This window comes from Primulina eburnea, chromosome 18 (assembly GCF_022965805.1).
Source record: "Primulina eburnea isolate SZY01 chromosome 18, ASM2296580v1, whole genome shotgun sequence".
Lineage (NCBI taxonomy): Eukaryota > Viridiplantae > Streptophyta > Magnoliopsida > Lamiales > Gesneriaceae > Primulina > Primulina eburnea.
In genome coordinates, this window is record NC_133118.1 from 24331480 (window position 1) to 24403568 (window position 72089).

General features: G+C 39.3%; 4 protein-coding genes across 4 annotated transcripts; 2 read left to right on the forward strand and 2 right to left on the reverse strand.

Annotated features, from left to right (window-relative positions):
• The first annotated feature begins 19937 nt into the window (after nt 1-19937).
• On the forward strand, nt 19938-20714 carry LOC140819185 (uncharacterized). Its single transcript, XM_073179193.1, has one exon. It carries the CDS (start codon nt 19938-19940, stop codon nt 20712-20714), a length of 777 nt encoding a protein of 258 aa, XP_073035294.1.
• A 5658-nt stretch (nt 20715-26372) lies between these two features.
• Nucleotides 26373-26837, reverse strand: LOC140819186 (uncharacterized). The gene has a single exon (XM_073179194.1). The coding sequence runs from the start codon at nt 26835-26837 to the stop codon at nt 26373-26375; it is 465 nt and encodes a 154-aa protein (XP_073035295.1).
• Nucleotides 26838-48634: 21797 nt separating this feature from the next.
• Nucleotides 48635-49931, forward strand: LOC140819586 (uncharacterized). The gene is made up of 3 exons (XM_073179738.1): nt 48635-49380; nt 49491-49642; nt 49795-49931. The coding sequence occupies exons 1-3, from the start codon at nt 49110-49112 to the stop codon at nt 49903-49905; spliced, it is 534 nt and encodes a 177-aa protein (XP_073035839.1). The 5' UTR covers nt 48635-49109; the 3' UTR covers nt 49906-49931.
• LOC140819587 (protein PLASTID REDOX INSENSITIVE 2, chloroplastic-like) lies at nt 49805-55269 on the reverse strand. Its single transcript, XM_073179739.1, has 3 exons — nt 54920-55269; nt 54732-54830; nt 49805-50290 (listed from the first exon to the last, which is right to left on the reverse strand). The coding sequence occupies exons 1-3, from the start codon at nt 55127-55129 to the stop codon at nt 50099-50101; spliced, it is 501 nt and encodes a 166-aa protein (XP_073035840.1). The 5' UTR covers nt 55130-55269; the 3' UTR covers nt 49805-50098.
• Nucleotides 55270-72089: the final 16820 nt, after the last annotated feature.

A 72089-nucleotide genomic window follows, 5' to 3' on the forward strand; every position in this document is an offset into this window, starting at 1 on the left:
TGTGAATTTGTATTTTGATGAAGTGTGAGTTGAACTAAACTGAGGATTTCTCGATTCTGTAAGGCAAATGGGCATTATTACTCTATCTGAGCATTCGATTGGGTAAATAAACATTGACATATCACACACGCACGTGACTCTTGGGAAATCATGAATTACATTAAAATAGATAAGTCTGAGGCCAATATCACTTTTTGCGAATCCATGACTGCTAAGAGTTTCATTATTTGTTAATTGACTTCAGGTTTTTATTCTATTTTGCTCGGGACTAGCAAAAGTTCAAGTTTGGGGGGTTTGATAAGTGCAAGATTTGCACTTAAATTATATTAGAATCTATTTTGAATTATGCTTGTTTCGAACAGAATTATGCGTTTTTTGGTTTGTTTCTGTTGTCATTACAGGAATGCGGAAAATAGCGAAGACGAAGCCAAGTGGACCAAGAAGTGCACGACCATGAGCACGCCACCGGACAGATGTGTGCGCGCGGCAGCGCCATCTCGCGCACCATACAACTTGAAGACCCGAGAGGTGCGTGCCACCGCGCCACATCTCGCGCTAGGGCGCGCACACAGCTGAGCAAATGAGCAGCAACTGTCGCGCGACCGCGCCAGATCACGCGCAGCCGCGCGCGCACATGCACGGCCAGACACAGCAACTCGCGCGCCACCGCGCGCGCGCCGCGTCCAGAAAATGTATAAAAGCGCGATCGCTAGGTCAGAAAAGGAGTTAGCCGCCGTGAGGAGAAATCACACGAAAATACACCATCTTGGGAAGAAAAAGAAGCGAGAGACGGAGCGCATACACAAGACGAAGATTCAGAGTGTGAAGAACAGCCACAACTACGAAGAACGAAGGATCTGGGGACAGAGACGACGCTTCGAATTTGTTATCTTTCCCTTTGTCTCTTTATTTTATTGTGTGGCGATGTCTAGAATCTCAAACATGTCTTGTTTTCTCTTGGATTTCGTGATGAACTAAATTCCCATTCTAGAGGTTGACATAGCTTTGTCTATACGATGATTTGACGTGGATATTTTTATGATTGGATTCCGTTTTATTTAATTGTGTTCTCTACGCTTATTTCATTGCAATTTACTGGCCATAAATTGTATGTCGTGATTAATTCTGCAACTCGGGAGAGGAACTAGGATTATAGATCACTAGAGGCACATCGTGGGATGTTTATATCGTTCGGAAGGCGTATAACTTTTGCGAGGCTTAGGTAAGAACATTGATTGCATCTCTCAATTAAACTTAGATTTGTATTAGGAATAATTGAATCGAAGTTTGAATGATACATTTATTCGTCACTTGGGAAAGGGGGAATAAAATACGTTAGTGTTCTTGGCCATTAAATAATAGGAATTCAATAATTTAAATGCTACCAGGAAGAATAATCGTAGAAACTTAGTGAAATCAGTCCCCTAGATATTTTCTATCACTGATATTTCTCCATTCGGTAATTCGAATTATTATTCATTCGCAATTTAATTGTTTTTAACAAACCAATTCTCGTACGAATTTTCTAGATAAAGTTTGGACTATTTTAATTACAAGAATTGATATACAATTTTACACACACTCCTCGTGGGATCAATATATGTACTCTAACCAGTACTAAAACTTGACACCGTACACTTGCGGTAGTGAAAACACGCAACACCCTGATGGCATAGCTAGAACTGGTGTAGTGGTCAAAGCATGCTCCAGTCGGTCAAAGTTCTCCTAGCATTCAGATCCCGAGATAAATTTGGCATTCTTCTTTGTCAAGGCGGTCATAGGCACCGGAATAGAAGAGAATCCTTGGATGAACTTCCTGTAATAGCCTGTCAATCCCAAGAAACTACGGATCTCTGTCACGCTCTTAGGAACTGGCCAATCTCTGACTGCCTCCACTTTGCTGGGGTTGACCTCTATGCCATCCTGAGATACAATGTGGCCCAAGAATGCCACCCTGTCAAGCCAGAACTAACAGAGTCTACAGTACTGTCTTCAGGTCCTGACTGTGCTCCTCCCTGCTCTTCAAATAGCTTAGGATATCGTCAATGAAAACTATGACGAACTGATCCAAGTAAGGCTGAAACATGTGATTCATGAGACCCATGAAGATCGTTTGCACGTCCGTCAGTCTGAAGGGCATCACCAAAAGCTCATAATGTCCGGAAGGCTGTCTTATGCACATCAGACTCCCTCAATTTCAGCTGATGGTAACCGGATCGAAGATATATCTTTGAGAATACAGACGCTCCATGAAGCCGATCAAACAAGTCATCGATCCTCGATAGCGGATATTTATTCTTGACCGTGACTTTATTCAGCTCTATGTAGTCAATACACAGTCGCATGATGCCATCCTTCTTCTTGACAAAAAGAATTGGTGCGCCCCAAGGACAAAAGTTAGGGCAAATAAAACCCTTATCTAGGAAATCCTGTATCTGATCCTTCAGTTCTTTCATCTCGGCAGGTGCTAGAAGGTAAGGTGCCTTAGATATCGGCAATGTCCCTAGCATGCGCTCTATAGAGAATTCCACCTCTCTGTTTGGTGGAACGCCTGAAACATCGTTCGGGAAACACTAGAGAACTCATTGACTACATCCACATCCTCCAGCCTCTGACTGACTAGCTTTGTAACTGATACAATGCTGGCTAATAATGCCTGGCACCCTCTCTTGATAAGCTTCCTCGCACACATGCAGGAAATGATGTGCGGAAATTGCTGATGTCTGGCTGCCTAAAAAACAAATGTCTTCCCACTAGTCGGTCTGACAGACACTGACCTCTGTCAAAAATCTATGACTGCCCCATGAGAAGATAGTCAGTCCATACCCAAGATGATGTCGAACTCAGGTAATGGTAGCACTATCAAATCTGCGCGTACCGTATACTTCTGTAACCGAAGCTCCAATTTCTTCACTATCTGAGAGGTGAACATCTGATCCCTGGATGAGATCGATACCTGAACCTTGAATCCATCGATACTGGTGTTGCGCGTTTTCCTACCGCAAGTGTACGGTGTTAAGTTTTAGTACTGGTTAGAGTACAGATATCGATCCCACGAGGAGTGTGCGTAAAATTGTATATCAATTCTTGTAATTAAAATAGTCTCAACTTTATTTAGAGAGATTGAATAAACGGTTGGTTTGTTTGAAAGAATTAACTGAAAACAATGAATTAATTAAGTCACCGAATTGAGAGATAATAATGAGAGAAAATATCTAGAGAAATGATTTCACAAAGTTTCCACGATAATTATTCACAGTTTAATTTATATTCCTGAATTCCAATCAATTAATGGGCAAAAACACTTAGATTGTTTTATTCCTCCTTTCCCAAGTGACGAATAAAGTGTATCTATCAACTTCGATTCAATTATTCCTAATTAGAATCGACGTTTCATAGATCAATGCAAACAATGTTCTTACTAAGCCTCGCTAAAGTTATACGCCTTCCGAACGCTATAAACATTTAACGATGTGTCTCTAATGATCTATAATCCTAGTCCCTCTCCCGAGTTATAAGATTAATCAAACAACAACAATTTATGGCCAGTAAATTGCAGTACAGTAAACACAGAGAACACAATTAAACGAAAGCGGACTTCAATCAAATAAACAACGGTGTCAAATCATCGTACCAACAGAGTTACGTCATTCTCTAGAATGGAAGTTTAGTTCATCACGAATTCTAAATAAACGCAACGCATGTTTGAATATTTAGACATCGAAACAGTAGAAAATAAAGAAGAAGGAATCAGATAACAAATCGGAAGCGTCGTCTCTGTCCCCAGATCCGTCGTTCTTCGTCTTGTTCTTGTTCCCTCGTGTCCTTTTTTCCCTGAACGGCTGAATCTCCTGTGTTTCTCCAGTGACGGCTGCTGATTTCCTTTTCTGACCTAGCGATCACGCTTTTATACCTATTCTGGCTGCGGCGCGCGCGCGGTGGCGCGCGAGTTGCTGTGTCTGGCAGTGCTTGTGCGCGCGCGGCTGCGCGTGATCTTGCGCTGTGGCGCGCGATCTACTGTGTTTGGCCCATGCGTGTGTGCGCGCGGGTGCGCGAGAGTTGGCGCGACCGCGCGTTCCTCTCGGGTTTCCTGCTGCTTCTGTGCTCGCGGGTGCGCGATATCTCGCGCGGCCGCGCGAAAGCTTCTGTCGATCTCTTGCTTCCATGCACGCGCGGTAGCGCGAGATCCTGCGCGGTGGCGCGCGCCTCTCTGGTCATGCTCCATTATGGGTGTACGCGCGCCTGCACGTGAAATGGCACGGCCACGCGCACACATCTGTCCGGTGATGTACTCGTGGTCGTGCGCTTCTTGGTCCACTTGGTTTCGTGTTCGCTATTTTCTCCATTCCTGAAATGACAACATAAACAAAACAAAAACGCATAATTCTGTTCGAAACAAGCATAATTCAAAATGGATTTAAATTTAAATTAAGTGCAAATCCTGCACTTATCAAACCCCCCAAACTTGAACTTTTGCTAGTCCCGAGCAAAATAAGATAAAAACAGGAAGTCAATTAACAAGTAAAGAAACTCTTAACAGTCATGGATTCGCGAGAAGTGATATTGGCCTCAGATTTTATCCATTTAATGTAATTCACGATTTCCCAAGAGTCACGTGTGTGTGTGATATGTCAATGTTCGTTTACCCCATCGAATGCTCAGATAGAGTAATAATGCCCATTCGCCTTACAGAATCGAGAAATCCTCAGTTTAGTTCAACTCGCACTTCATTAAAATCCAAATTCACATTCATAGATCACATAGGACTTTATTGGTGATTAACTGGCTCAATGAATATTCAACGAAATTATACCAAAGATGAAATCACACAACGAGATGCTTGCAAGCAAGTGATCAAAGTCTACACTTGATGACTATGTTTTTCAGGTATCCATAGGCTTAACTTGAACAACTTTTCTCCACTAGTATATTGGATAAATGTGACAAGGTTAATAGGTCTTGTAAGCTTGTAACGTTAGGCCACGGCTCACGGCTACAATAAAAGGTATGAAATTCAAAATTTGAGAGAAATAATCAACTCTTCTTCAATTTCACTCTTTTTCATTTTCTTTTTCATTCACCATCCACTTATTGTTTTCTTTTTATTCATATCCTTCATCTCCCTTATATTTTCTTTGATTGAACTTTTTCTCTTTCTTTTTGTCTATTTTCAACTCCCTCTTTGCTCACTTCAATTTTTCTTTTTCTTTTCAAGGAGCTTTTGAATCACTACACCACCAATGAATTTATTTCTCTCAAAATCAGGTAGGAAAATAAGTGTATCGGCTTCATTAGGTAGTTGTTGTGGGATGTAGAATAGATACAAGTGGGGGCTAATTGTATGTCATTGACACATACCACTTGATTTTTAGTAAGCTCAAAATGGGACACTAGGGATATTCCATGTTTGGTAGGTTCGAAGGCTCAACGGTTTCAAAGATCGCCTAAATCATTCCTATGTCACATATTACCCGTATTTCGCCTCAAAAAGTGCTCAAACAAGTTCTAGATTACCGTCAATCCATTAATCATCTCATACAATCTAGTCACATGCAATTTTCAATCGAAATGATATATGAAATAGGTGCACGAAGAAAAAGTAAGCATCTCAATTAACTTTTAGCTCAAAGGGCTACAATTGACAGTAAACAAAGAACACAGGCCCAAGGATGTTATGAAAGACTGCCTAGATCATTTCTAAGTCTGCAAAAGTGTCAATCAATGTCATGCAAGTTTTACCAAGAATCGGGTCTCCCTCATCTATTTAGCATCATAGGCATGCAACTTGTCTCTAAGCAACAATAGTATCAATAAACACGACAGTGCAATATCTGTGACTCCTAGGTTCTCGTGAACACATATAGATCTCATGACTACAATTCAATTTCCATCATCGGCCACACGTTTTACTTATCCATGACTTTCCCTAACAAATATAGAATGCAAAAAGTAAATAGAAACTAAATTAACTACTGAGCAAAATAAAAAAATTCATAAAAATTCCAACAAGCAATTTGTTACCCCCCCAAACTTAAAGTATGCATTGTCCTCATTGTATAGAAATGAAAAACATGACAACACATACCTCGCCCCCGAGTGTCAGAACTCGGGGCTTGAATCATCATTCCCAGTATCTTCATCATCTTCGTCCATGTGCTGCGGGTATTGTGGTGGCCAGGCTGGTTGTGGTGGGCAAGGAACATCTTCGGGTCCAGGTGGGAATCGCTGGGCAAGCGCCGATGTGAAATCTATCATGTAGGACATGAAAGTATTAGTGGTTTGTCGGTGTTCGGCCTGCTCTCGGCGCTCAGCCCGCGACTCTTGTTCCAGTCGGAACATCCTATCTCGCAAACTAGAACGAGGAATCGATGGTGGTGGTGGTGGATTGCGTGCTCTGGCTCGCTGGTTGTACTCTGCCCTGGCCTCTTGCCGTTCTATTTCGTCTCCAAAGCGCGAACGTTCTACTTCACATACCAAGATTGGGCCTTTGGCTTTCAAGACCTGTTCATCTGCGCTCCATTGCACACCGGCATAAAGACATAATGTAGTGATAGTATGTGGGCAAGGGAGGCTGACGGTCATAAGTCCTGTACCAACACGCATGATATAACTGTTAATAAGCTTCCCCAAATCCACGGTCCGCCCAGTCATTATGGCGTAAATCAACGCCACTTTATCTTTTGTAATTTCTGTCTGATGTGAGGAGGGCATGATCCGTGAGAGAATAAAAGATGCCCAACTACGTGGTTTACGGCGTAGATCAGATTTCTTCAAAGTGACTGGGGAGCCCTGATTCAATCGCCACTCTGCACCCTCGATGCCTAAGGTCCTGATAATATCTTCGTAGTTCACATCCCCAGTGATCAACTCAGTGTACCCGTCATTTTCAAAATCCGGCAGATTGTAGATTGCATTAATAGTGGCCGAATCAAAATAGACGAGTTGCCCTCGCACCAAAACTCTGTATTCTTCATGTTTGATTCTCAAATTCGCATAAAATTTACGGACTACGGATATCACAGCGTCTGGCGGAGGCTGGGCTATATCCATCCACCCTCGTCGCCCGACCTCTCTAATGAATGCACAATCGGGGTATGTCATATCTAGCCCTCTTTCTGGAATAATCGACCTAGACATGGTGCTCTCATATACCCGAAAGGCTTCCTCATTCCAAAATTTGTTAGCATTGTAGGAACGAGACGAGGAAGCCCCATCCTTTGACCTTTTTCTCGGCGGCATAATATCCAATTCTTTTCAAACCAATAATCAACAATATACACACAAAATCCACCAACAAATGCTTGAAATCCGAAAATTATCCCCAAATAATAATAAAGTAGAAGAAACGGTACCCTTGAGAGTGGATAATTGAAGAAGATTGACCGTAGGTGGGCGGTGACGGCTGCGGCTGTGTTGGTGGTGTAGGAGATGGTGGTGTTGAGCTTGGTGGGGGGATGATTTGAGGAGTTTTAAGGATTTTGTGGAGGAGAGGATGGATTTTATTGTGGAGGAGAGGTTAGGATTTTATGGAGGAGAGGGGTTTTTGAGAGGAAAATCGTGGGGAGGCGGCTGATTGGTGAGGGAGAGGAGAGTTTTAGGGCAAAAATCGCGAGGAAGGGTATTTAAAGAAGTGGGGCTGAACGCGGCGTGCGGTCGCGCGAGATGTGGCGCGGTCGCACGCTGTCCTCGGGTCTGTCGGCAATAATTGAACGCGCGCGGTCGCGCTACCGCGCGCAAGTTTCTGTCTTCCGAGTGTGCGGGGTGCGCGCTGTAGCGCGAGATGTTGCGCGGTCGCGCGTTGCTCTCGGGTTCTGCCCACTGCTCCTGAGCGCGCTGCTGCGTGGGATGTCGCGCTGTGGCGCGCTTGCATCTGTCATAATAATTATTATTATTATTATTTTTTAACAAAATAACCTGCAAAAATAAAATGATTCAAATTAATACTTAAAGATTGAAAATTAAAAATATTAACTATGAAATTGAAATGAAATAATGAAGCAGAGCGAATGCGAAAATAAATAAATGCGGGTTGCCTCCCACACAGCGCTTGGTTTAATGTCATCAGCCCGACTGTACCCTGTCTGATCAAATCAACTTGTAACTGTCGATATTCCTTACTTCAGTTCCATAGTAGGGCTTAACCCGCTGTCCATTCACTTTGAAGGTTCTTCCATCATTGCACTTTAGCTCGACAGCTCCATAGGGCTACACCGTTTCCAAAACAAATGGCCCCGACCATCGCGACTTTAGCTTACCAGGGAACAACTTCAGACGAGAGTTGTACAGCAGTACCTGTTGTCCTGGTTTGAGCTCCCTTCAAACTATGATTTTGTCATGCCACTTCTTAGTCTGTTCTTTGTAGATCTTGGCATTCTCATATGCATCATTTCGGAATTTGTCCATCTCGCTCAATTGTAGTTTTCTAACCTCGCCAGACGCTTTCAAATCAAAGTTCAACTTCTTCACAGCCCAAAATGCCCTGTGCTCCAACTCCAATGGTAGATGGCATGCTTTTCCAAATACCAGCCGATAGGGAGACATCCCAATAGGCGTCTTGAATGCAGTCCGATAAGCCCATAGCGCATCATCCAACTTCATAGCCCAATTCCTCCGGTTTGTGTTGACAGTCTTTTCCAGTATCTGCTTAATTTCCCGGTTGGATACTTCAGCTTGTCCATTCGACTGCGGATGATATGCTAGTGCCACCTTGTGCTTCACATTATATTTGGCCAATAGTGAGTTGAAAATTCTATTGCAAAAATGCGTACCTTCGTCACTTATGATGGCTCTCGGTGTTCCAAACCTGGTGAAAATGTTTTTCTGTACGAATTTCGCTACAACATGAGAGTCATTAGTACTGGTGGCAATTGCTTCCACCCATTTCGACACATAATCAACAGCTAACAGAATATAAGAATAACCAGAGGACGGGAGAAAAGGTCCCATGAAATCTATGCCCCAAACGTCAAAAAGTTCCACTTCCAAAATATTTGTCAGTGGTAATTCGTGACGCCTAGAGATGTTTCCTAACCTTTGGCATCTATCACATGATTTTACTAAGGTATAACTATCCTTAAACAAACTAGGCCAGTAGAAACCGGATTGCAATACCTTAGCCGCTATTCGTGACGCTCCAAAGTGTCCACCATATGGTGAAGAATGACATTTCTCCAAAATTTGTTGTGCTTCAGGACCTTCCACGCACCTCCTAATCACTTGGTCAGCACACCTCTTATACACGAACGGATCGTCCCAATAGAAGAACTTTATATCATGGACGAATTTCTTCTTCTGATGGTAGCTCATATCTGGGGGAAGGGTTCCACAAGACAAAAAAATAGCAATGTCAGCAAACCAAGGAAGTACAGAGTTTACCTCAAAAAGCTGCTCATCTGGAAATGTCTCTTGTATGGCTCCCTCTTCTTCCTTCTCTTCTAGCTCAAGTCTTGACAAGTGGTCAGCCACTTGATTTTCGCATCCCTTCCTATCCTTTACTTGAAAATCAAACTCTTGGAGCAACAAGATCCACTTTATCAAGCGTGGCTTTGCGTCCTTCTTGGCAAATAAGTATCGGATAGCTGCATGATCAGTGAAAACGATTACCTTTGTACCTACCAAGTAGGGTCTGAACTTGTCAAAGGCGAATACTACTGCAAGCATCTCCTTTTCGGTAGTTGTGTAGTTTTGCTGTGCCGCATCCATGGTACGACTTGCGTAGTATATTGATCTAAAGAATTTATCACGTCTCTGGCCCAACACTACACCTACTGCATAGTCACTTGCATCGCACATCAGCTCAAATGGCTGCTCCCAGTCCGGCACTATCATAATTGGTGCAGTCACCAATGCCATTTTTATCTTCTCGAATGCCTGCAAACAATTATCATCAAATATAAAAGTCGACTCCTTTTCAAGTAAATTGCACAGGGGTTTAGTGATCTTAGAAAAATCTTTAATGAATCTACGATAAAACCCCGCGTGTCCGAGGAAGCTCCTTATTCCCTTGATGTTCTTTGGTGGAGGAAGTTTTTCAATGACAACCACCTTGGCTCTGTCCACTTCTAATCCCCGAGACGACACTTTATGTCCAAGGACTATGCCCTCTTGGACCATAAAGTGGCATTTCTCCCAGTTAAGAACTAAGTTCTTTTCTTGGCATCTCTGCAAAACAAGGGATAAGTTATGTAAACAATGATCAAATGACGAGCCAAATACCGAGAAGTCGTCCATGAAGACTTCCATTATCTCCTCCACCATGTCTGCAAATATGGCCATCATACACCTCTGAAAAGTGGCAGGTGCATTACATAGCCCAAAAGGCATCCTCCTAAAGGCAAACGTGCCATAGGGGCATGTGAATGTTGTTTTCTCCTGATCTTCCGGAGCTATAGCAATTTGGTTATAACCTGAATAACCATCTAAGAAACAGTAGTGACAATAACCTGCAAGTCTATCAAGCATCTGATCAATAAAAGGCAATGGAAAATGATCTTTTCGTGTGGCATTGTTCAAATTTCTATAATCAATGCATACTCGCCAACCAGTTACAGTACGAGTAGATATTAATTCATCATTTTCATTTTTTACCACTGTCATTCCACCCTTTTTTGGTACTACTTGTACAGGAGATACCCAGCTACTATCAGAAATAGCATAAATTACACCAGCATTTAATAATTTCAGTACCTCATTCTTCACAACCTCTTTCATTGCTGGGTTCAACCTCCTCTGGTGATCCACATAAGGAGTATACGACTCCTCCATCAAAATTTTATGCATGCATATAGTGGGGCTAATTCCCCTAATATCAGTTATCGACCATCCTAAAGCAGTTTTGTATTCTCTCAGCACTCTCAATAATTTATCTTTTTCATCACACGAAAGGGAGGAAGAGATAATTGCCGGATATGTCGACTTCTCACCTAAAAAGCATAACACAGATGGCTTGGCAACTCTTTCAACTCAGGGGAAGGTGGTGTTACCTCTAGTTTCTCATTTACATTCAACTCCTCGTGCGGTGCATCTTTTCTCTTTTCTTTTTGTAGTGCTTCAAGAGCCACCAATTGCTCTTTCACTTCCCAATTATCTTCATCAACAGTTCCTGCCGCACCTATCAGACAGCTCTCCAAGGGATCCCTCATTCCTGCACAATCAAGAGACATACATGAGTCTATAACATTAATGCTTTTACAAGTGCTTACCTCATTCGATCCCTTCATGGCGTGATAGATGTTGAAAATAATTTCTTCTCCACCAACTCTCAAGGTGAGTTCACCCTTATGGACATCAATCAATGCCCTTCCAGTCGCCAAGAATGGTCTCCCAAAGATCAATGGAGCATCATGATCTTCTTCCATATCTAAAATCACAAAGTCAGCAGGAAAAATAAACTTATCCACTTTTACCAGTACATCCTCGACGATCCCACGCGGATACGTGAGACTTCTGTCTGCAAGCTGTAGGGTGATAGTAGTTGGTTTAACTTCTCCAAGCTCCAATTTCCTGAAAATAGAAAATGGCATCAAATTAATACTTGCTCCTAAATCACATAAAGCTTTACTACAATGAGAACCACCAATAAAACAAAGAATAGTAAAACTCCCTGGATATTTCAATTTTTGTGGTAATTTCTTTTGTAGGATGGTACTGCACTCCTCAGTAAGCTTCACTGTCTCAAACTCTTGCAGCTTCCTCTTTTTAGACATCACATCTTTAATAAACTTTGCATAATTCGGCATTTGCTCCAAAGCATCAGCAAATGGTATGTTGATGTGTATCTTCTTGAAAATTTCCAAGAACTTTGCAAACTGATCATCTAAATTCTTCTTCTTGAATCTCTGAGGACAGGGTAGAGTCGGCTTATACACTGGAGGTGGTTCAACTTTGATTTCAGCCGTGGATCCCTCCACTTCACTTTCTTCAACTGTCTTCTCACTGTCCACTCTCTCTTTGGGACTCTGTACCTCTAAGTCCTTCCCACTCCTCAAAGTGACTGCCTTGCACTGCTCTTTTGGGTTCACCTCTGTGTTACTGGGAAATTGCCCCTTGTTCTGATCTTTTAGAGCATTGGCCAACTGTCCGATTTGCGTTTCCAAAGATTTCATTGTGGCACCCATGTTTCCCATGTGAGTCTCCATATTGTCAAGACGAGATTCAGTTCTCGCCATCCTTTTTCCAGACTCAGCAACGAATGTACCTACCAAATCTTCAAATGAAGGCTTTCCCTCCCCCTTTGATGTATTGAACCCCGGTGGAGGATTCAACACATTTTTATTGTTTGCATAAGAAAAGTTTTCGTGATTTCTTAATCTTGGATGATAAGTGTTAGGGGGAGGGTTACCTCTATATCCTCCATATCCACCCTGATTTCTGTTGTTGATATACTGTGCTTCTTCAGGGGTGGATAGTTCTTCAGCAACCATCGATGGACCCTCGATTTCAGATGTACTCACTTTGTTCATCGCTGCTATTTGAGAGGTCAATGCAGATACTTGAGCAGTGAGTGACGTAATAGGATCCACTGCATAAACTCCAGCTGTCCTTTTTACTCCTGCCCTTTCCGACGGCCACTGGTAGCTATTTATCGTCATCTGTTCGAGCAAGTCATAAGCTTGCTCAGGAGATTTGGCAAAGATCGTACCACCAGCTGCAGCATCCACTGTTCCTCTTGTTTGCCCATTTAGACCGTTGTAGAATAACTCAATCTGCACCCAGTCTTCGAATCCATGATTTGGGCATTTTCTCAACAGCTCCTTGTATCTTTCCCATGCTTCATACAATTGCTCGAATTCAGTCAGCCTAAACGTGCTGATCTCAATCTTGAACTGGGCAGATTTTGCAGGGGGAAAGTATTTCGCTAAGAATTTCGTGGCTAGCTCATGCCATGTCGTGATGCTTCCCAAGGGAAGCGATTGTAGCCATCCTCGTGCTTGATCCCTGAGAGAAAACGGAAACAAACGCAGTCTAATAATATCATCAGAAACATTATTAATCTTTACCGTGTCCGTTATCTACAAGAAAGTTCTCAGGTGAACATGAGGATCAGATGTGGCTGTTCCAGTAAACTGGTTTTGCTGAACCATATTGATTAGAGCGGGCTTCAATTCGAAATTATTGGCGTTGATTGTCCCTCTTGCAATCCCAGAGTAATGATTGCTGATCACTGGTCTGAAGTGATCTCTTATAGGAATCGTCTCTGGTTGGTCGCGTCTGTCATTTTCTCTGTTCTCAGCCATTGCTTGAATCTCTTCTCTTCTTGCTTTTCTTAATCTTCTCGCAGTTCTTTCGATCTCCGGATCAAAAATAAGCAAGTCTGAGTTTTGCGATCTTAGCATACACTGTCAAACAGGAAGAGAAATAAAACGCATAATCAATATAAGATAAAAGAAAAATAAAAGCTCTAAATTAAAATCTAGACTAATTGGTAACAATACTGATATAAATTCAAATTTGACACTCCCCGGCAACGGCGCCAAAAACTTGTTGCGCGTTTTCCTACCGCAAGTGTACGGTGTCAAGTTTTAGTACTGGTTAGAGTACAGATATCGATCCCACGAGGAGTGTGCGTAAAATTGTATATCAATTCTTGTAATTAAAATAGTCTCAACTTTATTTAGAGAGATTGAATAAACGGTTGGTTTGTTTGAAAGAATTAACTGAAAACAATGAATTAATTAAGTCACCGAATTGAGAGATAATAATGAGAGAAAATATCTAGAGAAATGATTTCACAAAGTTTCCACGATAATTATTCACAGTTTAATTTATATTCCTGAATTCAAATCAATTAATGGCCAAGAACACTTAGATTATTTTATTCCCCCTTTCCCAAGTGACGAATAAAGTATATCTATCAACTTCGATTCAATTATTCCTAATTAGAATCTACGTTTCATAGATCAATGCAAACAATGTTCTTACTAAGCCTCGCTAAAGTTATACGCCTTCCGAACGCTATAAATATTTAACGATGTGTCTCTAATGATCTATAATCCTAGTCCCTCTCCCGAGTTATAAGATTAATCAAACAACAACAATTTATGGTCAGTAAATTGCAGTACAGTAAACACAGAGAACACAATTAAACGAAAGCGGATTTCAATCAAATAAACAACGGTGTCAAATCATCGTACCAACAGAGTTACGTCATTCTCTAGAATGGAAGTTTAGTTCATCACGAATTCTAAATAAACGCAACGCATGTTTGAATATTTAGACATCGAAACAGTAGAAAATAAAGAAGAAGGAATCAGATAACAAATCGGAAGCGTCGTCTCTGTCCCCAGATCCGTCGTTCTTCGTCTTGTTCTTGTTCCCTCGTGTCCTTTTTTCCCTGAACGGCTGAATCTTCTATGTTTCTCCAGTGACGGCTGCTGATTTCCTTTTCTGACCTAGCGATCGCGCTTTTATACCTATTCTGGCTGCGGCGCGTGTGCGGTGGCACGCGAGTTGCTGTGTCTGGCTGTGCTTGTGCGCGCGCGGTTGCGTGTGATCTCGCGCTGTGGCACACGTTCTACTGTGTTTGGCCCATGCGTGTGTGCGCGCGGGTGCGTGAGAGTTGGCGCGACCGCGCGTTCCTCTCGGGTTTCCTGCTGCTTGTGTGCGCGCGGGTGCGCGATATCTCGCGCGGCCGCGCGAAAGCTTCTGTCGATCTCTTGCTTCCATGCACGCGCGGGAGCGCGAGATCCTGCGCGGTGGCGCGCGCCTCTCTGGTCATGCTCCATTATGGGTCTACGCGCGCCTGTGCGTGAAATGGCGCGGCCGCGCGCACACATCTGTCCGGTGATGTACTCGTGATCGTGCGCTTCTTGGTCCACTTGGCTTCGTGTTCGCTATTTTCTCCATTCCCGAAATGACAACATAAACAAAACAAAAACGCATAATTCTGTTCGAAACAAGCATAATTCAAAATGGATTTAAATGTAAATTAAGTGCAAATCCTGCACTTATCAACTGGCATGGTTCCTAGTCGCTTGACGAAAGACTCGGATTTAAACGAATGCGTAGCCCCTGAGCCTAGCAGAGCATGCGTGGCTACACCTGCAGTATATATCCTATCTGCGACAAAACATGCCATCAAATCTAGTAGTGTTGAACTTAAGTAATTTATTATTGGCAATTAACCCAAAATCCTCAAAAAATCACTGCATCAACCCAAACATCGTTTCCAAAAATTAAAAATTAATCCTCAGAAGATCAAAAATTGCAAATTAGCCCTTTTAACGTTCGAAAATTGCACCCAAAAATCTTGAGGTTTAGCCATCAAGTCCTCAATTTATCGGCTATTACAATTAAGCCCTAACATTCTTCATTAAACAATTAAATTCTTAATCCCAACCAGGTAGAACATGCATCCTAATTTGTTCTAAGTTACCAATCCCATACATTTATTTCTCATCCATTGATAAAATCCATGCAATCATGCGATAAAGTAAAATCTTAAACGCAAGGATTACCAATAATCAACGTTGAGTCTGGCTCTGCCTCGTCCTCGACATGCGTCACATATGCTCGGCCAGTAGTCAGGCCCATGTTCTTTGGGAAATCCGCTACTTTGTGGCCCTCATGTCCACAAACGAAGCATATGTAGGTCCTTCATAAGCACTTGCCGACATGGAACTTGCTGCACTACGGGCATGGCTGCCTGTCATCTGGCTTACGTGCTCCTGGCGCCTGAGGAGGTCTCTGCTTCTAGGGCCTCCTAAACTGACCATGGGGCTTCTGCTGCCCCTGCTGTCTCGGTGGTCCTGAGAACTATTTCTTCTAAGGATGGGAACTGGACTGTGTCAGATGTCATTTCCTCTCCACCTCAAAGTCTATATCCCGCAAAGCATGTTCCGCCTAAAAAGCGCAGGCGGTGGCCTCGTCATAACCTGCCAGCCTCATCAGCATGACATGCCGGCGAAGGGTGAGTCTCAATCCATCAATAAAGTGCCGCAGCTTCTGATCGGCATCCCTGGCAATAAGGGGCATGAAGTGACAGCCCCGGTCAAACTTGCGGATAAACTCTGCCACAGACAAGTCCCCCCGACGGAGACTCATGAACTCCTTCGTCGGGAGGCCCCTAACGTCAGCGGGAAAATAAGTCCCGAAAAACATCTCCCTGAATCTGGCCCAAGTGAGAGTAGCCACATCCACTGCATGTGCATCTACCTCCCACCATAGGGACGCATCATCTTTCAGCATATTAATGGCGCACCTGGCTCGGTCGCCATCTCTCATCTGCAGGTACTCAAAGTGCAAATCCAGTGACCTAATCCATCCCCATGCCACGAATGGATCGGTGGTACCCCCAAACTCCTTCGGGTTGAGCTGACGGAACTGCTCAAAAACATCAGTCTGCTAGCGGGGTGCCTGCTGGGCCTGCTCCAAAAGCCTCGCCAAGCCCTCCAGAACTCGGGTGGCTGCATCCAAAGGTGGTGGTGGGGTGAAAGGCCTCTGCCACCTACAGGAATATCATCATGTCTGTCTACATTGGGGTCGCGTCTGGGAAACATGATCTAAATACAGTCTAATTTATAAACATAAGCCATCATGCAATTAATCTAGTTTTAAAAATAATAAATCCTTAAATCATAAAAGTAGTTAAACATATACAGTAAATCAAAGCGTAAATCATGTTAACATGCAAGCGATAATAGTAAATCATTTAAAACATTTAAATCATAAAAGCTTACAGAATTGAGGTTTGAAGATTGAGCGACAGAAGCTGGCGGTGGCACAACTCTATACAGGACCTTTGCTCTGATACCAACTGAAATGTTTACTAATTTAAAAATGCATAAATATTTTTTTTTTTATAAAGCTCACATTTTGAAAATATACATTTGAATAATTTGCATGCATGCAGTCCTACTGAAAATATCATTTAAAATTAATATTAAGTAATTACCAATAAAATATCACGGAATATAAGCGAGTAAAAATCCTAACATGCAACAGTGAAATAAACAGCGTACAAAATACTCCTATCCTCTAAACATCGTGAAATCATAAATGTCCAGAAAACATGTGGTCCTCGGGTTGTGTCCCCCCACCAGGCCTGTTTACTCAGAGTTCGGCACCTCCAGTCCCCTCGATGTCATGCTCACCTGCATCACACACGTCTAGTGAGTCTAAAGACTCAACACACCTATACCAGAAATAACAAGTACATATATATGGCACACACCAGTGAAAAATATCATACTAAACATACATTATGATAAGTGCAAGAATTGCACTTAATTTATATGTTAATCCATTTGATCTATGCTGGTTTCGAGCAGATTTATGCTTGGTTTTTGTTGTTTTTGTGTAGTGCAGGAGATATACAAATATGAGATGGTTTAGAGCAATCAGAGACGTTTTTGGGCGTAAAACAGCCAAAGATTCAGAGCCGCAGCGCCAAAACAAGCGCTGCAGCGCCAAAATATGCGAAAGAGAAGCGCCGCAGCGCTACAAGATCAGCGCCGCGGCGCCAGCGTACCGAGAGACAAGCGTCTAGCAGCGCCGCGGCGCCTCACTGCCGAAGAACAAGCGCCTAAGCGCTAAGGACAAGAGCCGCGGCGCTAATACTCACGAACGACGGGCGCCTAGGCGCCACTTACTCAGCGTCGCGGCGCTAATGGCGGCGAAACAAGACTAAATGGGATTCGACTTACGGCACGGACGGGAGAATAAAAAGAAAGACAAGGGTTCAGAAATGGGGTGGGGAAATATTTTACACGCAGTCGACATATGAATTGAGAAGGGGAGAAAAAAGCGAGAGCCGACGACGGAGCGCGAAGAACAGAGATAGAAGACGTTGAATTCGGACACGGAGACACACTTCCATCTTTGACCAACACGTTTCTAATTCGGTTTCTTACTTTTACGTTTTTAATTATTACAAACAGGTTTTGTAGTGATTTACATTCGAGTATGAAGTAATTTTATTTTCTAGAGATTGACGTAGTCGTGGTCGAACCTATGCATTGACGTTTGAATTTTCATTGATTTAATTCATCGTGTTTATTTTTGATTTCTTGTCTTTAATGCTTTTGGATTACTGTCCATAATTCGACTGTTCTAATAATTGAAATCTAACACTCGAGAGAGGTGATCGAAATTAGGAAAGGGGAAATCGCATCGTCAGATGTTTATACCGTGCAAAAGACGCATAACTTTTGCGAATCCATAAGAGAACGTTGGTTGCATTTATTACGTGTTACATGATTTTGAATAGACATATTAAAATCGGTAATAGGTAATACAGTTCTATTCATCACTCGACAGAGGGAATAGAAAATATTGTGAGTTCTTGGTTAATTAATTTGGTGATTTAATTTAAATGTTAGTCAATGTTAATTTAGCATAGGGGAGACGCGACGAAATCATATCTCTAGATTGCTCTACTCAGTGAATTTTCTACTGTGTGTTAGAATTACCGGATTTGTTATTTTATTTGAGTTTATTATAAATCAACTATTTGATTTGTCTAAATAAAGTTGAGCTATGTCAGTTATGGTAATTAATATAAAATTTTAAATAATTACTCCTTGTGGGATCGATATCTGTACTCTAACCAGTACTAAAACTTGACACTATACACTTGCGGTAGTGAAAACACGCAACAAGTTTTTGGCGCCGTTGCCGGGGAGTAAACTGTTTAATTGCATATTAATATCGTTAATAAGTAGTCTTGACTTTAATTTAGATTTTATTTTTTTATTTATTTTGTTACGTTAGAATCTTTTCTGTTTTGCAGTGCATGCTAAGATCGCACAGCCCTGATTTGCTTATCTTTGATCCGGAGATCGAAAGAACTGCGAGGAGACTAAGAAAAGCGAGAAGGGAAGAAATCTAAACAATGGCTGAAAACAAAGATGACGCGAGATATAACCCGCCAGACGCCATACCTATCAGAGACCACTTCAGACCAGTGATCAACAATCATTACTCTGGTATTGCAAGAGGGACCATAAACGCAAAAAATTTCGAGTTGAAGCCCGCAGTGATAAATATGGTTCAACAGTGATAACTCTGGTATTGCCACTTCTGATCCTCATGTTCATTTAAGGACATTCCTGGAGATCACGGATACGGTAAAAATTAATAATGTTTCTGATGATATTATTAGATTGCGCTTGTTTCCATTTTCTCTCAGGGACCAGGCGAGAGGATGGCTCCAATCACTTCCTTTGGGAAGTATCACTACATGGCAAGAGTTGGCGATGAAATTTCTTTCTAAATATTTTCCCCCTGAAAATTCTGCACAATTGAAGATTGAGATCAGCACTTTCAGGCAAACTGACTTTGAGCAGCTTTATGAGGCGTGGGAAAGGTACAAAGAGTTGTTGTGGAGGTGCCCTAATCATGGTTTTGAAGACTGGGTCCAGATTGAGCTTTTCTATAGCGGGTTTAATGGTCATACACGGACAACAGTGGATGCAGTAGCAGGTGGCACGATATATGCCAAATCTCCTGCTCAAGCCTACGACTTGCTTGAGCAGATGACTATTAACAGCTACCAATGACCGTCTGAGAGGTCAGGAGTACAGAGGACTGCCGGAGTGTAAGTTGTGGACCCTATCACATCACTCACTGTGCAAGTATCAGCATTGACTACACAGATAGCGACTATGAATAAAGTGGGTACATCAAACACCGAGGGACCACCGGTTGTTGTTGAAGAATCGCATTTTCTTGAAGAAGTCCAATACATCAACAACAAGAACTTTGGAGGCTATGGAGGATATCGAGGTAACCCTCTCCCTAATACATGTCACCCTGGATTGAGAAATCATGAAAATTTTTCTTATGAAAACAATAAGAATGTGTTGAATCCTCCACCGGGGTTCAATACATCAAATGGGGAAGGGAAGCCATCATTTGAAGATTTAGTTGGAATATTTATCGTTGAATCTTGTAAAAGGATGTCTAGAACTGAGTCTAGACTGGACAAACTTGAGACACACATGGCGATTATTGGTGTGACCTTGAAAATCCTTGAATCGCAAGTGGGGCAGATAACGAAGCAACTAACGTCTCAACCGTCAGGCGCAGTTCAAAAGACTGCAGACCCAAATCTAAGAAAAGTGAATGCCATTTTTATACATCATGAAGAGATTGGTGTGGTAGCCAGAGAAGAGAAGGATGTTGAACTCATGCCTGGTCGGGATGAAAATCCAACTCCAACCAAAAGGGCTCGAGGTAAGAAATCTGAGAGGTACGATCTAAATCAATGCATTGATATCTCCTTACTTCCCTGCCCCCAGAGATTTTTACAATTACAAGCTGAATTTCAAAAGAAAAAAGGTCTTGAAGATCTCAAGAACCTAAACACTAATAATGAGTTTGCATATCACGTGGAAAGTGAATTTACCGAAGGAACACAAAGGAATTTTCCTCAGAAGTTGCTAGATCCCGGTGAATTTATTGTACCATGTGAAATAGGGGGTCATTTAGTGGAAAGAGCTATATGTGACTCAGGAGCGAGCGTAAACATAATGCCAAGTTCTCTCTACGAGAAACTTGGATTGAGCAAGATGAAGCCCACAGGACTAAGTTTACAAATGGCAGATAAATCGATCAGGACACCATTGGGCATCGTAGAAGATATTGAACTTAAGATTGATAAATTGAAGCTCCCAGCAGATTTTGTGATACTTGATATGGGGGACAGTCAAAATGTTCGTACCATTTTAGGACGACCATTCTTGGCTACTGCTGGAGCCGTCATTGATTTGAGATAAGAAAAATTGACCATGAAGGTTGATGGTCAAAGAGTAGAACTCGAGGCATCCAGGATATCACATGACCCACCTTGAGCAGTCTAGGGACAGTCGGGCTGACGACGATAAACCAAGCGCTTGTTGGGAGGCAACCCAACCAGTATCTCTTTATTGCTTTCATTTTATTTTATTTTATTTTATTTTCAGTAGGATTATTGTTTTTACGTTTTCTTTGTTTTTGATTATGCATGTGACGATTAGACATTGATATGTGTTCTCTTTTGCAGGTAAAAAGTTTAGCTGGGCAATGAAAGGAGCTTAATTGGACAAAAATCCGAAAAATTCAGAGCCGCAGCTCCACGAAAACATAGCCGCGGCCCTAAGGAATGGGAAGAGGAAGCTCTTAGGTGCCAGGAATCAAGCGCCGCGGCGCCATACGTTCGAATATATTAGCGCCTAGGTGTTGCGTGTTTTCTTGATTGCTCGCAAGTGCACGACGTCAAGTTATAGTAAAATGTAATTTTGAGTACAATTGTCGATCCCACGAGAAATGTAATTCTAAATTTATATTAATGCTTGTAATTAAAATAGTCTCGATTTTATTTAGAATAATCAATTAACAGATTTGTTCGTATCAATAACTGAATTGAAAATAAATTTAATTATAGTACCAAACAGAGTTGAACAATGGAATAAAAGATCTAGAGGTCCGACTTCACGCAACTATCCACCATGTACTATTTTGTGTAGTTATATTATAATTGTCCTTCTTATTCATTAACCAAGAATTCTATAATTATCTACTCCTCTCCTGAGTGCTAAATAGATACTAATTATCTAACAAAATATTGTAACATCCCTGTCAACAATCTAAAATTAAATAACACAATAAGCACTAAATTCTTTTTATAGCTTCAATAGCAAGATATGTCCTCCCGAACTATATAAATACTACCGATGTATTTTTCCCTTTCTTGATTATAAATTTCCTTTTCCAAGTGATAATTTATAACATACAAATCATTCAAGATATGGCCAATAAAATGAAAGCATTAAGATTGGAAAAACACAAATGAACAATAAAGACAACTTATATAGCATAAATCATGAATCTCAACACATGGTTTCTAGTTTTGTTCCATCATCCCTCTAAATTAAAATTTAGTTCATAATAATAAAAATAACACAACAATACATGAATCTTAAACAAGACATATCAACTAAAAGTAAAAATAAAGAAGGAAAGAACTTAGAACAAGAGTTTTGGAGTGTATGAAGTTTTTGTCCAAAGATGTGCAAGAACTTGTTGAAGATGATGATCTTGATCTTCAATCTTTTTCTTTGTAGCTCCACCCTTTTTCTTGATCCTCTCCATACCCTAGATGATAAAAAAGAGATCCTTTTATAGTCTAGACATGATTCCCCACGTAGCACACCATTTTCCTCTACTTTTATTCAAAGTCTACAAAGTTTCATAATTTCCGGAATAATGTTGGTGCATGACCGCGGGTGCGGTGGTGGTAGGACCGCGGGTGCGGTGTCCGTTCGTCAAAATTCATCCTGTTCATCTGGTGAGACCGCGGGCGCGGTCATGCTTCGTCAAGCTTTGTCCTTTGCACCTTCTAATTCATCACTATACTACTCCAAACTCTCATTTCTAAGATTCCAAACTACAATTAACAAAAACAACAACAAATCAAATAAAACCTGCTCAAGATTCACAAAATTCCAAGTTAAAAACAAGTAATAAAAGTACAATAAATTGCACTTATCAAAACTCCCCCAAACTTAAGATTTTGCTAGTCCCGAGCATAACAAAACAACAAGAACAAACAAACAAACAAGTCATGAAATATTTTAAAGAACTTGGCCTCAATATAAATTCAAAATCCTTCATGCATTTACAATTCAAATCAATTCAACCACTTGTTCATTCGGATAAAATCATGTGATTGGTTAATTCTCTAACTTCAAATCTCTTCAACCATGTTTCAAATCATTCTCAATTGATTTCAAATTTTACAAACACATATCACAAGGTCTTTTTCGGTAAATATTGGGTTCAAAGCAATATTCATTCAAGAAAGGGATACCCAATAAATATTTGATGCAATGAGGTGTGTGTAAAATTGATCAAGATTCTTACTCAATTACAGTGTTTATCGATTGTCCATAGGCTAGATCCTCCCAATCACTCTCCACTAGTATATTGGACAACTATGACTAGGTTAATAGGATTTTCAATGGTTGTAATGTTAGGCCTCGGTTCATGGCTACAAATAAAGATTAGGAGTTCAAATAAGGGAGTAAATTGAATTTCATCTCTTTTGCAAACTCCACTATTTCTTTTGATCTCCAATTTTTTTTTTCTTTATTCATTTCATCTCTTTTTCTCCCCTTTTTCTCCAACTTCAACAATGTATCAATATTCATTTTTCTTTTGTTTTCTTTTGTAGGAGAATATCACTTTCTTTAATCTTTTGAATTCTTACTCCCTTGAGAAGGTAGGAAATAATTGTATAAGATATTCAAAAGGTTGGTAATTGTGGGATACTTGAAAAAAATATTTGAATGGGGGTCTTTTACACATATTTATGTGTGCCATTCAAATTCATATAAGCTCAAAGAGGTGACAAATGATAAATTAATTTTATTTGGTAGCTTGAAAGGCTCAATCGATCCAAAAATCACCTAAATCATTCCTAAATCATAATTTGTCTGTATTTCGCTTCGAGTGATGTTTGGATAGTTCTAGACAAAATCTCAATTCACCATCAAAGAGTAGAATCTAATCATCGTGAAAATGGTGTCTCAATGCATCAACCAAATACATATATATTAAAAAAGAAAAGTGCTTGGCTTCCAAGGAATTTCAAAAACACAATTCTTTGTTCATATAGGCTCAAAAGGGCTTCAAATGAATGTTTATGAATAATATAAATGGCCCAAATAAAATCAAAGATTGCCTCAATCATCTATGTGTTTGCAAAAAATTTATTTCAATGTCAAATAAAAATCACAAAGATTTATAGAAATTGTAAGTCTCAAACTCACCAAATCTCATGATTATTCTCTAAAAAATTCAAAGTGATCAATTAACATGAATTTGATGCATGACCTTTCTTTTCCGTAAAAAAAAAAATTTCATCATTGGCTAATTCATTAAAAATTTCATGACTAAAATACTACACACACACAAAATAAACAAAAATTTTAAACACACAAAATATACTAAATAAATAAACACACATAAGCAAATAAACACTCCAAATAAAATAAAATAAAACACAAAAATAAAATAAAACACAAAAATAAAATAAAATAAATCTCCCCCAAACTTAAACATGTGCATCGTCCTCGATGTGAATAAGCTTGATAAATAGGAAAATGCACATACACTGGGCAACGACCGTCAGTGGTCATTGCCATCATCCTCATCTTCGTCGTCGTGGGGTGGTTGGAACTCCGGCGGGTGGTAAACGGGTGGCCACTGTGGAGGAGGTGGAAATGGATGACCAGAAGTAGAAGCAGATGGAAATTGCTGAGCCAACACTGATGTGAAATCCATCATGTAACCCATGAATGTATCGGTTCTATACCGAAACGCATCCATCTCTTGGCGTTGAACTCGCATGTCCTCTTCCAATATAGTCAATCTGTCTCTCCTGTGCCTTTGTTGCGGTGGTGGTTCTTGAGCCTAGGCTTGGTCACGTCTCTCTGCAGCTCTCCTATTGAATTCCCTTTCAGATCTACGTGCTGCAGCTTGGTCATTTCTGACTCCCACAAATGGTTGAATAACCAAAATTTCATTCTTTGGCTTCAACAACTCTTCATTCGTAGCCCAAGTAACTCCCGCATGTTGGCATAAAACAGTGATGAGAGAGGGGTGGAGAAGTCCACTCGAAGAGTTACCTCTTGCATAGTCGAGAATCGAATTCTGAAGCAATTGACCTAAATCAATTGCCTTCCCTGTCATAATGCAAAATGTGAGGATAGCCCTCTCCTTGATGACGGTAGTGGTGTGTTCGGTAGGCTTGATCCTAGCAGAAATGAATGAATACCAATGTTTCGCAACAGTCTTCAGATCAGACTTCGCTAGGCTCAAGTGCACATCGTCCCTCATTCTCCATTCGGCTCCCTGTATGCAAATTGTTTGAAGAATACTGTTATAATCAACATGCTCGTTCCTGTATTCTTCATATTCGTCGTGCATTATTGCAGGGATACCATATAACATGTTAATCGTATGTGCATCAAATGCTACCCATTTTCCCCGCACAAACACCGTCAACTGATCATACCTAACCTTGAGGTTAGCATAGAACTCTCTCACCAATGAAATGACAGCATCTTGTGGCTGCCTGCCAAATTCTTCCCACTGTCGAGCCCTAAGCATTTCTCCAATTTCAGTATGAGGGGCACTAAGATCAAATCCCCTTTCCTTTATAATGCTTCTATTCAAAATCTTGCCATATTGCTTCTCCGCCTTCTCATCATAAAACCGACTCGCATCATAATTTACCGTTGATGAGGATGAAGCACCCTTTGATTGTTTTCTTCTTGGTGGCATTTTGTCGAACACCTTCTAAACACAACTTCAATTCAACCCCACTTCTCAAAATACAAGATTCTTGCACTCCTCCAAACTACTACTTCACAATTATCACACCTCAACAATGTACACAATAATCAATCAACAATATTCCCAAAATCAACAATATGCTTCACCAAATGAATTTTTCCTTCCTTAGCAACAAACCCCAACAATTTTCGAATTTATCAACAAATTTGCTATGACTTTGCTCACCTTGGGTGTGTTGAATTGTTACTTGAAGAAATTTTGGAGCCCCTTTTTCAACCTTAGGTTTGATTTTGAATTTGATGGAAAGGAATGTGATATTTGATGGAATGATTGAAGATTTGTAGGTTGTAGTGATGAATTTGTTGAAAGAAGAACAAAAATTTGGTGTGTGAGTTGTGTTTTGAGTAGGGATTTCGAAAATGGAAGTGAGGGTTCTTGAGAATGATGTTCTTCGAGTGTGGTGATGAATGCCCGAGTCTGTGTTTAAAAAGAGCGACCGCGGGTGCGGTGTTATAAGCACCGCGGGTGCGGTATATGTTCGGCAGCCCTTGCATTTTTCCATGCGAATTAGCGCGGGGGCGGTGTTATGAATACCGCGGGTGCGGTGTATGTTCGGCAGTTCAGCGCAGGGGCGGTATGCTAGGGAGCGCGGGTGCGCTGTGTTCTCGGCATTTGCATGCATTTCTCCATACTGCACGACCGCGGGTGCGGTGATGTTAACACCGCGGGTGCGGTTGTGCTTCGGCACACCAAGCGCGGGGGCACTGTCTTTGTACTGCGGGTGCACTCCTGCTTCGAATTTTCTTGTATTTTGAATGCACCTCAAGCATGGGTGCAGTGCACATGAGACTGCAGGGGCACTTCTGTTTCGTCAAAATATTTTCTTCTCAAATTTTCAGTCCTGAAAAGAAACAATTGGGATTCATTAAATTTGGGAAGATAAAATCACACATTATATAAAAAATACAAAACCACAAATAACATGATACAAAAATAAAATCAACTCCGAAATAAAAATGCAAAAGAAACAAAAATTTGGGTTGCCTCCCAATAAGCGCTTTGTTTAACGTCTTCAGCCTGACTACCATCAGTTTAAATCAAGTTGATCCGCCCAAAGGAATGTTGTCAAGGTGCCTTACTTCATTTCCATAGTATGGCTTAACTCTTTGCCCGTTCACCTTGAAAGTCCTCCCATCACTGCATTTTAGCTCAATTGCCCCATGAGTATACACCGTCTCCACCGAAAATGGGCCTGACCAACGTGATTTCAACTTACCAGGAAACAACTTTAGACGGGAATTGAACAAAAGTACTTGTTGTCCTGGTTTTAGTTCCTTTCGTACAATGAGCTTATCGTGCCACTTCTTGGTCTGTTCTTTATAAATCTTGGCATTTTCATAGGCATCATTGCGGAACTCCTCCATTTCATTCAACTGAAGTTTTCTTTCATCGCCAGCGGCTTTCAAATCAAAATTCAACTTCTTAACTGCCCAGAATGCTCGATGCTCCAATTCCAGTTGCAAGTGACAGACTTTACCAAAAACCAATCTATAGGGAGACATCCCTATAGGCGTCTTAAACGCTGTCCTATAAGCCCACAATGCATCATCCAGTTTTATAGCCCAATCCTTCCTGTTTGTATTGACAGTCTTTTCTAAGATTTGTTTGATTTCCCGGTTGGATATTTCAGCTTGTCCGTTCGACTGAGGATGATATGCCAATGCCACTCTGTGCTTCACATTGTATTTAGCCATCAGTGAATTAAAAATTCTATTGCAAAAATGCGTACCTTCATCACTTATGATGGCTCTCGGTGTTCCAAACCTGGTGAAAATGTTCTTGTGCACAAATTTAACTACAACACGAGCATCGTTAGTACTGGTGGCGATTGCTTCCACCCATTTCGAAACATAATCCACAGCTAATAATATATAAGATTGACCAAAAGAAGGGGGAAAAGGTCCCATGAAATCTATGCCCCAGACATCAAAAAGTTCTACTTCCAAAATATTTGTCAGTGGCAATTCGTGACGCCTAGAAATATTTCCTAACCTTTGGCACCTATCACATGATTTCACTAAGGTATAGCTATCTTTAAACAAAGTAGGCCAGAAAAAACCTGATTGCAAAACCTTAGCTGCTGTTCGTGTTGCTCCAAAATGTCCACCATAAGGTGATGAATGACATTGTTCCAGAATTTTGTGTGCAACTTCTCCATCAACACATCTCCTAATCACTTGATCAGCACATCTCTTATACACACAAGGATCATCCCAGAAGAAAAATTTGATATCATGAAAGAATTTCTTTTTCTGGTGATGGTTCAGATCTGGAGGAAAAGTACCACAAGACAAAAAATTAGCTATATCGGCAAACCAAGGGAGTTTAGAATTTACCTCAACTAGATGTTCGTCTGGGAACGACTCATTAATTACTCCACCATCAGTTCTTTCTTCCAGCTCTAGTCGTGACAAATGATCTGCCACCTGGTTCTCACTACCCTTCTTGTCTTTGATTTCAAAATCAAATTCTTGAAGTAGTAGTATCCATCGAATCAATCTGGGCTTGGCATCCTTTTTGGCAAATAAATAGCGAAGAGCTGCATGATCAGTAAAAACGGTTACCTTGGTGCCAATGAGATATGTTCTGAACTTGTCAAATGCAAACACAACTGCTAGCATCTCTTTCTCAGCAGTTGTATAGTTCTGTTGGGCTGCATTAAGTGTACGACTTGCATAGTAGATAGCCTTGAACATCTTATCTCGCCTTTGTCCCAATGCTGCTCCCACAGCATAGTCGCTAGCATCACACATGAGCTAAAATGGTTCCTTCCAATCTGGTACTATCATAATGGGAGCAGAAATCAGTGCTTTCTTGATCCTGTTAAATGCCTGCAAACAATTATCGTCAAAAATAAATGTCGAATCCTTCTCCAACAAATTACATAAAGGTCTAGTAATTTTAGAGAAATCTTTAATATAACGACGATAAAACCCAGCATGTCCCAAGAAGCTTCTGATCCCTTTCACATTCTTCGGCGGTGGAAGATTTTCAATTGCCTCAACTTTGGCCCTGTCAACTTCTATTCCTTTAGCCGAAATTTTGTGGCCAAGCACAATACCTTCTGGAACCATGAAGTGACATTTTTCCCAATTCAGAACTAGATTCTTAGCCTGACATCTCTGCAAAACAAGCATTAAATTTTGCAAACAGTTATCAAAAGATGAACCGAACACAGAGATATCATCCATAAAAACCTCCATTATTTCCTCAACCATGTCAGAAAATATGGCCATCATACACCTCTGAAACGTAGCAGGTGCATTGCACAGTCCAAATGGCATTCTCCTGAAAGCAAATGTACCGTAAGGGCAAGTGAAGGTAGTCTTCTCCTGATCTTCCGGTGCTATGACAATCTGATTGTAACCTGAATAACCATCTAGAAAGCAATAATAATGATAACCACCAACTCTATCAAGCATTTGGTCAATAAATGGAAGTGGGAAGTGATCTTTCCTAGTAGCATCATTCAATTTCCTGTAGTCTATACATACTCGCCAACCAGTCACTGGACGAGTTGAAATCAATTCATTGTTCTCATTTCTCACTACAGTTATTCCTCCCTTCTTAGGCACTACTTGTACTGGTGAAACCCATGAGCTATCAGATATAGCATAAATAACACCAGCATTTAACAATTTTAATACCTCAGCTCTCACAACCTCTTTCATTGCGGGATTAAGCATTCTCTAATGATCAACATTGGGCGAATACGATTCCTGCATCAAGATTTTATGCATAAAAACTGTAGGGCTAATCCCCTTTATATCAGCAATTGTCCATCCTAAAGCAGATTTAAATTCCCTCAACACAATCAACAATTTCTCTTTTTCAGTACAAGTAAGTAAAGAAGAGATGATTACCGGATATGTTGAATTTTCACCTAAAAATGCATAACAAAGGTGACTTGGAAGTTCCTTCAATTCAGGGGATACTTTTGGTACCTCTATACTTGATGCACATCAATCTTTTCTTTAGGCACTGTATCAAGAGCAAGTAACTCCTCTTGCACGTCCCAATCATCTTCATCCAGTATAGACGCGGATTCCAACAAGCATCTCTCCAAGGAATCTTTCGTCAATCTACCTGCACCAACATGAGATACACATGAATCAATTACGTCAATACTATTACAAGTACTTACCTAATTTGGTTCTTTGATTGTGTTGTAGATGTTGAACATGACTTCTTCTCCACCTACTCTCAATGTAAGCTCACCCTTGTGCACATCAATCAAAGCTTTTCCGGTGGCCAAGAATGGCCTTCCAAAGATAAGTGGAGTGTCCTGATCTTCTTCCATATCTAGAATGACAAAATCAGCAGGAAATATAAATTTGTCTACCTTTACCAGAACATCTTCCACTATACCCCGTGGATATGTAAGTGATCTGTCCGCCAGCTGCAAGGTAATAGTGCTAGGCTTCACCTCGCCAAGCTCTAAAGTCCTGTAAATAGAAAAAGGCATTAAATTAATACTGGCACCTAAATCACATAAAGCTTTATTTATTCTAGAACCACCAATAACACAAGGAATAGTAAAACTCCCTGAATCTTTGAGTTTCTGTGGTAGTTTCTTTTGGAGTATGGCGCTACACTCCTCGGTCAACTTAACTGTCTCAAACTCATGCAACTTCCTTTTCTTTGACATCACATCTTTGATGAACTTTGCATAGTTTGGCATTTGCTCCAAAGCATCGGCAAATGGGATGTTGATATGAATCTTCTTGAAGATCTCCAAAAATTTGGCAAATTGCTCATCCAATTTCTTCTTTTTAAACCTCTGTGGATATGGAAGTATTGGCTGAAATACCGGAGGTTGTTCAACTTCAACTTTGGATCCCTCAATTTCAACTTCTTCAACAGTCACCTCTTTTTCATCCTTTTCATTGGAATTTTTACCATCAAGTTCTTTTCCACTTCTCAAAGTCACAGCTTTGCATTGCTCCTTTGGATTCACTTCAGTGTTACTTGGGAACTGACCTTTATTTTGATCTTTCAATGCATTAGCCAATTGACCAATCTGTGTCTCCAATGACTTCATTGTGGCTCCCATATTTCCCATGTGAGTTTCCATGCCATCAAGACGAGATTCAGTCCTAGCCATTCTTTTACTTGATTCAACAACAAATGTCCCAACTAAATCCTCAAGTGAAGGTTTTCCTTCCCCCTTTGATGTATTAAACCCCGGTGGAGGATTCAACACATTCTTATTATTTGCATATGAAAAATTTTCATGATTTCTCAAACCAGGATGATAAGTGTTAGGGGGAGGGTTACCTCGATATCCTCCATAACCACCAAAATTCCTATTGTTAATATAATGTGCCTCATCTGGAATATGTGGTTCTTCAGTAACAACAGATGCATTTTCAACCTCTGATGTACTAGCTTTATTCATTGCTGCAATTTGAGTTGTCAAAGCTGAAACTTGAGCGGTGAGTGATGTAATAGGATCTATGGCATAAATTCCAGCTTGCTTCTTTACTCTTGACCTTTCAGACGGCCACTGATAACTGTTAATGGTCATCTGTTCAAGCAAATCATATCCTTGATCGGGTGATTTGGCAAAATATCGTGCCACCAGCTGCTGCATCAACAGTGCCTCTTGTTTGTCCATTCAAACCATTGTAAAATAATTCAATCTGTACCCAATCTTCAAAACCATGGTTTGGACATCTCCTCAACAATTCCTTATACCGTTCCCATGCCTCATATAGTTGCTCAAAATCAGTCTGCCTAAAAGTACTTATCTCGATTTTCAACAGTGCAGACTTTGCAGGTGGGAAATATTTTGCAAGAAACTTGGTTGCTAAATCCTGCCAGGTAGTGATACTCCCCAAAGGAAGCGATTGGAGCCATCATCTTGCTTGGTCCCTAAGAGAAAAAGGAAACAAACGCAATCGAATTATATCATCAGAAACACCATTTATTTTTACCGTATCAGTAATTTCAAGGAATGTTCTGAGATGTAAATGAGGATCTGCAGTGGCGGCTCCCCCAAACTGATTCTGTTGAACCATGTTTATCAATGCGGGCTTGAGCTCAAAGTTATTTGCATTAATAGTTCCTCGTGCTATGCCCGAATAATGAGCCTTCAGTACCGGCCTAAAATGATCTCGGATGGGTATTGCAGGGGGTGGATTTTCATTATCTCTGTTTTCAGCCATTGCTCGAATCTCTTCTCTTCTTGCCTTTCTTAATCTTCTTGCGGTTCTTTCGATTTCAGGATCTAAGATAAGTAAGTCAGGATTTTGAGATCTTCGCATGCACTGTCAAACAAAGACAATAAACAAATCAATGTTCAATGTAATACAATAAAAACAGCTCTAAATTAAAATCTAGACTAATTGGTAACAATACTAATATAAATTCAAATTTGACACTCCCCGGCAACGGCGCCAAAAACTTGTTGCGTGTTTTCTTGATTGCTCGCAAGTGCACGACGTCAAGTTATAGTAAAATGTAATTTTGAGTACAATTGTCGATCCCACGAGGAATGTAATTCTAAATTTATATTAATGCTTGTAATTAAAATAGTCTCGATTTTATTTAGAATAATCAATTAACAGATTTGTTCGTATCAATAAAATTGAAAATAAATTTAATTATAGTACCAAACAGAGTTGAACAATGGAATAAAAGATCTAGAGGTCCGACTTCACGCAACTATCCACCATGTACTATTTTGTGTATCTATATTATAATTGTCCTTCTTATTCATTAACCAAGAATTCTATAATTATCTACTCCTCTCCCGAGTGCTAAATAGATACTAATTATCTAACAAAAGATTGTAACATCCCTGTCAACAATCTAAAATTAAATAACACAATAAGCACTAAATTCTTTTTATAGCTTCAATAGCAAGATATGTCCTCCCGAACTATATAAATACTACCGATGTATTTTTCCCTTTCTTGATTATAAATTTCCTTTTCCAAGTGATAATTTATAACATACAAATCATTCAAGATATGGCCAATAAAATGAAAGCATTAAGATTGGAAAAACACAAATGAACAATAAAGACAACTTATATAGCATAAATCATGAATCTCAACACATGGTTTCTAGTTTTGTTCCATCATCCCTCTAGAATTAAAATTTAGTTCATAATAATAAAAATAACACAACAATACATGAATCTTAAACAAGACATATCAACTAAAAGTAAAAATAAAGAAGGAAAGAACTTAGAACAAGAGTTTTGGAGTTTATGAAGTTTTTGTCCAAAGATGTGCAAGAACTTGTTGAAGATGATGATCTTGATCTTCAATCTTTTTCTTCGTAGCCTCCACCCTTTTTCTTGATCCTCTCCATACCCTAGATGATGAAAAGAGATCCTTTTATAGTCTAGACATGATTCCCCACGTAGCACACCATTTTCCTCTACTTTTATTCAAAGTCTACAAAGTTTCATAATTTCCGGAATAATGTTGGTGCATGACCGCGGGTGCGGTGGTAGTAGGACCGCGGGTGCGGTGTCTGTTCGTCAAAATTCATCCTGTTCATCTGGTGAGACCGCGGGTGCGGTGCTAGCATGACCGCACCCGACCGCGGGTGCGGTCATGCTTCGTCAAGCTTTGTCCTTTGCACCTTCTAATTCATCACTATACTACTCCAAACTCTCATTTCTAAGCTTCCAAACTACAATAACAAAAACAACAACAAATCAAATAAAACCTGCTCAAGATTCACAAAATTCCAAGTTAAAAACAAGTAATAAAAGTACAATAAATTGCACTTATCACTAGGCGCTTTACATTAAGCGCCGCGGCGCTGAAGAGGCCGAGAGTTTAGCGCCGCGGCGTCACTTACTTAGAGCCGCGGCGCTAGTTCGTCTTATATGGAAAAAAAAAAAGAGGACCGAAACTCATTTTTCAGAAACCTAAGAAGGAAGCGCCGCAGCCCTCACTACCCTCTCCCATCGAAAAATCGCCCAACACCACAAACTAGCCTTCTAAACACTGCAAGACACCATACGATTCACTCCCAAGGTATTCCATCTTCAATATCTCCCTCCTAGCATCTCTTTGGCTCAACAATCTCCAAGGCAATTCTTCAACGAGCCGAAACCCAGACGGATTGAAGCATATTTTGAAGCAACACATCATCAGGTAACAGCTTTTGGGATAGGAATTCTTTATTTTAATTCCTGAAATTTGAAAGGATTGAGTTTTGAGTTACGTACACAACGTGTTCGATGCATTGTCACAATGAGGCTGTTATGGATATTGTTGGATTGGGAATATTGCATGTTTGAAGGAATTGTTGATTGATTGATCTTGTTGATATTGTGGGTGTTGAATTGTTGAAAAATTGTTGAGCGACGTTGATCTTGAATTCAATTATGCCGCCGAAAAAGAAAAATAAGCGGGGTGAGTCTGGCGAGGGCGAGTCGTCTAATGTCACTTTTGATAGATGACGATTTTGGGATGCAAAGGCGGCCGAGAATTATATGAAGTTGTTAGAGAAAAGCATGCAGAGAGAGAGGGGTATGGACCAGTGCCACCCAGATATTATTACGTTGGTTTGTGCTCGAGAAATGAATTGGGGGGAATTTGTTAAGCCCCCGGCTGATGCTGTGATGTCCTTTGTGAGGGAATTTTATGCAAATCTGACGGTTAAGCATGAGGAGTTTCACTTGAGGATTCGAGGGCTGATGGTTGCCTTCGACAGCACGACGATCAATTCGCTGTATGGGATGCCAGATTATGAGACAGACGGGTACACATTGTTTATGAGAGACCCGTATCCTTACGACACTGTCATCAACACACTTTGTGCACCGGGTACAGTTTGGAAACTCAACAATCAACGAGCCCCGGTCACATTCCCAGCGACGTCACTGAAAAGGGAGGCCTACAACTGGTATCATTTCGTGGCCTCGTGGCTGATGCCATCTGGGCACGTGCCGGATGTGACGAAGAAGAAGGCGGCATTGGTCTTTTGCATCCTCACCGGCAGGACTGTGGACGCATGCCGAGTTATTATGACATCTATTCTACAGGCTGCTAGGGGTACATCCACTGTCAGCAGGCCCCACTCATCGACTATCACCGACCTCTGCCATGTAGCGGGTGTTACTTGGGATGACAGTGAGACGTTACTATATATAAAACGTGATATATCACTGCCTGGAGCCCTCCCTAGGGATAGGAGAAGACAAATGGTTATTCATGGTTCAGGTGAGGCCTCAGGCAGTGGTGCACCGACACAGCTTGCACCCCAGCAGCCACATGCACAGACCAGCGACCCCCGTATAGATGAAATAGATCGTAAGCTGGAGAGATTGTTGAGGATGATGCGTGAGCACCAGGCGTACGTTTATGATTATCATCGCGTGTTTTCGCTGCATTACCCCCCTACCAACCCATCTGGTGAGCCATACCCACCACAGCCTACATTCGGACATGAACCTGATGATGAGGAGGAGGAGCCTGAGCTGTCAGGCGAGGACGGCGAGTCCTGAAGCTTGCTGTGTGAGGTACGGAGTCCCCCGTTTTTTCATTCTTTATTACTGTACATTGGGGACAATGCACGTACTTAATTTTGGGGGGGTCTTCTACTTTGTCAATAACTGTCATTTACTGCCCGTTTACTCTGCTTTATTTTTGGCTTTCAGTTCTCAGTTCGTATTTTTAGGTGTGTCATCAGCTATTCCCTGCACTTCAACTTTAAAAAAAAAAAAAACTCATTTATTTATTCCATGTTAGAATTGTTAGGATTAGTCATGGATCAGCTATCGTGAGGCCGATGATGAAAATAAAATTGTGAGTCTGAAGTATGAATGTATTCGTGAGTACTTGGGAGTCACATTTTTTATGCACTGTCATGTTTGTTGATATTGTCGTTGCTAAGAGACAATTTGCGTGCTTGTGATGCTAATTAAACGAGAGAAGTCTGATTTTTAGTAACCCTCGCATGACATTGATTGACGCTTTTGCGAACACAGAGATGATCTAGGCAATTTTTCTCAATATCCTTAGGCATGTCTTCTTTATTCATTATCATTTGTTAGCCCATTAAGCCTCGAGTAGATTGAGATGCTTGACTTTTCTTTGTGCACCTAACTCATATATCATTTCGATTGAAAATTGCATGTGATCGGTTTGTATGAGATGACTAATGGATTGACGGGAATCTAGAACTTGTTTGAACACTTTTCGAGGCGAAATACGGATAATATGTGACATAGGAATGATTTAGGTGATCTTTGGAACCGTTTAAGCCTTCGAGCCTACCAAATGAACATGATATATCCCTAGTGTCCCATTTTGAGCCTACTAAAAATCAAGTGGCGTGTGTCAATGTCAATGACACACAATTAGCCCCCACTTGTATCTATTCTACATCCCACAACAACTACCAAATGAAGCTTATACACTTATTGTCCTACCTAAATTTTGAGAGAAATAAGTTCATTGGTGTTGGAATGATTCAAACACTCCTTGAAAAGAAAAAGAGAAAAAAATGAATGTACAGAAAGGAGTTCAAAAAGAAGAAAAACAACGAAAAGAATGAATCAAAATTGGTGAAAAAGAAAGCATTTGGGAAATGAAGGATATGAATGAAAAGAAAACAATAAGTGGGTGGTGAGTAGAAAGAAGATGAAAATGAGTGAAATTGATGAACTTCAAATATCTCTCTCAAATTTTGATTTCCATACCTTTATTGTAGCCATGAGCCATAGCCTAACGTTACAAGCCTACAAGACCTATTAACCTTGTCACATTTATCCAATATACTAGTGGAGAAAAGTTGTTCAAGTCAAGCTTATGGGTACCTGATAAACATGGTTAACGAGTATAAACTTTAATCATTTGCATGCAAGCATCTCATTGTGTGACTTCATCTTTGGTATACTTGTTCTGAACATCTTTTTAGCCAAACAATCACCAATAAAGCCCTTTATTATCTTTGTAAGCAAATGTGTATTTTAATGAAGTGTAAGTTGCACCGAACTGAGGACTTCTTAAGTTTATGAGGCGATTTGGCATTGTGAATCTATTTGCGCATTCGATGAGGTAAATAAACATTGACATACCACACACGCACGTGACTCTCGAGTAAATACGATCACATGAAAATAAATAGATCTGAGGCAACTTCCACTCTTTGCATATCCATGACTATAGTTGTCAGTGTTTATTTCTTGCTTGAGTCTGCATTCCTATTTTTACTTTTGCTTTGCTCGGGACTAGCAAAAGTTCAAGTTTGGGGGGGTTTGATAAGTGCAAGAATTAATCCATTTGATTTATGCTGGTTTCGAGCATATTTATGCTTGGTTTTTGTTGTTTTTGTGTAGCGCAGGAAATATACAAATATGAGATGGTTTAGAGCAATCAGAGACGTTTTTGGGCGTAAAACAGCCAAAGATTCAGAGCCGCAGTGCCACAACAAGCACTGCAGCGCCACAATATGCGAAAGTGAAGCGCCGCAACGCTACAAGATTAGCGCCGCCGCGCCAGCGTACCGAGAGACAAGCGCCTAGGCGCTGCCCAAGCAGCGCCGCGGCGCCTCACTGCCGAAGAACAAGCGCCTAAGCGCTAAGGACAAGAGCCGCGGTGCTAATACTCACGAACGACGAGCGCCTAGGCGCCACTTACTCAGCGCCGCGGCGCTAATGGCGGCGAAACAAGACTAAATGGGCTTCGACTTACGGCCCGGACGGGAGAATAAAAAGAAAGACAAGGGTTCAGAAATGGGGTGGGGAAATATTTTACACGCAGTCGACATATCACTCGAGAAGGGGAGAAAAAAGCGAGTGTCGACGACGGAGCGCGAAGAACAGAGATAGAAGACGTTGAATTCGGACACGGAGACACACTTCCATCTCTGACCAACACGTTTCTAATTCGGTTTCTTACTTTTACGTTACAAACAGGTTTTGTAGTGATTTACATTCGAGTATGAAGTAATTTTATTTTCTAGAGATTGACGTAGTCGTGGTCGAACCTATGCATTGACATTTGAATTTTCATTGATTTAATTCATCGTGTTTATTTGTGATTTCTTGTCTTTAATGCTTTTGGATTACTGGCCATAATTCGACTGTTCTAATAATTGAGATCTAACACTCGAAAGAGGTGATCGAAATTAGGAAAGGGGAAATCGCATCGTCAGATGTTTATAGCGTGGAAAAGACGTATAACTTTGGCGAATCCATAAGAGAACTTTGGTTGCATTTATTACGTGTTACATGAATTTGAATAGACATATTAAAATCGGTAATAGATAATACAGTTCTATTCATCACTCGACAGAGGGAATAGAAAATATTGTGAGTTCTTGGTTAATAAATATGGTGTGATTTAATTTAAATGTTAGTCAATGTTAATTTAGCATAGGGGAGACGCGACGAAATCATATCTCTAGACTGCTCTACTCTGTGAATTTTCTACTGTGTGTTAGAATTATCGGATTTGTTATTTTATTCGAGTTTATTATAAATCAACTATTTGATTTGCCTAAATAAAGTTGAGCTATGTCAATTATGGTAATAAATATAAAATTTTAAATAATTACTCCTCGTGGGATCGATATCTGTATTCTAACCAGTACTAAAACTTGACAACGTACACTTGCGGTAGTGAAAACACGCAACACATTTCATGAACTTTAAAAGTGTAATGTAAATGTGTCGTGTAAAATCGTGACGTGTCAAAATAGCTCATTGTTAATCATCATTCATCATTTATCATATCTTTTGGTGAATTCATTTCATTAGAGGTGACTATCGTACATCATCATCATTTACGATGGATCCATCATACATAGAACTGCGGTACCTGGCGGTTGTCGGACATCAGTGACAGGATTACCCATCCACTGTGCCTAGGCCTCATCATCAGCATTTACATATACATCTTAAGCATTTACATATTCTTCGATAGCCACAACTAATTCTCATAAATCAAAACATCATTTTCACCACTTATAAAAAACATGTACATGTGCAATTTCTTTAGAACCAAACATGCAACGTACATTATTATAAAATATTAAAAATCGTGATAATGATGCATAAAAATTTTAAATTATGATAAAATGTGCTCAAGGCGCTGCCATGACCCAAAACCTCACCCCCTGGAAACCCAAAATGACCATTTTACCCCTGGACATCTAAAATTTGACCTGAAACTTACCAAACTTCTTAAAATATCCCAAAAATTATTTTTAAGCATTCCTAGACTTCAACTAAAGCCCAATACAAAATTTAATCGACTTGTTTTAAAACTTGTACCGGGGTCCTGTTTTAACTCGAATCGCCTCGAAACCTGGCCAAATTTTTCCCAACTTTTTACCATGCTTTAACAACATCTAAAAGGTCCTAAAACCCCAAAATCCAGACCCCTAAACTTGTGAATACCAGCTCCAAAAGTTGGTGGAAAAATTCAGCTATTTCCCTTATCAAACCCTCAATGCATCACCCGACCACTAGCACCCCTCGGCTCGTACCAACCACGAACCAAGACATCTAGGACCTAGACCAGACCATACTGGCCCCAAATAACCAAGGCTTGCAGCCCCACACACGTCCAAACCCTCATACAAACGGTGAACACCCCACGCACCTAGCTGCGGCCGAACACAAGATCAACTATTCGAGCCACTTCTCACCCTACTCCCTTCGATCTGCTACCAAACCAGCAATTCACGGCTCTCTCCTGGACCTATCACGGACCCAAGTGGGTCAGTTCCTTGGCCAAGTTCGAACCATGCATTGCCGCACCAAAAATCCTCTCGATCTACTCACCATACAAACGCACACGCTGAAGCCTACAACCCCTTCGTCCAGCCGGGCTTTTACATGGTCTGCAACTTCCATCCTTCATACAACTCGATACCTACAAACCCTTATCAACCAAAACAGCAGGCCGCTTGCACATATCACAAAAAAGCATGAGAGTTGAAACAAAAAAGATGCACGTTTTACTCCAAAACCGAAAAAGCTTCAAGCTAAGCTTTGGATCGAGAAATCCTTAGACAAATGCACACATAACAGCATACATATAACGTGTAAGATGCAGAAATAATAGTACGGCACGTTCATTGATGATTTCGACGCAAGAACATCGAAGAACGAGTGTCGGGGAGCGCAAGAGGAATTTTTCTTTGCAAGAAAGGTGATTGCCGAAGCTTGGCTGCTGAAAGGGGTGCTGAAACCGAGAGATTTTACTGAATGGCGGGGGTTTCATCTGATGGGGGAAATGGTTTTAGGTTTAGTGGAGTTTAGATAATAATTAAATATTTAATTATTAGATAATAGGTCCTAAATTGTCGTTTAAAAGTTTAAAAAGAGGTTTAAGCCCAATAAGCTTAAACGTAGGCCCATTAATTCCAAAACCACTCCCGAAAAATATTCCGTTTTGATAAGTTTTTGAAAATATTACCCGAACCCTCAAAAAGTCCTCTGATTTGATAAATTTGCGTACCGCTAAAAATATGCTTCGGTGGGTAAAAATACCCAACAAAACCCGTTTCCTGAAAAATACATTTAAAACATCTTATATTAATTAATTAAAATTAATCATGTAATAAAAATAATTTTTCTGATAATTCCCCGGTCTTCGTTCCTCGTTCGAGCGCGAAATGCATCTAGAAACTCTAATGCATGCAAATTTAAAATTTCATGATATAAATTCTATCATGCAATAATTATGCATAAAATACGTAAAAGTAATTAAACACATAATATAAATAAAATCCTAGATTTCATGCATTCAAGTTACATGAGCTAAATTCCTGGATCTTACAGAAGTCTTCTAGGAAAACTTGCATTTCTCGATCGACAATGGCATCAGAATTTATAGTATTTGACAAAGTTGGAGAAGAAGCCGAGTGGCTTCAAAATTTTATAGAAGAAATCCCTTGTTGGAATAAGCTAATGTCCTCTGTAATAATTCATTGTGATAGTCAATCAACAATTGGAAGGACACGAAACAATATATATAACGGTAAGTCTCGACACATCCGTCGTAGACATAATACCATATTGCAGTTGATCTTTAATGTCATTATCTCCATTGACTATGTAATATCAAAGGAGAATCTTGCAGATCCATTTACAATAGATATACCGAGATATCAAATAAATTGTCTATCAAGAGGAATGGGATTAAAATCCCAAAATTAAATCTTATAATGGATATCCAACCTAGTTGACTGGAAATTCCATGATCTAGGTTTAAAAAAAAACAACTAAATTACGAGATTGGTAGAAACACCTTGAAGATATCTCATACCTATTCCTATGATAAGAGGTGTTTCCCACAAAAGTGTATGAGGCTAGGTTTTACCTTTAATGATTCCTAAGATATATTATTACGTATTTTAGAGTATAGTGAGACACTTCTTAGGATATAACTTACGTAAGTTCGAAGTGTGGTCGCTTCAAAGATGGAAAGCACTCGCGAAACCAAGTAGTGTTCATGGTCGAAATGGACACAACAGTGAGAACCTAATGAAATTTTAGAAATGTTGTTGTGTGAATATAATTGTCCTGATTTACACAAAACGACGAATAGTTCAAGGCATCACGTTCACTAATTGCCAAGTAAATTCAATTATATCTTAATAAGGAATGTTCAAAGCCAAAAGCTACATATCTTGATACAATAATTTATCACAAGAACGCTATTTGTTGAGTTAGCTGTCACATACATTAATTTTCATTCATGTGAGAGATTGTTAGGAAAATGAGTTTTGTACATATTTAAAATCGATAAAATCATTCGAACGTGCTAAATGACGAGCAAAATTTTTTCTCGATTACCAATTAAAGTGAATGAGAAACTAATTGAGTTTGAACTTTATGGAGTGAAAAGATTGAAGGCAAAGGATTATATATATAATATTTTTAAAAAAAAAATTGAATTGTCGTGTGATTTGTGGCACCTCAGTTGAAGAGGCGCTAATTTAGTGACTTGGCCAGTGATTAATTTTAGTGAAATGATGCATTATTTCATGTAGATGCTTGTCTTTTAATTCAGGATTTTTCATCTTTTATAAATATGACTCTATTCATTTACATATAACACACAATTTTATATTCCTCTCATTTATCTCTATGTTTAATTCTATATGATAATTCTTAAGCATATCGCTTAAAATTCAAATTTTCAAGATATAAAATTTTGAGTTTGGATTTTCTAAATTATATGCTTATATTCAATCTTTGGAATTAAATTCGAGATTTTTCTTCTAGTTTTGAGTTTTTAAGCATTTGCGCTTAAATTCAAGTTTTGCAATATTTAAATTCTTGAAATTAAATTTTTAAGTTTAACTCTTAGAAATCGAAATTAGAAAATTTTGTTTAACTTCGTGATAGCGTTCTAAACATTTTAAAGTTTTTGTGTAATATCCCAACCTTTTTATCATTCTATTGTCAATGATATATTCTTTGGTTTGATGTTTTGGAGATATGGTTATTGGATATTCATGATTTATTATTTTATGGTATGGTAATGGGTATTCATATGGTTTGATGGTTGAGATTTGTAGAATGGTTATTGTTTATGATTAAGTTCATTGGAATGGTTAAAGAATGATTATTGTTTTTGGTGTTATGTTTTATAGTTGGTGATGGTTATGGAGGGGGATGAGTTCTTGTTGTGATAGTTTATATAGATATTTTGATCATGTATTTGGATGTTTAGTTGCATTGGTATGGCATGACATTGGATAAGGAAGGATTCAGGGTGGATTGGTGATGATGTTGTAGTGCAGGAGTAGCGCCGCAGCGTTGCAGCTCTGATGGTTGCCTTGGGCACAGGCTGCAGCGCCGTGGCGCCTGGGATTCGTAGCCCAACTGATACCAACACTTTAAGAATCTAGGTACTTATGCCTAGAGGTTCTAGGTTCAAGTGTTGGCGGAGGCGAAAGAAGGCACTTTCCAAGTGTGAGATATTCTATGAGTGACGGTGCATGGACATGAGCCGAGGCACATGCTGGACCATCCTAACGACCCATGACCAGTAGTGATGTGTGGGTATGGGCTGAGACCTATGGTGGTTCAGCCTAATGGCCCATGATCGTTACATTGTGTGACTTTAAAATTTGTAGTGCTATTATTTTGAAGTCGTACTCCGTGCAAAATGCTTAGAGACGAGGAATAATCCATGTTACTCCTAGAAATATATCTTAAAACTGCATTTAAAAGTGGACATTTATCTTCGCATGTAGAGTGCATTTGAAAAAAAAAATGTGTGCGTGTGTCTATATATATATATATATATATATATATATATATATCAAAGCATAATGAAAAACAAACGAAAAGTTTGAAAATTGAGTGTGGTCAAGTGAACCCTTGATTAGGCTCTCCCACAAATGTCAATAATTTGAAGATATTTTGTGAGTTGGGTGGTTGGTCAAGGACTCGTTGTTCAATACAATGTCGCGTTGTCTTGTTCAATATTTAATGTTTCAATAATTTTGCCTACTTCGATTGTATTAGACAAATTTACCTCCCAAGTAAATTAAGATATGTGAGACGTATATTTATACATTTTGTGATCTATGATTATATAATAATATATGAGAAGATATTTTGTGAAAAGGTCTCACGAATCTTTATTTGTGAGACGAGTCAACCCTACTGATATTCACAATAAAAATTAATATTTTTTAATAAATAACTCAAATAAGATATTTGTCTCATCTCACAAAATACGATCCGTGATATTTTCTCGTAGAAATTTTTGCTATAATTGATAGAGAATATTTTGAAGTCAACACCCGACGACAAATGGGGTTTCATCTAAAATATGGCATATTATTTATCCCAAAATATAATATTTTTTTCTCAGTTAGTGAAAAATTTGTTAATCTTTGAGGCCATACAACAAATACAGTCCTCAATAAAGATTTTATTCAAGATTTTTTAACATTAAATAACTTCTGTCTTGAGCATTTATATTATATAAATGTTTGGACCAAATCGGAACAACTCTGCACAAAAAATTAATAGCATGGGATCCCACTTAGCTGAAATGATAAGTAATTAACACCACCATAAATATATTTTCTCCATCTTTAAAAGATAATATTCAAATGACAAATAAAACATAATTGCTTTAAGTAAAAAAAGCCCCTAAACAATTTAGGAAAGAGTGTGTCTCATGTGAGACCGTCTCACGGATCATAATCTGTGAGACGGGTCAACCCTACCCATATTCACAATAAAAAGTAATACTTTTAGCATAAAAATAATACTTTTTTATGTTGACCCAAATAAGAGATCTGTCTCACAAATACGATCCGTGAGACTGTCTCACACAAGTTTTTGCCTTTAGGAAAAACCCATTGACAACATGGAAAGATTCCATAATGATATTTTGTAGGTCACAATATCTCTCCATAATCAAATTATAACTCTCTATATTAAGGGTAACATAATTGGATCACACTCTTGATAATGAGATAAAATTATCTCTCAACAATCAAATTACGAGCGAAAGTGTGTAAAATCAAATTTGTACAAAAAAAAAATTTCAACACAAAAATTCAATATGAAAATTTCGTTTATTAAAATCTTATGATAACTTTAATATAAAATCTCATGAGTTAATACAAAATCACGTGATATAATAAAAACAATCCAACGATATAATTGACGTAAAATATCGTTATATGATATATCAGTTGTAGGTTTAGAATTACTCATCAAATTATAACTCTCTATATTTTCATTTTTCAGGATGATTATTTTGTGTATTGAAAGATCGAGTTAAAAAAATGTAACACGTTGTCTAAGTGAATTCACAACCCTTTCCATTTGACAAAAAATAGAGGGATCACCCTAATCACAAATCCAATTAATATCATTAACTCAAAAATGCAAGATTCATGTTTGACTTCAAGTGAAAATTTTTGAATCGATGATGATCATTGGATCTATCATGAAGATAATGTCATCGACCTATAAAAAAAAATACTATCTACTCACATTTAATGATGGGCGGTTCATTGCCATCCATCCACACCCCCAAACGAAAGACTAGGGATGGCACCGTCCCCGAATTACATCCTCAGCCCCGTACTCGTCCAGATCCTTTTTTTCTCGGGTTCGTGTAATCCCCAAATCCGAAACTTCGGGGATCAACTTCTCATCCTCATCCTTGTCTCCATCCCCGTTTCAAAAATATTAATATGCCAAAACGATGACGGATTCAGAGATTTTCTTAAACCAAAACTTATTATTATCTATTAATGTTAATATTTTAAAAAATAATATTATTATTATATTATTGATATTAATAATACTATTATTTTAGTATTGATATTATTTTCGGGGAGGGTTCGGGGATGAGGATATTAATCTCATACCCGCCCCAAACTACATCGGAGATTTAAAAAAAAATCTCCGAACCAAAACCATAACCGGAACAATTGGGGATCCCTATCCCCGTTTCAGGTTTTTCCAGTAGGGCTCCAAACCTGTGGGAAAAGTTGTCATCCCTACGAAAGACGGTCATGCATGCTTTATATAAACCAAATTACACATAAAATTCAATATGCCACTCTATTTAAAATACAAATTTCACTCGATCAAAAATACTCAAATTACCAAATACATATCTACTACAAGCACTTTTCAATTTTATTTTTCTGACCAGCCTAAATTTATCGAGACAAATTCGACGAGTACGTAGAAATTATACCTCGATAGACTTGTCGTGCAGTCACGCTTATCATCGTGTTATTATAGCACTTGGAAATTATTAATCTTTTTTCCTATGAAAATTCTTTAAGATGGCACAAATCCATTAAACAAGAAGGAATTTAAAATTACCATATCATAATAAGTTGAAATTTTATAAAATTAAGACACCTCACTATTTAACATGAATTGGGTGGCAATAATAAGTAGGGAATATTTTATTCAATAAAATTGGATTTTGTCCCCCAAACAAAGATATTTGCCCAACTTCACCATTTAATGCCTTGAAACTCAAATCCCCAACAGCTCACATGGCTTGGTTGGACCTGAATTTTTTGGCATGTGGGTTCATGTTTCTTAATTTTGAAAGTAAAGTTTCCATTAACTCAAGTTGAATAGACATAGGAAGTAAAATTGAGTAATTATTATTTCAAATACTTGCGATTGACATGTTCAATGACAAGTATAGGATCTAGGTGATTTGTATAGATACAAGTTATTCTTCATTATATGGTTTCTCAAGAGGTTTTGATCTAGGCAAAAACTTGTGTGGGACGGTCTCACGAGTCGTATTTTGTGAGACGGGTCTCTTATTTGTGTAATTTATGAAAAAATATTACTTTTTATGCTAAGAGTATTACTTTTTATTGTGATTATCAGTAGGATTTATTCGTTTCAATCATAAAGATTCGTGAGATCGTCTCACAAGAGACCTACTCTTTGATCTATTCCCCTTCTCAAATATTGATTTATAAACGAATAAGATGGTCCCGCCTCGTCCAGTACTATTGATGCAATCCAAAGAATTTTCTCTATCACTGTGGTGACAAGGCATGAGCTATATTTGGGGTTACCAACATTTTCTTTAAGGAGTAAAAGGATTCAATTTGCTGGGTTACGCGAAAGATTGCTAAAAAAAATTAATGGATGGGCTTCGAAATTTTTCTCTGCAGGTGGTAAAGAAACTCTCATTAAATCAGTATTACAGGCTATTCCCTCGTATGCAATGTCTTGTTTCAAGCTGCCCATTTCATTGTGTAATGAGTTGGAACAATGTTGCTCTAATTTTTGGTGGAACTCTTAATCAGCTGGTGGGAGTTTGCATTGGGTTCGGTGGAGGAACATGTGTAGACCAAAGCAGTATGGTGGTATGGGATTCAGGAGCCTCCTTGCTTTCAATAGGGCTCTCTTGGCAAAACAAGTTTGGAGGATAATCAATGATCCTTTATCACTTATGGCTCAGGTTCTTAAAGCGCGTTATTTCAAATTTGATGATATTATGACTACTCAGTTAGGGTCTAATCCTTCTTATGTTTGGCGATCCATTCTGTGGAGTCGAGACCTTATCCATAAAGGATTATTGTGGCGAGTTGGGAATGGTCTTCGAATCAAAGCCTACTCTGATAGATGGATACCCAAGTTAGCTTCTGGGATGAGTTCTTTATGGAGATCAAATGAATCAGTGTTGGTGCATGAGTTGATTTCTCCAGATAGAACGTGGAACGAGAATCTGGTACGCTCTATTTTCCCATCTTTTGAGGCAGATAGAATTCTGGAAACACCGCTGCGGATTCTGGATTCAGATGATATTAGATATTGGAAATGGGGCACAAATGGTCTCTACTCAGTTAAATCTGGGTATCTTCTTGAGACTGGATGCTTTCGTCCTCCTGAATCACAATCTGTCTATAGCTTAGAGAGTTGGTGGAAAATGATATGGAAGATTCATATCCCACAAAAAATCAAGATATTTCTTTGGCGAGCGAGCACTGATTTGTTACCTACTGAAGGAAACCTGTTCAGGCGACATATCCATGCTTCAGGTTGCTGTTTTTTCTGTGGTTCGCCGGATGCCACGACAAGCCATAGCCTCCTCTTTTGCCACAAAGTTCGTGATGTCTGGAAAGCTACCAAATTTGGTCTTGTTTAAAGAAAGGCAAGCTACTGCCATTCATCCTTTGTGGTTTGAGTTTAATGAATTATTTTTCTTTAGCTGAATTTGAGCAGTTTGCTGTGATTGCATGGGCTGTATGGACAGATTTGTGCAAAATCAAGCACAATATTCAGTTCACGAACAAAGAAATTAAGGTAGATTGGGTCTACTCTTATCTTGAACAATTTCAGAATGCTCGTATTGCTTATTGTGTTACGTCTGAGTCATCAAAGATTGTTACAAATGATAAATGGGAGCCTCCCCCCATGGGTGACTTACGACTCGACGTGGATGCAGGTCTTAAGGAGAGTCTTGGTATCTGTAGTGTAGGTGCTGTTATTCGTAACCACCTAGGTAAGATTTGTGCAGCCTCTGCATATTGTTTTCGCTTCACAGGTTCAGTGGTAGATGCAGAGCTTTATGCAATACATTTCGGCATGTTGCTAGCTTTGAGATGCGACTTCCATAATGTGCGAATATTTTCAGATTCTAGTGTTGCAGTCAAGATGGTGATTTCGCCTTCGGTTTGTCTTAATCACCAAGGAGTTTTAGTTTCCAACATTTTGGATCTTCTTGTTCATGGCAGATTTTTTGGTTTTAATCATGTTAGCAGATGTGCGAATCGTGTAGCGCATTCTCTCGCTCATTTTGCCTTTTCCCACCCTTCACCTTTGTGTTGGGTTGATGTTTTGTACCCATCGTGGCTGATGGATGTAGCTTCTTTGGATTTAATCTAATGATTTAGTTTCTTCTCAAAAAAAAAAAGATGGTCCCGCCTAACCCCTATCGCGGTATTTGTGGCTTTGTAAAAAAATTCATAATTTAATATCAGATTTGAATATCGATATTTTAATATATGACAAACATAATACTTTTTTTTTTCCTTTTTTTAGAAAAATAAAGAATATACCACACACATAATTTTCCAAAAAATCTCCTCAAAATACCCAAAAGCAATCTCGAGCATCCATCAACAATTTTTTTGCCCAATAAATGTGGCATTCACAACTAATTATGCAGCACTGACTGAATAACAATTTTTTGTATCAATTGATTCATAAAATGATATGATAAATGATCTATAACATGAGAATAATAGAAAAAATATACATAATATCATAACTATTTTTAACTTGTGAAACACAAACCAAATAAGAGTGGAATAAAAATTAATTAATAATAATAATGTTTTAATCTAACCATATAATAAAAAAATCATTTTTTAAAAAAATTAAAATTTTCGGTCAGATCGAGTTGGACCTGATAGCTGACCCGAAAAAAATGATCGGGTTCGAAAAAAATGATCGAGTCGGACCCGATCATTTTTTTCAGCTATCAGGTCCAACTCGATCTGACCGAACCCAAAAACCTCACACCGAAACTTAATTTTTTCGTGTTAACCATATTAGATCGATGAATCGTGTCTGACCCGATCATTTTTTTCGGGTCAGCTATCAGGTCCAACTCGATCTGACCGAACCCAAAAACCTGACACTAAAACTTAATTTTTTCGTGTTGAACCATATTAGATCGATGAATCGCATCTGATTTTGACACCTTTGATATATCCCATCTTGTTTGAACCATCCAAAAGTCACTTATATTTTCAAATTGTCGGTCGAACTAATCCTTTCTCATGGCCGTGGTTACCTAAATATTCTTCTACAAAAAAAAATAATAATAAAATCAATTTTCGTTGACTAATCCACGTCTAAATATTGACAATTTCCAAGATCACATCCATTGAAATCCAACCACGTGGAAGCAAACTCCATTCGGCTTAGACAGAACAATATTTCAGCATGAAAAATTAAATAGAACACAAACGTGTAACCTGAAATGGTATTAATGGGTTTCTCTACCATACCAAAATATATTAAGTGAAAATGAACCATTTAAAAATATTTTAGAATGAAGACATATTTTTGTCAAAATTATACAAATAATGGGGGCAACCAATTTCATTCCACTGCTTATAAAATTACAGGTTGATGATGGAGAGACTCATTTCCTGAGAAAAAGGACCATTTGTCTCCTTGCTCCCACCCTCTCTGCATCTCTCCAATTCCTTCAAATTTTGATCAAATCTAACAAGCATTTCCAACAGAAGAACAGAAACAGATCATCACAGGTTCTCAGAGAGAGAAAGCAAAACATTTTAGAGGGAGGAACCCGATGGGGAATTGCCAGGCGGTGGATGCTGCAGCAATATTTATACAGCATCCAAATGGGAACATGGAGAGGATGCACTTGCCAGTAACAGCTAGTGAAGTGATGAAAATGAATCCAGGGCACTACGTTTCAGTTATCATTCCATTGCCGGTTTCTGGTGGCGGACAGGAGATTGCAAAGGACAATGACACCGCTCGTTTCACCCGTGTTAAGCTTATCCGGCGTAGTGATATTCTAGTTCTCGGCCGAGCCTATCGGCTTGTCACTACTCAAGGTTAGCTTATGCATGATCAGACTCTTCTTCTCTTATTGATATGGAATAGAGTTTCTTGAATTTTATTGGGGTAGTGTAGTTGTAAAGTTTTCAGTTGTTCTATGTTGCAGAGGTTATGAAAGTACTGAGAGCAAAGAAGCAAGCAAAGTTGAAGAAAAAACAAGCAGAATGGAAAGACAAGTTATCGATGAATTCAGAAACGAGGAGTACCAACTGTACGTCTGCTGCAGGAACTTTAGCTTCTGAGAAGAGCAACGATCAGGTAAACTTTGTACATTAAGTTTTCAACATGGACTCCCATTTATTTGTTTCTGCAAAAATTGGAAGGAAGGAGTAAGAGTCAAGAATGCATCTTGATGTGTTTAACATTATATTCTTTTCAATGATTCTAATGAATAATCGGACGATTTTCAGGCTATAAGACCTGACAGGCATCAGCGGAGGTCAGGATCAACAAATTTGACCACAGGAAGGTCCAAATCATGGCGGCCATCTCTTCAAAGCATCTCCGAGCATGGAAGTTGAAATTGGTTGATGGTTCAACGGCATAATCTTGAACTCAAAAAGAAGATGAGTCATGAATTCTTTGTATAGCAATTTTAGAAGAGCCTAGCAAAATAGACTCTTTTACTCTTTTCTCCACTGCTAAAGCTAATTATAGAGCAAAATTGCAATATCCCAATAAAATATTCTTTTTTTTCATTGATGTACATAAAAATTAGTGTAATTTGGAGTTCCTATCTTTCCAATCCTGATCTACATTAGTTTGAGCCCACAATAACGAAGCTCGAGCTGCCGATACTGCTCCAGGGAGATTTTCCTCCTTTAGTGCCAGCATGATCTCTGTGAAAGGCTCCACCAATAATGTTCCAGGTCCCCCGTACTCATTATGCAAGAAATCACTGAATACCTGGTATATTACACGAGAATTACAGGCTCAGTGGTAATCTACTTTCGTTAGCCAGTGCAATTTAAAAGCACTAAGAAGTTATAGGTTTTCTCTAGCAGAATGCCAGGAAAAACTAAATTACTCTAGCTGTTTCATCAGTTGGTCTTTCCCAGCAGAAGGTGTTTTATTTCCTTCAAATTGATCATGCACATTTCCAGTGAGTATCGATTTCTGTTAGATTCTGAGGAAGACATAGACTCTCTGGGACCCATGTGATTCCAAGCAAATCATGCACAATGTGCATCACTTGGATGCAGCACAAAAAAACAGAAAATTGCAGCAAATGTGAAGAGAAATGAAACTATTATAATGAAAGAAATGCAAGCCCTGAGCGGCATGCCCTAGTTAAATATGTGAATGTAAAAATATATAACCTATAGGACAATTACACAAAAATACGATATGGTCTCCTAGGTTTTGAATTTCAGTTGCACCCAGTCCCAAGAACTTCAGGTTCTACTGCCGAGTCAAGGCAAACATGAATAGAACAAAAGGGGGGGACAAACAATGTACAAGGTCTTGCTTGTAGGCGTGTGAGCAATTACAGCACCTCAGAGCAGGGCAACTGAATTTTGCAAATATAGCAAGGTGTTGATGAAGCATTCTTTCGAAACTCAAAATTTAATCAAACAAAGAGAGGAGAAGAAGAAATTCAATACTGATGATACCGAATTTTCTCTGGGTCCAATCTGGTGAGCTTGGTCTTCGAACCTGCAATGTTTGAGCCAGGACAGATGGAACGCAGCTAATCGCACTGACGAGCAATAGTTCGGGGGCGCGCGGAACTTTTCTGACATGACCCCTCCGACGCTCAAGTCAGATATTGGCTCCAAGAGAAAACAGAAACGAGAAAATGTGGTGTGTAGAGTGGTGCTAACGGAATTAATGTGAGTGAATCAAACAATGAACTATACATGGGTAATTATAGGGGTTGAGAAGAGCAGTTACCATACTAAGAAGAAGGCTATTTATGGTAAGTTCTCCAGTAAAAGTAACTATTCTCCCATTCCTGCCAATCCGGAAGTATCCCGGATATTCTGGCAGATTTAACCATATCGTAAGATTCTCTTGTATTTAAAAATCACTCACGCACTTGCTATCTGATACGGCTCTTAGGATAGGGCCTGGGCACTCAGACGGGGTTGGATTTTAACTCATATACTTAATTCGGGCATTATCATACACCCCTCATGCATACTGAGACTTATATCAAATTCGCCCACATCGAAAGCCCGAGGCAGTGGGACTTCGTACGTAAACATTAGACTAATCTGACACCAGATCAAATACGTAATTAGGTCCCTACGAACAGGGCTCGACTGAGCACCTGTATTTGGCGGAGCCCCATTCCGGGGCTCGACCGAGCTCCATCCAAGGGATCGGCCGAGCATAGGGGCTCGGCCAAGCTCCGAGGCCCTTGGGCTCGGCCCGTGCTCAACTAATTGCAGCAGGTCCTCGAGAACGATTATGACTCGGATGCGGTTAAATATTGGAGACACCAATAGTACCTACCCTCTGCAATCTAAAAGAACTATTGAATTTTAGACCAGATAGTGTCTCTGATTGAGCCTTAAGTCCTCAGGTCTAACACTAGTGCGAAAAAATCTAGACCATTTACGGAGAACGATCAAGATGACAATCTAGGTGATCCACATTCCCCACAGCTGATAATTATTTGGTCGGCTAGGATCGAGTAAGGTAAGGATCCCGAGGCATGATCCAAGTCGTCTGTTCCCACTTGATCTGACGGTTCTCCTCTCCCCTGCCCTTCTATAAATATGGTCATCCACCCATTGTCATACCTCACACTTCGCCCCATTTCTCTGCCACGACACAAAGTATCTCCCGCCCTCCCGACGTCCACAGCTCGGCCAACCCGTCCTAAGTTCGATACCTTCTCGTTCCCAACTCTCTCCTTCTTGACTCCTTTGGTAAGTTCTTCTTCTTGTCTTAATTGTAATAATTTAGTTAAGAATGGCTGAAGCTATAGGCACTTCTTCCCCCTCCTTTTTTAAGACTTCAGCGGGCTATCCTGGCATGAAGGTAAGGCTTTAGCTCTAGGGTCTAACAATGTCTCTAGGATTAGAGAATTATTAGGATTGCCTTTGGAAATTTATATTCGGACCCTCGAGATCACAGATAGGGCTCATCTTCCACCCGAGGGGTATTATACCTTTTACCTGGACCAGCTAGAGATTGATCTACGGTTGTCGATCCCCAAAATCGTTCAATGCATTTGCGAGCACTATCTCATATGCCCCAGCCAACTAGCTCCTAATTCATTTAGCACACTTCTAGCCTTAGGGGTCTTGCTCAGGTATTTCGATATACCTCTCTCAATGGCCCCTAAACGTTTCGTGCAAGTCAAAAGAAACAAAATAGGTCGATTTTACTTATTGCCTCGGCCGAGTGTGATTTTCTAGATGGGAACCTTTCCTCTCATAAAGGTTGGATGAGCCGAAATTTTTACGTAGAGTATAAACAGCTTCCTTGGTGTTGTGATATGGCTTGGGCCGACCAGTTAACCATTAAAGATTCATCAGTACCTAGACGTGTCATCGATCTAACCCACTTCCTAGCTAGTACCTCGAAGAAGTGATTTGACATCAAGAGCTTGATCCATGATGATCTTCTCTGTAGATTTAGGTTCTGCAAGAAGGGAATCGAACTGGAGGGTGACATCATAGGTATATTTTCCCTAGCCTTTCCACTCTCCTACTGAAAATCAATATTATACTGACTTTATGTTTCTTTTTCTTCTTTGTCTTCCCATTCCCCCATTTTCCTTTTTTTTCAGAAGAAAGAATTATGAAGTCCGAAATGCTCCAGAGCATGAAGAGGGGAAAGCTGAAATCGGGGCTTCTTCGAAGTCTTCTATCGCTGAGGCCAAAGGAAAGCAGAAGAAAGTGCCCATGGAGTCCGATGGACAACCAATGAAGAAAACTTTTAAGGTTACTGCTTCGTCCCCCGACCCCCCAAGGCTCTGGGAAAGGGACTCACAGTTTTTCCACTGTTCTCGATAACCGCGACTTTGAAGAGGCCGACCCGGAGAAATGCCTCGACCACGATATTAAAGTTGAGCACATGATATTAACCACCTAGGAAGGACACCAACTTTTTCTTCCAATTTTACAGTTATATGATACTAATATTACACTTTTGTTTTTTTTTAAAATTTCAACACACTTTTATTTATTATTTTTTTTTATTTCAACAATTCAAATATCAATTTAGTCACTCCATTATTTGTCAAATTTCACTTTAGTCCATCAATAATGATAAAAAACTGTACACACACGGATCGTGTGTGCAGAGTAACTAGTGTTTTATTATGTACTATGGACCTACTATCTTCAATAGTCACATAACAAGTACAACAGTGACAAATATTTAATCAGATTAGCAAAATCCTATTCTCACTCAAAAGACCATAGGGCATCTTACAATAACCTTATAACAATTATATAGAATCAAGATAAATTCATCTAAAATAAATTTAATTTCATATGAATATATTTATCTTATCTTTCTTCATTTCTCCATTCAGGTATAGGCATCATTGATAAGAAAAGAAAACTTACATTGCATTAGTGTTGATCCTTTTCATCTCTTCTCTAATTTTTACTTTTGTGTTTTGTTAAGTTTTGCGCCCTGCATCTTTACTCATTATGTATCATCTTTATGTAGATCAGTAACACATTTCTTATCTTTTTCCGCAATTTCTGGGATGAATAACAGCTTGACTATACTGTGGAGAGACAATGTAATTATGACTTCAACCATCTTTCCCTTTACATTACACAGCTTAACAGTTAACATCGATATTGATTTACTTATTGACGACGTACATAAACCACTGCCCAAGCATTTGAGCAGCTCAGCCAAGTTAACTACGACACTCTAAACAAGCCAGCTATGTATCCATACATGTTACATATGTTCCCAATGTGACCCCTATCACTCTCTAGAATTGTATCAAGGATAATTTGTCACGTGGATTCTTGTATATGCATAAGATATAAAGCCGAGCTGAATTCCAGCCCAGTTTAATACTTCCTCATCGTTAGTTAGGTTATCAAAATTGTCACACCAAACCATATTCAGAAAATACCTAGGTCCCACTGATCAACACAATGAGCATGATTCTTCCTTGAGTTACATTAACCTAATTTTGATAATGCATTTTTTTGTTTCTTTTAAAGTTTTGACAGCTAATCTCTATGCTGCAGAGAGAGTCCTTTGACCTAAAAAACTTAAAACACCGTCCATGAATATTAGGCTCTGAAATATCATTGAACCACTAGCATTTCCAATTAAAGCCAGTATCCAACATAGACAACGGTAATTCAATACAAAACCATTGAACATATGAACAAATTAAGTAAAAGAAATCACAAATCACCTCAGCACAGACATTAACAACCCTTTGAAGATCATTTCCAAAAGTCTCCATTTCCTTTGAAAGTGTACTCAGTAATTCAGCTTTAAACTTCCGAGTCTCCTAAATTTTGTTTGCCAAATTACAAATTTTACTCAACTATTAAAAAAAAAAAAAAACTTACTGAAATTCATAGATATCGCTTGACTTACGGATGCTGCAAATATAGGGTCCGGGTCCGGATAAACGTACTGTTTCGGTGCACTTGCTTTTGTAGTGTATAAATTATATTTTGCTCGGGAAGAGGGCGGAGGTGTCCACCGGATAAGGCACGCGTCGCGCAGGATAGCGCTACCGGAAGCCCGACTTCCGGTGGGAGCCGCCGTTGGCGCACAGAGTATGAAGTTGCAGAGTGACGCCATTTCTGAGAATGCTAAAAAGAATCTAGAATGGGTGCAATACAAGGTGCTCTTGGGTCGGACTTTGGAAAATGAGGACAGGAAACTGAAAAGGGAAGCTGCAGAACTTTTGTTTTTATCACAAACAGTGAATATACGCACTGAAGAGAAGAAACAGAATAACTAGTGTAATGTCGGTTAGATCAGTAGTTCGGCGAGCCCATTTGTTACTTGTGTTTTTATTCATTTTAATTTTTATTTAATTATGATATTATATTTTATCTGTTTACGAGGTTAAGAGTAACTAAGATTTCGGTTAAATCGAATTAACCGACCGAATCGAGCCAATTCGAAAATTCGCTTCAGTTATTTCGGAAATTCGGTTTTCAAATTAAAAAAATTCGGTTATATCAGTTAATTCGGTTCGGTTACGGTTTTCAAAATTTTGAAATCGGTTAACCGAATTAACCGATATAATAAATATTATTATTTAATAATTTTTTTATTTATCAATTTTTATAAATATTTTAATTTTAAATTTTAAAATCGATACAATATGTATTAATCGTGTTCAAATAAAACTTATACATTTGTGGTGTGCGTAATTTTATCTTTTTATGCATATGTGTAAACTATAATGTTAAAAAAAAATTACATATATAATTAAAGTTAAATCACAATTTTTTTTTAAACTAATCGGTTAACTGATTTTAATTCGGTTCGTTTTCATCGGTTATGAAAATTAATCCGGTCGGTCGGTTATGGCTAATTCGGTTCGGTCGGTAACCAAATTGACCGAATGCTCACCTCTATACAAGGTACATAGATAAAGTCATTGGATATACAATAGGTACTGGTGATACCCCGTGAGAGCTCGGGTCATGGATGACCCGGGATATTAAATAGGATAACCCAAATCAGGTGAAATCTGCAGGAAGAGTTCTTCAGCGGCCGGGCAGGTGAATGCTCGAGACATCTTCTCTCCGGGTTGCCGAAAGCCGGGTTGGCGTGTCAGAACAAGTTACTCAAAAGTAGGCTATGAGCAACCACCTTACCCTAAGTAGTAAGTTGGTACTGAAAACAAGGTAATCATTATATTTCCCTCCCATAAATAGCAGGAATGTTTTACATTTGAGGCATCCGCATATTTTGTTTCTAACCTCTTGGCACTCACGTATATTCACACATATATAGCCATTTTCTCCTTCATCTTCACCTGTTAACTTAAACATCGGAGTGGCTACGCCGGATACCCCTTCGGCTCCCATTCACAAGTTCATTTCTTTATTTGCAGGTTACGGTGTAAGTCATATCATACAAATACATCCTTGCTCATTTTCCCTAAACAAAAAATCTTATCTGACTCGGTAGATTGCCCCGACCCAGCCTACCCAATTCACCCAGATATCATCAATTCTAGATTATAAAAGCACCGGAGATTCATGCCTATCAGACATGAGATAAGGTGTCGGGGCCTGATATCTACCGGACTTGAGAATAAGATGAAGGGGCCTCATGTCTCCCGAACTTGAGAATAAGCTGACAGAGTTTCATGTCTCCCGAACTTTAGAATAAGATGTCGGTGCCTCATGTCTCTCGTGCTTTAGAATATTTTTGTCGTTTAGTATTCTCGGGTAGTAGGGCTGATGTCATGATGACATGTGCCCTGGCATTTGAACGGTCTGAAATGTTTCGAATACCAAGAATGTGAACTGTCTGATACACCTCGATTTTTTCGTGCATGTCCTTTCATTTACCCGCACAATTTTCAAGATGCATCCTGGCCATTCGATTTGTCATTAGAATTTAGATCAACGATTGAGATCATTCCCCTTCGCCTATATAAAATGATGAACTATCTTCATTTGTCACTTTTAAAATTTCTGAATTTCTTCCCAAATTCTCTCAACTTCTCGAACGTGCGTCGCTCCTCCGTTCCGGCGATTTTCTAGTCAGCTAATCCTCCGTTCCATCACCCTTGTAAGTTCCCTTTCATTTTTCATTCAAAAATTATCTAATTCTACCTCCTCCACCTCTGGAGCAAATGCGCGAGGCTCATCTGGTTATGAGTCCACCGCGATGTGCATGTGCTCCGATCCGACCCCTTCTTCCCTAAAACGTTTCTTATCCCACTTTCTTCAAAAGCCAAAAAACAAAAATCCAAACCCTTCTCTGTCGGCCCTTCCTAGGCTCCAAAAAAAGGCAAGGGTAAGGCCAAAGCCCAAGCATCTAGTCCTTCTCACTCCGAGGCCCCTAGGATTCCCTGGTTCGCTTCAATGAGCAGCACACTACGCTCGGGAGCTGACGAGGAACTCCGGGCCCTGGGTACCATTCCTTCTTCTTTTCCCATTTTGATTCATGGCCCCTCTGATAGGGCCGATAACCCTCCGCCTGGTTTTACCAGATTTTTTCGGGACCAAGTTATAAATGGTCTCCGAATTCCCGTCCCCTCTTTCTACATCAAGGTTGCCAAGTTCTTTGGTGTACCTGTTAACAAGCTTCACCTCAATTCTTTCCGAATCATGGCCTTTACTTACATTCTTTTTAGGACGCACAATTTTCTTATCAATCCTCTGATTCTCCACTATTTCTTTGTCTGTCGGCTGGGAGATAATGTTTTTTCCCTATCTGCCCGGCTCAAATCTCGATTTCTTGATGATATCCCTTCTTCCCAGAAGGGATGGAAAGGAAGTTTTTTCTTTATACAACTCTCGGCTTTCCTTCCCTGCCTGACCGAGTTTCTTCCATCTCTTCCTTCACAACCCTCTCTCCCTAAATCTTATAAATTCGAGGAACCTTATACCCGAAGCCAAGAACTGGTGGAAGGTCAAAAATGACTGATTGGGATAACAAGTAAGACTCTAGTCTGACTATTTAAAGGATGGGTGGTGATACCCCCATGAGAGCTCGGGACATAGATGACCCGAGATATTAAAAGGATAGCCCAAATAAGGGGAAATATGCAGGAAGAGTTCTTCAGAGGCCCGGCAGGTGAATGCTCAGGACATCTTCTCTCCGGGTTTTCGGAAGCCCGGGTTTTCATACAATCTCCCGGGAGGCTTTCTACACGGACTACCTCGAAAACAACACTTCACTCAGTGCATCAGTATGGGAGGCCTTATGTTTGGCAATCATTACTGTCAGAACCACATGGGTTGGCGTGTCAGAACAAGTTTTTCAAAAGTATGGTATGGGCAGCCATCTTACCCTAAGTGGACACTAAAAACAAGATAATCATGGGATTTTCCTCCTATAAATAGCATGTATGCTTTACATTTGAGGCATCCGCATATTTTGTTTCTAACCTCTTGGCACTCACGTATATTCACACACATATAGAGCCATTTTCTCCTTCATCTTCACCTGCTAACTTAAACATCGGAGTGGCTACGTCGGATTTCCCTCCGGTGCCCATTCACAAGTTCATTTCCTTGTTTGCAGGTTAAAAATACATCCCTTGCTCATTTTTCCTAAACAAAAATTTTTATCGGACTTGGTGGATTGCAGGTTCCATAAGTTCTGCCTCTCAATAATCATGAAACTCATTAGGAAGTGTACCATATATTCTAAACAGGTTCCTCGTCGAATCAGCCGCCTAAAACAAGGATAAAGATCGCTCGAGCTCGATAATAGCATATATGATGTAAAAACAATGTTTCATTGACAAGGGCAGATGTCTATTTACACGGATGAGTGATCATACGATGATGCACTGAACAACCCTCTCTCAGACTGTTCAAGTGGTTCTCACTTATCGAGTGGAACAGTCTGCGATTATGGTGTACATCATTAGTCCTTTGACCCGAGACAATGTAGGGGCTATACGTACTAGCATGCAATTCAATCCGTTTACTGACTCTATTGAGGGTAATCAGGTGACAAGGTTGTGTGTAGTTTCGAAATACATAGGAGAAAATACATTGTACTCGGGGATTCGCCGTTTGCCTATGGTTGAAGATATCATTTGTGATCCGATGAGTTAATAGTGAGGAGTCTCTGACAAGAGCAAGAAATGTACTTTAGGGAAATGTTTTTTCCTAGTTGTATATATCATGCCTCTATTAGTACTCAAAGATAAATCACATCGTTATCGAATTTATATGCAACTCTCGATATACAATGGTTGCAGATTCGATCGGGACATGTGTTTTGAAGAGACCGTACTGTACGCTAACCATAACTAAAGGTTCTTGCAAGCACTATCAGTAATACCTAGAGGATTATGGGACCATAATACTAGACACTTTTACCATTATCCGATGGGTGAAATCAGAAATGAGTTCTGATATTCTTGATCAAGTAGTTGAGGAAACAAATTGGGCTGACTAGGGTAAACAAGAATAAGAATATATTTTATTCTGAATCAAATGAAGATGTGAATCCACGGCTAGTTGTATTCTTGAACCGTTGAGGGTCAAACAAGTATCGGACTCTGTGTTCTCTTTGAAAAATTCAAAATTCAAGAAGTTGAATTTGGCGAGTTATAGTTTGATGGAAATCAAAAAAGAACCTTATAAAGGAGTTAATAGTTGATTCCATAAGATGAAAAAAAATAGAAGTTAGCTTAATTGCTAATTAAGGAAGGAGAGTGGAACTGCCTGTTTTGGTGAAAGGGTTCACTAAACTGGCAACTGTCCAATATAGTAAGTGAAAATTTTGATATTCAAAATTTTCATTTTTCATTATATGAACAAGACTTGTATCTTTGATACATCGGCGCTCTCAGATCTTCGATCGGGGTTATAATGAGTTCATAATCTTTTATTTAGTGAATTGAGAATTTACTGATTAAATGTTTGTGCTAGTAGTGGTGACTACTAACATGCATAAATTCTTATAAATTTTTAGAGGAGTCTAGAATTAAATTGACCAATGAGTTAATTTTATAAATTAAATAATATGTATACATATTATGTAAGGCCCTGTAATTAATTATCCGGTAATTTTGACATAATTAGAATAATTATTGATTTGTAAATTAAAATAATTAATTATGCCAAATAAATTCAAAAGTGTGTTAAAAATATGTATTTTAGAATATCGGAGAATTTAACGATATAAAATACATATAGAGTTTAAATAACACACGAGAGCAAAATAATTACAGACCGGGATAGATGGGCTCGAGTTACTATTTTAGTAACCAAATACACAATATATATATACATATACATACACACAACTTACCTTTATAAGAAAGAAAAAGGAAAGAGAGAAGAAGAGAACTCATTCCCCCAACCCAATTTTCGCAACTCTTGGAGCATCTGCGGGAAAATCGCGATAACTCCTCCGTCCGGCGTCCAAATCTCGATCGGTCTGAAGGGGTGTCTTCCTAACATCCTAGGCTTCGATTGAAGTCAGAAATCGCGAAGTTTGAGCAAGGATTCAGGTAGATCGAAGCTGATGTTCGGGTGCCCTGTTTCTGCGAGAATCCTTCCGATTTTGGGTGAGAATTTTTGGGTTGCTGCGACTTTTGTAGTTTGAATTTGTAGAAATGACTTATAAAGAAGTTGTAGCTCTGTTTGTTAGCTTTCTATAGCCACTGGAATCATCGAATTTGATAAGAAACGGATTTGATATGATTTTTCTACCAAAATGTGTCAAATGGAATTTTGTGTTGGTGCTGTGCAGAACACCTACTGTAATTCGGGTTTTTGGCATATAAGCGCTCGGATTCTGGACTTGGGATTCCAAAGAAAGTTGTAGAGCTATGTGTTATCTTCGTAATGATATAAAATTCGTTAAATTCCATTAAGAATTGAGCAAGTTATGCTCATTTTGCCGAAACTGCTCAGTACAAGATTATGTCCGAAAATATGTTGAGTGACAGTGTGTTCTTGACAATTCTGGGATTTATCTATTAGGATTCTGGAAATGGTTTCTTCTAGAAAAAGTTAGATAATCGAGTTATCTTTCATTTCCAATTGGCGGATAGTGATTTGAGTTAATATTGAGCGAGATATGAATTTTATGCTCTTTTGTGCCAAATCGGACATTGGTGTGGAAATATAGTTTTCACGATCGGCTTATTGTGATTTTGTTTAGGCCGAGAGTCTTGAAGTGAAGTGATATTGGATTGTCAAGTTGGTATAGGTATGTTACAGCTCGGTAACATACGACGGTAAAACATAAATTATGTTTAATTGTCATTCTGTGTTACATGGATCGTGTTTATGACTTGTTGACTGTTGTAAATTGTTAAATGCCTTCATTGTGATCTATGTTTATTTATTATGACATATTATTGGCATTTAGCAATGGGCATACAGTTATGACATTCATGTTGAGCCCTATCGTTCTTGTTAGCCCATTGTTGATATCCGTTGTTATCTGGCACTGTTGTTTATCTCGGGATCATTGTGTGGCTGATAGGCCTATACACATGAGACCGTAGATGTGATTGAACAATCCCGTGGTTAGTGCAGGCTTTTGAGGTGAGCGCTGGGATTGTGTCATCTAGTTCGTTCTGTTGTGCCATCCTGTTATAGCGTATCAGCTGTATGGAGGCCGAGTCAGGGGTGTTATTCAGCACAGCTTGGCATACCTCGCATACTTGGCAGGGCGTTTTAGCTGCATGACGATGTAGCTCCCCTGTGTTGTTGCTCGATCATTATTCCAGTTGTTATCGTACCGTTTGTTGGCTCCTGTTATCCCGGTTATTCGTTGAGCCTTTCATGCATTTCATATCACATTTTATTATATGATTATGCATGATTTATGTTTATTGTTGTTATTGTTGAACTGTTTCATACCAGAATCCTAACCTCAGTTGTTTACTGGGGGTGCTGCTGTGGTTGTTATTGGACACCATGGTAGATCTTCCGAGTCGTTTTGCAGCATCAGGCCGAGGTTCCGGCAGTGGAGCTCGGGATTGAGGTTGGATTGCTTGGTTCTGTTCAGTGGAGTCTCCCAGTTAGTTTATATGTATGTCTTGAGTTTGTTTCAGGCTTGTATTGTACGTTATTTGTCGGGGAGATGCCCCGTGTATCTGTATTGATATTTGGTTGTTCTGGTTATGTTCTGAGGCGACTCTGTGATATTCTTGATCTAGTGAGTATTTGGTAAGTTTTAAATTCTGTTTAGTCCTGGCCAGTGCGGCTATAGGTTGTTGACTTTGGTTGTTGTTTTAATGACTCTAGTTGGAGTATATTTTGATATAAACTGTTGTTTGAGTTTTCGGGATGTCCTACTTACGGGGAGGTCATGTCGAAATTTTTCTAGGCCCTGAGGTCCGTTTTAAAGTATTTTAAACCTTTTTCCGCTGCAGTTTTAAGTCAAACCATTATTGTTTGATCATTAATTGTCGTTAGAGTAAATGGGCCTCACATATTATGTATGCTGATATAAAATATGTTATAAGAAAATTTTCGCCACAAAAGCAAATTAGATTTGTTTAATTATTGATTAAGAATCAATAAGAATTTGTTTAATTATTGATTAAGAATCAATTAGAACAAAATTCATGATTAAGAATCATGAAGCTCACAGCCATCTAACAATTTTGGTGAGAAAAATTTCGTCCCTCTTGTGGTCTTCCACCGCAGCGCCACCGTCGCTTCACCATCTCTGGATTTTGGAAATTCTAATGCTATAGCCTCAATGCACAAATCACTTGCGATTTCAAGCGAGGAAGATAATTTTCGATCGTAGACCTGATTAGACGATCAAAGGCAAGTTCCGTTTGTAGGATTTACAAGAAGGACTATCTCCGCTTAAAAATTGGAATAGTTTGGAGTCTAGCATTTTATACGCGTAGGTATAAAATTCTAAACGCAGAAGACGCCCAAGCACTGTTTTGATTGTCGAGACACAAAAAATTTTAAATTTTAGCTGGGTGCGAGAATTCGATGTCCCAACAATATCTTCATATGGAAATACTACTGTAATGCCCGAGATTTTATTACTGTAATCAGACATTAATTAATTGACAGAATTGAGATTGCAAGAGCTAAGTAAGATATGAAGAGTGAAGCCGGGCGCGGGTGCACTACAATCAAAATCTTGTACAAACTTTTGGCGCCCGAGCGGTAGAAAAAGACCGCCCGAGCGCCTGTGCACCACAAGTTTAGGATTCAGACAGAACGTCCGGCGCCCGAGAGGTAGAAAATGATCGCCTGAGCACCAGTGTACAACAAGAAGCAACCGGACAGAGTGTTCCGCTTCCGAGCGGTAGTTTTTGACCGCCCGAGCGCCGATTGATATTGATGAAGAATAAGACATGTGTCCGGGGCATGCAAGTTGATATATATAACAAATTTCATTTCATTCGTATATCAGTAAGAAACGAGAAAAGCTCCTAAGAATCTTCAAAGTTATGTAAAGCGTAAGAATTGAGATTTTACAAGATCCGTCCGGTAGAATTTTGATCCGAGTTGGTTTTCGAGTTCCCCTCCACAAGAGCTTCAACAGGACGTAAGTTTTCTTATATTTTGTTATGATTTGAAAATATGTTATTGAAGGAATCATATGTGATTAATAAATGAGATTCTTGATATATTAGACATCGTATAATTGAAACCGGATTGAAGAATGGATACCATATGAAATTGTTATGATTTTCAGAATTGAATTTGATTGATATTATACAGATTTGATATCAGATTATGTTTGTCAATCAATTATGAGTTGAGATTGATATCTGTTGATATTTGTATTGCTCGATATATCGAGATTGTGCCGTTATGTCGTTGAAAAAGAATTAGATTGAGTTATGATTATATCCAGTATTGATTTGAGTGGTATATTGATATTGTACTCCTCAATATTGTCATTGCCAGATTGAGTATTGACAGGCTTCGAATTCGAGACTTCGACTTCGTCAGATCGACAAAGAAATGTATAAATCAATGTTGAACCGGGAGGATACAACTCGAGTTAGATCTGACTTGAGTTTCCCAAAAAACCACATACTTTATTTCATTGCATTGATGTTTGCAAGTCATGAGATTAATATGCTTAGTCTATTGAGTTATAGAAAAGCGCGTATTGAGTCATGGGCGGAGATGCCTAGTCTTTGGCGGAGATGCCAAGTTTTTGGCGGATATGCCAAGACACTGGATGTTTGGTTTATATCGATGTTGCGTAGGAGCAGATCGACTTCTATTTCGGAGATTCGGTACATTGTGCCAATGTCCAGGAACCAGGATCCCTAGATTAGAGATGAGTCGAGTCTGAGATGATGAGTCATTAGTTGATTTACAGTTTTATATCAATTCATGTCTTTCAGATTTTGATACATGTTATTGATATATGTTTCATGCTTTTATATCTGTTATATGATTGATTGTACACATTGTTTATACTGGGAATGTATTTCTCACCGGAGTTATCCGGCTGTTGTTGTGTTTGTATGTGTGCATGACAACATGTGAGACATGATCAGGGTCAAGAAGAGGATGAGAGATTACAATGTTAGCGTGGAGATTCGGACCCAGAAGTAGAATAGGCTTCAACACTTGATATATAGTAGTTGAACCCTAGTTTGATTTTAATGTAGTTGAACAAGACTTGTACTTTTATATTGATGTTTATATCAGATTGATTCCATTATGTTTCCGCACTTGTATTTTAAAAAAAAATTAGACCCAGTTTATTGAATTGATCCAATTATTCCGAAGAACGATTAAGAGATGAATGAGCGTCCGGGTCCCCACAACTACTAAGAATGTTGATGTTATGGTTACAAAATTTGTGAGATTCGAATGCATATATGCAGAGGTTGACTGCACATGTCACAGTTTATGGAGTAAGGGAAGCCTTATTCTCGACACCCTACTCATATGGTTTTATTTCTCATTTTTTAAATCATCTAGGAACTTCATTGTTTTGGATTATTATGCAGCAATAGCCAAATTATTTCATTGTGGGAGGTTATTAGAGCAATGGAATCATGCGGTTATTGCTCTTGTCCCGAAATCAACATAAGCAAATTCGATTAGTGACTTCCGTCCCATATAATGTTAAATAGTTTTTTTACAAAATTATTTTGAAGGTTTTGGTGGACATGTTGAAAAAAGTTCTAGGGGATGTGATGGATGTATTGCAAACAAGTTTTATCCATGGAAGGTCTATTGTGGATAACATCCCTATTACGCAAGAGATTTTGAGTATATTGCTATAGAATTTTCAAAAACATAGGACATTGTGGACTGTTAATTCTTTAAAGAAGTGTTGATTCCATTTAACTTTCCTTCTCATTTTGTGAGATGGATCATGGAGTGACATATCAATCTCGTATCCTATAATTTGAATGGGTAGATTTATGAATTTTTTAGTGCTCAACAGGGTCTCAAATAAGATAAGCAATTATCCTTCTTCTATTTACATTATGTATCGGGGTGTTGTCGAGGTCTCGGAATCACATGTCTTCATCCCCAAGGGTTCCACCCAGATGCGGCAAGCTGGGCATTACACACACTGTATATGTAGTTGATTTAATTTTATTCTCGAAAGGGGATATTAACAGTGTTTCTATGATGATGGATTGCTTGAATTGTTTTGGTAACATGGCGGGGTTAAGAGTGAATATGATGAAGTCGAACATATATATGACCCCAAAGGATGATGATGTGAGGGATTCGATTTTTGATATGACAAGTTTTAATGACAGCAACTTTCCTTTTCGATACCTCGATATACTTCTTGCAGCTAGGAAGCTTCACACCTTATATTATAGCCTACTTGTGGATGTTATTGAGGCTAAAATTAGCTTCTGGCCGAGACACTCACTATCATACGACGAGAAGATTAAATTGATTTGATCAGTACTTGAAGGGGTGGAATGATTCTGGTTGTCTATTCTACCACTCCCTTTTAATATCGTGGATGACATTTACATGATTTGTAAGAAGTCTGTGTGGCCCTCGAAGCACCTCCTATCTCGTGGAATATGTTTGTAGTCGAGTTTGACTCCATCTACTGGGAAGATGTCTCCATTACAGGAGTTTTCAAGGCGATTGAGTGATCTGGACTCAAATCCTTTATGAGCTCTTCGCTGGACATCTATGTCCCTGAGTTGCTGAGCATCTATGAGAAAGGTACTGTGACCAGTTGTGAGAATCTTATCTTTTCTGTTTCAGGGAACGAAACCATTGTGGACGAGGCTTTCTTTGTCAAATTTTTTCAGTTTCCCTTTGATGGGTTAACCATGTTCTTTTATGTTGAGACCATAGATATCGAAAGGGATGATAATTCTTTTCTCTTCTTTCTGAGAAAGCAATCAAGACCTCTGCTGCTAAGAAATAGATGAAGTTGGAATATCAGGTTTTGTGAGATATTGTGACAAAGTGTTTGTTGGCCAAAGCAGGATCTTTTGCTGCAATTATCCTTGAGAAATTTCAAGTGATGATAGCAATAGTCAAGGGTATGAAGGTGAACTGGTCATCAGTTGTAGAACCCGTAAATCAGACTATGTATAAGCTATGCATAATTACTATTATTTAAATTAAAATGATTTTTCATGCATGAGGATTTAAATTCTTTTCTTTATATTTGTTGAGTTATTTTACGCAGTATTTTAGTTATTATCTTTGCAGTTAAATAAGCGAGGCCGGACTGAAGTTGGAGTATTGAAATAAATTTTAATATTAAGAAAACATTCCTAGAATTTATTTAAGATAAATAATAAGTTATTTTAATATAAAAGAATGTTTAAGGATTTTATTTGAAGTAAATAAATTGTTTATGTCTAATAATTTAAGTAAAAGCCTAAAATAAAATATGTGACCGATTGAAATAAGTTAATCTAGGCTTATTTTATTTAAGAAATTATAACTTAACATGTTAGTAATTTATTTTAAATATTTCGCCATGCATGGAAGATAATGCATAGCCTAAACTAATTTATTAATTCACTAAAATACATAATTAATGTTTAAAACTTTAAGTAGATAAAATTCAATAATTTAACAATATTCCTACCATATTTATCAAGCAATTTTCGGCCACCCCATTGTATGATTTATTTTGTGTTGGCAACTCAACATTTTTGAACCCCTTCCATATCCATTCTTGGTAGATAATCCCTTCGTTTTAATCACCAATAATTATTGAATTAAGCAATATCTCCCTTCATTTTATTTGTAGATTTCGGCCACTCCTATGATTAATTTAAAAAGATTTGTCAACTCTCCATCTTTAATTCATTTCCTTATCTTTCCTTGGGAGATAATTCCATCACATTTAACCTTCAATAATTAATAATTAAGCAATCTTCCTACCTTATTTTGAATGAGATTTTCGGCCAACCTCCAATATATCCTCAAATCCCATATAATATTATATCATTTCCTATCTAACCAACAACTAGGATAGCAAGATTCATTTTACCATTCAAATTTCCATTTATCTTGTAGACTTCCCTTCATCTCCTAGCCATTTCCCTCCCCATTATTCTCGAAAATTCAGAAGAAATACTAGAGAAAATCGTGAGTCTCCAAGGAAGAAAACAAGAGAGAAAAGTAGAAACAAAAGAAGAACACTCCGTCTCCTCCGCGCCGCGTCGTCGCATTGATTTGTTTTCGTTTCAAACAAATCAAAGGCATGTATATGTTATTTCTTTGCTCTTCAATCAAGTCATAATATGTTTTTTAAAACATCACATGTCCATGATTTTTATGAGAAAACCGAAATATTACAGAAACTACACAAGAAAATTCTGCACAGATTTCGGCCTTCAATTGTGAACCTCACGTTTTTGGTTGTGTTGTGGTTTCAGGGTTTGGCTCGATTTCCAGGGGCTCAAGGCTGAATCTAGGATTGTTATAGGGTGTGTTAGGAAGGTGGTATACCATTGGTGTCAGCCCCTTTTTCCCCCAGCAACGCATTTGACAGCAACTTGTCATTTCTGCCATTTTGAGTCTCGATTTTCTTGTTTGGTTTGTCTAAGGTGAGGTTCGAATCTTTGTTGGCTTTTGGGCCTGAAACCTTGGTTAGAATCCCTCCTTGACATGTTTAGGACATGACCAAGTCGGACTTTCATGGCTTGGTTCACGTCCCCCTCGATTTTTAAAACAAACAAGAACAGCGCCCCTTCGGTTTTAAAATTCTGGTTTTGGTTGTGTGTTTGGAGTTTTGAATTTATGGTGTCAAGGGTGTTGTGGTTGGCTTCTAGCCCTTAGCCATGACTCATGCAACACCTTAGCATGTCTAGCATGGACCATGGTTAACCTCATAGTCATTGGATCCTTCATTTGACAGCAAAACAAACAACCCCCCCACGCGTGCTCAATGGCGTCTCGGGTGGAACTTCAGATTTGTTGTAGGTGTTGGGTTGGATTGTGGTTGGCCTATGGCCCTTAGCCATGGTTCAAACCATACCTCAGGATGTTGGTAAGAGGCTCTGATCGGTGGTTTAAGCCCCAATGGCCAATAGTCTCGAAAACGAAGCAAGGAAATGCACCAACAACTGCTGTATTTTTGACAGCAACTGTACCCGCAGTTCAGAGGGGTGTTTCGAGATTTTGGTTGGCTTTTAGCCCATGGCCTTGGCCTAGAAAATACCTCATCAAGTTAGGAAGGTCATGTTTTTGGCCGTTTGTGATTCGGTTAAGTTTAGAGGTCGTACGAGAATTTACGGTGCAATGTGCCAAAATGACTCTCGAAAGAGTATTTCATGTTTTTGGCCTCCATTCCACAAATTTCGAGTACTGTAATTTTAAGAGCATTATGTCATCATTTTAGGTGTATTTTAATAATGACTAAATGATGGTTCGATGTTGGTTCGGGTTGGCACGGAGTCATGGTTAAATACTAAGACATTGGGCGTCATTGTCCCGTTTTTTGATTCAATTACAAAGTTTTGGTCAAGTTAAATCATTCGCACATTTTCATGCTAGAATTAGGTCGCAGCGAGCCTGGGAACGATCCACAACCCTTTCGGTAAAATAATACAGGACATTTAATTATATTACGTGCATAAAAATATAAAATGTTCATTTTTGAGATATATGCGATATTGCTTGTGGCCACTTCACGTTCATGGGATTGCAGCTTATCATGGGATTATTACTTCATCCGGTGGTCACTGACCGGTTCAGTTTATGTTCATGTATTGGTAGATCTCTACCGCCCAGTATACTGTGGTTTAGTCTGATCAGACGATTCATTTCACGTTATGGGCCACTTGCGTAGAACATATTCTCAACAAAAAATTATTATATGCTATTTCATGACAGGGCTCTATCGAGCAACATTTCACTTATGATTTTCAGTTCAGTTATGCACGTATTTATAATTACTCATGACAAGATATTTTCACGTTACGCTTTACGACATGATATCTTTACACGACATGAAATTTTATGATATATTTACTTGTTATCTACGATATATGCATGCTGAGTCTTTAGACTCACTAGACTTGATTGTTGTAGGTAGTGATGAGGTCTGGACCGAGGGCGGGGACCAGTGAGCCATCTTGGGTCGGCAGTAGTAGTAACCCGAGGACCTCATTTATCAGTTTATTTATTATTTTATTCAAACTCATTTTAGTACGATGAATTATTTTAAGTTGTTGTTTGAAATAGATATTAACTTCCGGTGCTATTTTGACATTTAAACTTTTATTCCGCTGTTACATTAAACGTTAAAACTTTTATTTAGTTTATTTTATGAATGAGGCAAGTTATTTACCTTTAAAAAGAAAATTTCAAATTTTTCCGTACATTTTCAAATACGAATTTCGGGCCTCTACAGCTGGTATCAGAGCCTATGTTCTTGTAAAGGGTTGTACTACTACTGATCTCGAGAAGCTCACGAAGTCACGTCTTTGGTCTGTAAGTTTTACGTTTACGCATTTTGTTTAAAGCATGAAATATTTTAATAGCATGTTTTCATGAAATACTTTATGTCAAAATTATGGTTATGCAGTATTTATTTAAATTTAAAGAAATAATAGAGATTATGCATGTTAGTTACGTATGGGTTATGTATGGAACAGTATGCCTCCTAGACGCATTCTTGAGCGCACGAGAGAGGATGAGCCTCGCCAGGAGAACGGTGAGAATCAGAGGCAGGAGAGAGATTTACCACCTCCACCTCCACCTCCACCGGACATGAATGCCCAGATGCTAGCTGGGATGACTCAGTTCTTCGCACAGTTTGCGGGGAACAATGCTGTGATAGCCAGACCGACAGGGCCCGAGGCTACCTATGAACGTTTCATGAAGATGAGGCCGAAGGAGTTTTTAAGGACAACAGATCCCATGATTGCCGAGGGCTGGATTAAGTCCCTCGAGGTTATCTTCGAGTTCATGGAGCTTGGAGATGCAGACAGAGTTTGTTGTGCCACCTATCTATTTGGAGAAGACGCACGCCTATGGTAGGAAGGAGCATCCGTAGCCTTGAACTTGGCTACTCTGAGCTGGACACGCTTCACGGAGGTATTTTACTCCAAATATTTTACTGACGAAGTGCGTTCTAGATTGACCAGGGAGTTCATGACCCTGAGGCAGGGAGAGCTGACTGTTACGGAGTTCATCCGTAAGTTTGAGAGGGGCTGCCATTTTGTGCCCCTGATTGCGAATGATGTGGGTGCCAAGCTGAGGCACTTTCTAGATGGTTTACGGCCGATCTTGCGCCGCGATGTTAGGGTGGCTGGCCTTACTACCTTTGAGGTCGCTGTTTCCAGAGCTCTTGCTACAGAGCAAGATCAGATTGACATTGAAAGGGATCGCCAGGGCAAGCGACCCGTCCAAGTGCCACACCGTCCTCCTCCTTAGCAGCAGCATCAGAACAAGAGGCCTTTCCACAGCCCACCCAGAAACAGAGGACAACAACAGCAGGGACGCGCAGTCCCGAGGACCTTTGAGCACCCAATCTGTCCTAAGTGCACACGCCGCCATGCTGGAGCGTGTATGTATGGCTCATGGAAGTGTTATAAGTGTGGTAGTCCAGACCACTTGCTGCAGCAATGCCCACAGGGGAGTCTGCCTACCCAAGGCAGAGTCTTTGCCCTCCATGCAACAGAGAAGAACCCAGACACCATGCTCATGACAGGTATCTTAAAGCTTTAAGTTAATATTCGAAATTCAAGGTTTTGGGAATTTATGTTTCTGGTTGAGGTTTTGAACATAGAATTGACGATAGGATTGCATGCTCTAATCAATGTTATTTTTGGGAAGTTAATTTAGGAGAACTCTGGCCTTTGCATGTCTATAAGTTTAGTTCTTGTAACTATTGGGTTCAGCTTAGCGTTCCAACCTTTCAGGGAGAATTTTTATAGCGGGTTCAGCTACGAAAGCCTTGATAGACTCAGGGGCTACTCACTCGTTTATTTCGGAGACCTTTGCTAACTTTCTCAAGGTCAATACCATTGGGCTAGATATAGACTATTCAGTAGTATTTCCTTCTGGTGAGGAGATGACAGCTACTAATGTGATCCGAGACATAGACCTCGAGCTTCATGGCAATCTTGTTTATGCAGACCTTATCGTTCTGCCGATTCCAGAGTTTGACATCATTCTGGGGATGGACTGGCTATTAAGGAACAGAGTTTTGATCGACTTCCAGCGGAGATCTGTTCTAGTCCGACCGCCTGGGATGGAGCAGTTCTTATTTGAGCCAGACATGTACTTTCATTTACCGCGTTTGATATCTTGTGTCCAGGCTAGGAAGCTCATGCATAGAGTGTGTCGGGTATTTTTATCGACTTTTATATCCGTTCCCGAGGCACCCAGTCAGTCAGCCTCCGATGTTCCTATTGTTAGAGATTTTCTAGACGTTTTTCCTGAGGACGTCTCTGGTATGCCACCCGAGCGAGAGGTGGAGTTTTTAGTGAGCTTATGCCAGGTACGGCTCCGATCTCAAAAGCACCGTACAGATTAGCACCGACAGAGATGGCAGAACTTAAAAAGCAGATTCAAGAACTTCTGGATAAGGAGTTCATTAGCCCGAGTTTTTCACCATGGTGCGCGCCAGTCTTGCTTGTGAAGAAGAGGGATGGTACGATGAGACTTTGCATCGATTACCGGGAGTTGAACAGGAT

Excerpts from the sequence above, each read along its gene's own strand:
- LOC140819185 (XM_073179193.1), top strand. The coding sequence starts at position 19,938 with ATGGCGATTATTGGTGTGACCTTGAAAATCCTTGAATCGCAAGTGGGG.
- LOC140819186 (XM_073179194.1), bottom strand. The coding sequence starts at position 26,837 with ATGTCTCCCTATAGATTGGTTTTTGGTAAAGTCTGTCACTTGCAACTG.
- LOC140819586 (XM_073179738.1), top strand. The coding sequence starts at position 49,110 with ATGGGGAATTGCCAGGCGGTGGATGCTGCAGCAATATTTATACAGCAT. Across the intron at positions 49,381-49,490 it reads TCGGCTTGTCACTACTCAAG|AGGTTATGAAAGTACTGAGA; the intron begins GTTAGCTTATGC and ends TCTATGTTGCAG. Across the intron at positions 49,643-49,794 it reads CTGAGAAGAGCAACGATCAG|GCTATAAGACCTGACAGGCA; the intron begins GTAAACTTTGTA and ends GACGATTTTCAG.
- LOC140819587 (XM_073179739.1), bottom strand. The coding sequence starts at position 55,129 with ATGGCGTCACTCTGCAACTTCATACTCTGTGCGCCAACGGCGGCTCCC. Across the intron at positions 54,831-54,919 it reads ACCCTATATTTGCAGCATCC|GAGACTCGGAAGTTTAAAGC; the intron begins GTAAGTCAAGCG and ends AACAAAATTTAG. Across the intron at positions 50,291-54,731 it reads TTGTTAATGTCTGTGCTGAG|GTATTCAGTGATTTCTTGCA; the intron begins GTGATTTGTGAT and ends GTAATATACCAG.